We start from the raw sequence: 72,089 nt of genomic DNA, 5'->3' as shown, positions 1-72,089 counted from the left end.
GCAATACTATAATGTGTGTAGAGATATTGTTGTACAGAGACACAAGAGAGAGAGAGAGAGAGAAAGAGAAACAGAAAGATTTTCTGTTGTAATTGTCGATTGGCGAAGACAGAGCTTGAGGTTGTTGCCTTCGAGTCTCCCATTGTATCTTTCTTCTTTTAGTGATAGTTGGAGTCTGTGGGCTCCCATGGTTTTTCCCGATTAGGGTTTTCCACGTTAACAACTGGGGTCATCTCCTTCTGTGTAAGTGCATTGATCTTCACTTCTGTTTTGTTTCTTCCATTGAGTGATTAAGACTCGGTTGTGGCCGAGCACTATTCCGCACACATCATGAAGTCATGTAGCTTGGTTGCATGTAGAACAACATAAAAAGACTCAACAATTTAGTGCTTATGGGAACGGTCTTATTATGGAATTGTTGATGTTGATTAATATGGTTCCATTAGCATGTATGTTTAGTTCAAGCATGCAACCGTTACCATAACATATATTGTTTGGTAGCATGGTTGCAATGGGATCACTCTATTTGTGGGGGTAATGTCAATGCAATACATGGTGATATAAGTGAAGGAAATTTCCCATGGAATTTATGTAGTCATGTGTTTTCATCAAGACACACACACATGTATACAAATGTTGTGTTGGATTCATAGTTGCCCAGTTGTTGAGCTTGGGCTACCACTTAATGCACGTGTTGACCATCATTCCAAGAGGTTGGACAAGCACTCCATTTAGCCAACACTAAAGATACTAAAAACCATCTCATATGATTTGATGGGTAAAGCCCAACGCTCATGGGTGAACCTCTACTAAAATAAGCATAAGATTATCCCAATAAATGATGCCCAAATATATTGCATAACATATTTTCCACCATTACCCACCAATGTATGGTCTTCAATTAACTTATGTGTCCTGAATGTGTGACAAGTATAATTTTTTGCTATCTAATCACTAGGAATTGACAACGGTTCGGTTTCAACTTGACCAGTTTGGGAGTTTTCAAACTTGAATTGAACCAGCTCCCAAACCGGTTAAGCATAACCTGGTTTAGGAACCGATTTATCCAAACTAATTAATCCTTAACCAATTTGGGATCCGGTTTAGTCCAAAACAATTCGGTTCGGCTTGAGCCATCCCAAACCGATCTCAAATCAGTTAAGGAAGCTCAAGCCTAAACCAAACCACAAAACCTCCAAACTGTTTAAAAATGGTTTAACGGTTCGTTTTAGGCTTGAGTTGAGTTGGTGACGATTCCCACTAATCACCAATCTCTCTATGTTTCTTCTACCATTTATTCTAAATAACTACTCTCCAAATATGGAAAGCAAAGTATCGATCACCAAGCATAACATATCCAATGGTTCACATGGTTTTGATGCCATAATGTGCATGTGTAGTAATGAAATAACACTTTGAACCATTACCAAGTTACCAAGCTAGCATTCACTATACTATTGAATTCAAACTTGACACCTTCATTTCCATTTAAATGCAAGAGTAGTGGAGACATGAATACTTTCGTTGGCAAAGAAGTACCATGTTGCGTGTAGGATGATGATTGACAATTTAATCTTAAATTTTCTACCTACGAGAGAACTAAAAGTTGAACCATAAAAAAATTCTGGTTTTACCTTGGTAAGTATATCTTTCTTGCAAATAATAAATTATCCCCTCTCAAGGTTGGTATTACATGCAGAACTTTAAAGAGGATGAATCCTCATAGTAATTTGATCCTCAAAGATTGGTAGGGTTTGTCCCCTTAAGTGCTTTGAAATTTTGCATGCATCAAATGCTCCACCTTGCATGTTTGTCTCAGAGATAGATAGGTAGATATATTGTTTACATCCATGGAAGCCCTATATGCTATAGACCTATGGAATCTAGAAAAACATTACAAGTAAGTCTCATGAGACATAGCACATGTGATTCGTAGAATTTTCTTAAGGACAATCAAATGCTTAATTAGAGACCATATATGTGTCCAAACTAGAATATATTTGTGCACTAGATGAGAGAGAGAGAGAGAGAGAGAGACCCCATTAGAAGGAACAAGCCCATTATAAAAGATACAAAGGAGAAAAATGTGCAATCATTCGGAAGGGACAACCCCATTAAGTTAGATAGATAAAGAGGCATTTGGGGTCCCTTGGAAGGGACAACTAGAGAGAGGGAAACCTTTTCATCCCTTTAAAGGGGAGAGAGAGAGAGAGAGAGAGAGATACTAGATAGATGGATCTCATCCATACAGGTTAAAAACTACACGAAACAAAATCAAGCGAGTTTCGAGATGCAAACTCGGGGACATTTTAAAGGACAAGGAAAAAAACCCACAACCAAAACAATTGGACTTGAACATTTGGAGCTAAAGAAGGTAAACCTCAACGGAGCAAAACACAAGTGGGTGAGAGAGAGAGAGAGTCATGGGTTCAACCCCTACATTCCACAGTGGCATCTAGTGAAGAAGTGAGAAAATTGGGTTTCGAACCCAAGACGTAGTGCTAGTAGTGTAACAACTTATCACTAGGATAAGCTAATTACAAAAAAAATAGAGAGAAAGAGAGTCATTCGAGTGAGAAGGGAAAACTCTAGGAAGCCGAACACAAAGTTGTTAAGTTGGGGAAGAACTTGAGCCATATGGAAGGTAGAGCATGAGGGGAGTTACATACTTACTTTCTCGACCAAAGATGGAGATGGAGATGGAGATGAATCTTGACATGACATGACTCGACACAACTACACATCTGCAAATCTATCTGAACAATGGATCCCCATCACATTGGTAGTAAAAGTGATGAATTCATGATCATCATGGGAGGGGGGGGAATAGTAATACATACATTATTACATATATAAAAACAAAAAACAGAGATCAGATATGTAGATAAGGGGGATGAATAATATATCAAACAAAAAACAGAGATCAGATACATAGATTGTGTGTGTCTCCTCCTTCCCTCCCTATTTTAGAATGATCAATAAGTGCCTTTAGTAACATTTCTTCATTTGGATTCCTTGAAGAAGAAAAACAAAAGACATATACTCTCTCTCTCTCTCTCTCTCTCTATCCCTTCATCATGGCATCTAGTCATTTCCTGCATCCTTAACCTCTTCCTCTGAGGTAAGAAACTCCCTTTCATCTTCTTCTTCTTCTTCTTCTTCCCTTTTATTCCCCCTATTGAAGTTACAATGGGATCAAATGCGCTGCATATGCATAATAATCTATTCCATAGCTCAACTTTCCTTCTTTGTGGAGAAAACGGAGAACAAGAACATGATCCGTGGTATCTCTCCATTTCTGCTGCTTGTATAACCCGGGAGAAAAAGAATCACATATATGTTAGTCTAAAGTCTGGTTTGTGTGCCCTTAATTGGGCTGATCTTATTTCTTTCTTTGATTACTCGTCTTTTGGGGTTCTCCTGTGGAAGGATTATCTAAGATCTGCAGAGTTTCTTCTCTCTGGTTCTCTTTGTGAATGCTATGTCTAAGATCTACATAGTTGTGAGCTTCTCCTTATTGGGTTTCTTTGGTTGACATCTGCAGAGTTCTTTCTTTGCTTGCTATGTATATCCTTTTGGGTTTCTTTTATTATCCAAATATTGATCATTTCTATGACTTGCTTGCTTGGGTTTCCTTTGAGGAATACATGCGTAAATCTGCGTTGCTTTCTCTAAACTCGTCATATAATAGATCGTCTTTATGAGGATATGTGTAAATTTCTATAGCTCCGTCTAGTCTATTAAGTCCACTTTTTGGGTTTTTTTGTTCCAAACAAACGACCCATTTGCAGAGAGCATGACTTATTGTGAAAATAACTTCTTGGCAATGCTTTTGGGGCTACTTATTGTCTAAATAACTTCTTGGCTCTCCATTTGGGGTTTTTGTTCTTCTAATCTTTTAACCTGTTTGCAGAAAGAGCATGAGCTGTTGTCATCCAAGCTGGGATGGAAACATAGGAGGTTGTTTGATGGTATACACAAACACAGATCTTCATTGCTTCCAAAACCCCCTTCATAATCGTAACATGTCTCTTCAGAAGCGCGCTATTGGCCATATGTAAGGTTATTTGATTTGTTTTTGTTTCCTTTCTTTAGTTTAAAGCGCCAATCGTAAGCATTAGAATAATAGGCAAAAAACCCCTAACTTGTTGGGTATTTAAAATTGCCAGATAACCTACTGTTGGAAGTAGTTAAGGATGTACTGCTTGGGGGTATTTTTGTAATTGTTTAAAGCTGAGGGGCATTCTGGTAAGTACCCAACAAGTCAGGTGTATTTAGGTGTTATTTTACACATTGCATGGCTCATTTTGCTTACATATCTGGTGTGGGGTAGGCCCAGAGATTATGCCTCTAAAGTATTGAAGCAAACAACCACAGTGCAAAGGGTAGTTGATTATCCCATGGAGAAAGAAAAGGAAGAAGAAGAAGAAGTGGATTGCCACTCCGTTCCGGCCCTTGATGTTCCATTATTAATCACAGGTAATATGTCTTTCCATGATGATGAGATGATGTCATGGTTGATGTATCCATCCGATGGTACATTTGATCGGCCATATGGTTCTGACCTTTTCGGGGACCTTATCAACCCTCATTTGCACCTGGTGAAGGATGTATTCATTCATCAAACCATGAAAGAATCAGAGATGAAGACAAACAGTGATGATTCAGTAAGAGTTGATATCGTTGGCTATGAATCAGAGAAGACATGTGATGACTTGAAGAGAGTTTATCCGAGCTGTGGCTCACACAAACCAAATGATGATTTGAAGGAAGTCAATATAGATGGCCATGAATCAGAGAAAGCAAATGATGACTCGAAGAGATTCTCTCTCAAAGTCCATGGGTTGGACAATACATGTGAGTCTTCAAAGAAACTCAACCTTAATGATGATGAATCAGAGAAAACAAGTGATGATTCAAAGAGACTTGATCTTTATGGTTGTGGATTATCGACTCATATGGTGAACTCAATGGAGCCTTCATTAAGAAATAAAAAGGTGCTGGGTTCTAACCCTCGTCAATTAGAGGAAAAGAGAATACCATCACTCCACCCTTGTGAGGAACAAAATGAAGAGATACATTACAAGTTTCCCCTCTTCTCACGTGCGGTGGCTGCAACACGAGACAGCCTGAGGATTCTCGGTGCCGAAAGTGGTCCTACTAACATCGAGAGAGCCAGAAAACCTCTTTCAAGGGATCTAATCTTGTCAAGTGAAGTGTCTTCTTCTATTCATTGTTCATGTCCTGATACAAATGTTCAGCTGTCTGAAGCTAAGAAAACGTTAGAAGAAAGCAATACTAGGTGTTTAAACTCATCTTTAGCGAATAATCACCCTGATCAAGTCACTCCCAACCCTGATCAAGTCACTTCCAAAGGTAAGGAATCATCAATGGGTCATAGTTCTGAAGGACTGAGGATAAATCGGATGGCTGAATGTGAACAAAATCCAAGCATCAAGAGTGATAGAGCAGATCAAATATCTTGCTGTACCACTGTTCTCTCTGAGTGTGGGACAGGGATGGTAGATATGATATCATCTCCGTCAATGATATCAGCCTCCATTAATCCAAGTCCTACAAGAATTTGCAGCAATGAAGAATCCCAGGTCTTGACATTTTGACTTGTTTCAAATCTTGTTTTAAATGTGGTTATGAACCTTTTTTTCTTACCCCGTAAACTAATCTATATTCATTCAAAGTTATTGAAAAGGTTATTTTTTGAATTTGTGTAGGATGTAGAGGATGTAATAACAATAAAAAATCCTCCATCTCATCTAAAGAGGAGTAGAGCTGCAGAGACCCACAACGAATCAGAGAAAGTGAGTGATTATCTGTGGACTTGTATCCGCAAAGATTTGTGATGTTTGACTCATGTTAATGCAGAGTAAAGATTGTAAAGATGGCAGGAGTTGTATTGAATGTCTCACTATGATGTTTGGATATGCAGAGACGTCGGGATAGGATCAATGTAAAGCTAAAGGCTCTGCAAGATTTGATACCAAACTCAACCAAGGTATAATCAATGCTCTTGTTATCTGAATCCTAAGTTATTCCATCATTTCTTTTTGTTAGTTAATGATTATTATTCCTTCTCTTCATAGACTGACAAGGCATCCATACTAGATGATGCTATACAATATCTCAAGATGCTTCAAGCACAAGTGCAGGTATTTGATTGCTGCTGCAAAAGAGAATTTTTCAGTTACCTACAGAAGAAAATCATCAAAAAAATAAAAACAAAATCTTATTTTGTGATCTATTTGGTATGCACAGCTTATGAGTACGAGATCAAACTTTGTCTTTCCTCCGGTAATGATGTCAGCCGGATTACAATGTGTTCCCATGCAAGGAATATCAACATTGCCACAAATAGGTATGGGATTAGAACCATGTCCCATTACACATTTGATTTCTGTCAAACTGTCTGATTACTATAGTGTCACACACCTGTTTGTTTTCATGATTTGAATTGAATTAGTCAGTTTATTCTCTCTAAAGCTATTAAATAACCATAAAAGTTGGATTATCATGGGTATTAATAATTGTGGGAGTTATGTAAAGAATTCAAAATCTCTAAACCTGTGAAACTTTGAATTTTAATCTCGTTTTCTTTTTCATATCCGAATATGATTGTATGTGGGACTAGTATTTAAAGGCATTTAGTAATTTTCTTTCATAATTCTATTTAATCTTAGCGTGACATGTGGCTCATATGCATGGGCATAGGAGTCAGAGACATGATCGTTCCTCATCAACCTGTCATTCAATTGTGTCCGATGCCACCATGGCAGCCCCTTCAAGCATATCATGGAACACAAATAGTGCATGCGTTGAGTCCAATTGTTCAAGCTCCACCGTGTTATTTACCAACATCAATGGTATATACTGAGCCTACATTGTGTCTGTATAGATATGTATATATGCATGGTATATTTATATGTATATGCACATTTATATGTACATACTATATATATATATGTATGTATGTATGTATGTATGTATGTGGATACATATTACATCTATGAAATGAAATCTGACAGTGAAGTACCACCATGGGTGAGGACAGGTTAGGGTAATAACAGGGGATGATGATGATACTTCACATCCACGGAATGCCAGAAACATGACCCATGGGACTAGGAAAAATGTACAAAGTATTATTCCTACAACCATATGATAAGCAAGGTTACAAACTAAACCAACCAAAAAGCAAGCAAAAAAGACTGAAACATACTAGGGGCAGGGATATCCAGAGAAGTCGATCAATGAGATCCCTACACTGTATATTATTGGGTTACATGCTCACATTTCTTAGGATTGGGTGGGGGTACAGAGCCTATCATGATCATCCTAAATGCTAACAATTCATATATGTGTATATGTATGCTTATATAGATAGATGTGTATGCTCTATGTTATACAAAACACATTCTGTTATGTCTTTTATCTTGTATCATGATTAGAACATTTAAGCCTTGTTTTATTAATTTCTCAAATTTGTCTCCGTTTTTTGCAGCCCACACAGTTTGAAATGCAGAGGAATATGAGGAACAATGTGTCGATGCAGTGAAAGAAGATCTAAAGAGAGCATATGATTATACCTAATAAGGTTAGCAACTTAAACCACTTAATAAGAATTGCTTTCCGCTAGTTATCTTTTCTGGAATCCATGGAATCCAGACTTTATCTAAATCGAGTTGTATCACATAGATCAAACTCAAATATTGACTGAATTGGTTGTTGCATTCCCCTTTTTTCTAGCTTTCCTTGATCGACATTAGTGATCTCAAGTCCAATTTAGGCGCGTGGAAAGCAAGCATGATTTGGTAAAGGCATTATTGTGTGAATGTGAAAAGAAGAACATTTAACAAGTAATTACGCAAAAAGGTGCGGCAAATTAGCCTAGATGGGCAAGTAAGCCAGGCAAGATCAATAAACTGTAACAACAAAAACAAGAGCACAAACATTTTTACACAATGTCAGCCAGGTTTATCAGAAAGTTGTGAAAGAAGTTTGTGTGATGTGGCATGTGGAATATATATGATCAAATCCAAACATGTAATACTTCAAAAAATATTAGATTTCCTGATTCAGTTATGAGATCCAAGCTCGGTCGCCATGGAAACTGATGGAATGACACTTTCTACCATGTAAAGATGCATTCTTCAATGCAAATAGACTACCCGATTTAGTTATGAGATCCAAGCTTGGTCATGCAAAGATAAGAGGATGGAAAGAAAGACTCGAAGATTCAGTTCCTAGCTTGAAGTGAGTCAAGCATGATTAATGAAGGTACTAACACAAATTACTGTAGTACAAACATTTTTTCACAATGTTTCTTGTGTATGAGTGTTGAGGTTGCTCCTTTGGTCAACCATACTTTCAAAAGAAAGTTACATTATGTACCATATGGATCAAATGCTTGAATCCAATTATTTAAATATTTAAATGGAAATTAACCAACTCAATTTTGACATCCAAGGTAAGATTTGTTTAATACAAAGTATATAGAAATATGAAAGAAACTTTTAACTCCATGTTGTGTAGACGTGTTGAGTACTTGGAGAATTTGAGCAAGAGCAATAAAGGTAACAACGAAAACAAACGGATGTCTCCTCAGTTTCAATGGTGATGTTGCTACTCCAGTCAATCAAATGTTCAGAAACGGAACTGCTTTATGTGCCGTATGGGATGTGTTGTATGCTCAAATACAATTATATCACACTTCCTTGAAAATTAAACCACCCAATTCAATTTTGAAATCCAAGCTTTTTCACCACTAAGGTGGCGAAAGTTGCAAGAATAACACTATTTCTTGTGTTATATTGAGAGGAAGGGGAAATCAAAAGAAAATATATAACACTAAATTTTTTTTGTGGTAAACCTATGGGCAAGAAAACAGCCACAAACAAATACTGCACGTACAGTGGTTACATCGAGCCTTGCTTGTTGGCATATGGTTGCGCAAGACGGGCAGATCTTCTAGTTGTGCTTGCTGTCATTTACAAACTGAAACTCGAAAACATTGTTTATGGGAACACATTGAGTCTTAGCTGGTATGACAACGCCTCAGAATTTTAGCGAGCTAATTTCCCCCATTGGTTTTCACATGGGGCACGATGGTTTGGATGTCACTTGTCTATTATGCTTTCCATTACAACACTGAATCTATGGGCCATGGGCCATGGATTTTACACGAAACCTTGAAGTGTTTGTGCACTGCCATTACCGTCTCTAATTAAAGCATCACCAGCTGAATTGGTTACAAATATTTGGTTGGACATGGTTCATACTTTGAAGGATCAATGGGATGGTATAGTTGGAGATTTTGATGCTAAAACTGCTCAACATCATGAGTTTCTTATCGTGTGGACAGCTACTCCATTCATGACCTCCAAGAATGGCACTCTTTTCTAGCACTTTCAACCTCCAAAATGGTTGTTTCCTCCGCAAATCACATAGAGTTCAAAATCTTGTAAACTGTTACACTAATGAAATGATATCTTTTTCCAGAAAATATAAATCATTGTGGTAAATGCCCACAAGGCTTGCTTGTAATGTAATCAAATTTGGCAAATTTATTCAACATTGAGATTATATTACTTACGAGGAGGATTTTGTGAAACCAAGCCACTTTACTCAAGAAATATGGTACTCATCACCAGGGCCTAAAATTGACGGGTTAGTCTTAAAGTTTTTTGACGGGCATTTTTTAAAGATGTATGTCATATGACAGAAGATTGCAAAAACTTAACATGTCATTTGACATACAGATTTTAGACATGAAAAGCTCTATGTAATGTTACATTGTTATATATTTTATTGCTATAGAAAGTACACAAATGAACATAACTACCTCACAAAGATTACTAATAAGTTATTACTAATAAGTTATTACTAACCTTAATTTCTTCATAAAGCATAGATGATAGTTATTAGTAATAACTTAATAACTATAAAAAGAATGGTAACTGTTAAAAGTTTTAATTTTAACTTAAAACTTGTGTATTAAAACTATTTCATTTCAATATAATACAAACAGCCAAGTTATTGTTTAAATAATACAAAAACTATATTGTATAATATTACATAATGTAATAGATGGTAACTTGCCTATTTGAAATGTTGAAGCTTGAGCCTAGCCTTGAAGGATGTCTTCTTCTATTGTTGCTGTAGAAATACATATGAAATCAATAATTTTTAAGTGAAACAATAGCTTGCTACCCTAATAGAAGTACTTACTCACTTATTTTCTATACTAATAAGTTATTACTAACCTTAATTTCTTCATAAAGCATAGATGATAGTTATTAGTAATAACTTAATAACTATAAAAAGGATGGTAACTATTAAAAGTTTTAATTTTAACTTAAAACTTGTGTATTAAAAGTATTTCATTTCAATATAATACAATCAGGCAAGTTATTGCTTAAGTAATACAAAAACTATATTGTATAATATTACATAATGTAATAGATGGTAACTTACCTATTTAAAATGTTGAAGCTTAAGCCTAGCCTTGAAGGGTGTCTTCTTCTATTGTTGCTGCAGAAAAACTACATATAAAATCAATAATTTTTAAGTGGACTGTGGAAGAATAGCTTGCTACCCTAATAGAAGTACTCACCTTTGTTCTGTACTAATAAGTTATTATTAACCTTAATTTTTTAATAAAGCATAGATAATAGTAAAATGTAATAACTTATAAGTATAAAAAGATGGTTAGTAAAATTTTTAGTTTTAAATTAAAACTTAAATTAAACCTAGAGTCTAGACTCTACACTCTAGTATATTAGAATTTAAAGTATTTTTTTTTCGAAAAAAAAAGTATATTAGAGTATTTAATAAATGACTAATGTTATTGTTAAAATTTTAAATCGATTTGAGAATTTATATCATAAATCATGATTCATCATTACAATTTACAACTTACAATTTATATTTTTTATTTTAAGTGTGTTTTTAAAAAACATATAAGATATATATATATATATATATATATATATATACTAGTAACTAAATACATATATATAAACTTAGAAGTTATAATATTGTCATATTAATATATATTAGACTAGACTCTTAATTCTAGGACCTAGTATATTACACACTTTATACTAGTAACTTAGTAAGTTGTAACTACATACTACACACATAGTTATAACTTATAACTTATTAGTTATTACATATAATATATATATATATATATATATATATATATATATATATATATTATATGACATGGAAATTAGAATTTTAGCATGTCATTTGACATGGATAATTTTTAGTGGCCTTTCATATGAAAAGGAAAATTTTATACTTTATATGTCATTTGACGGACATTTTTATTAGATGTATGTTTTTGACGGGCATTACACCCGTCAAATTTTTGCCCTGCTCATCACCACCAGATTTTGAGTACACTATCAATGCTTCTAGTGGTGATGAGTACCATATTTCTAGAGTAAAGGAAATTTTGTATAGCATAAACAAATCTGTTTTCAATATGCTAAAACACTCTAAAACAAAAAAATGTACACCATGAAATAGGCATGTCCTCATTCATGTAGTAGGGTCCCAACACTCCATATACAAGTCATTAGTGGATATGAGTGTAATCTAGTACAAAAAACATACATGGAGCAATTCATGTCTTCCCTTTCACTGGCATCGAAGGTGACACCACCGAAGAAAGCATGGAAGAAGAAGGAGGTGCGCGGACGCGAGCCGAGAGTGGCCCTCTAAGTGTATAATGTGCTAAGCACTCCATTTTTACTGAGAAAAGAGAGCATAAGCTATATAAGTTTATCAAATAGACCACCCATAAAAAAATAGTGAATGTAACCATGGTTGCCACAATTGGTACAAGATAGTATCCACACTAATACCACACTTGAAATTAAGGATGAAGCTCTAGAGAGAGGACAGAGGCTGTAAAAAAAAAATTGCATCTCATTATCATAATCAGCATTTAGCTGCACAAGGAGCGGGATTGAGTATCATAGATGATGCATCATTGATTGGCTAAAAACACACATGGCAGTGGAAGCATACTAGAAGCATAAAGACCAAAGGATATGAAAGTTCAGCTAGCATCAAACATACAATGACAAACAGCAATAGAAGTAGCACCTGATCTTGTAGTAATGGAAGAAATCAAAGCAGGAAATAGATTCCTCTAGTTCTACGGATTGTATGAGTCCAGTTTCAGCCTCCGTTGCACAATTGATATTCGTATTGCAACCAGTAACATCAAAATTCAAGAAAACAAACCAACACACCAGAAAAAGTCTAGCGACACTATCAATGCTTCTATAAAGTATGTTGTTGCTCATGAAGATAAAACAACTGTCAAACTATATCAGCGATATTTTGAAAGGGCCCAAAAGCATCACTAGAATGTATATTTTACATTACTTATTCTTTTCATTCATTTCATACTACTTTCATATGCCAAAGAACAATCTAAATATATGTAGCACATATCACTTTATTTCAGCAATGTTTGTATTGCCAACTGTTCGCATTGGAAGTATCGAAGTGGGAAATGCATGCACAATCAACCACAACTTGATCAGAAGTTAACAATGTGAACCTCTCTTGGTGTCTCTTTATTAATAGAACATATGATATCATGTTCAACACTAAACGAAAGCAAACACTTCTGAATACTTTCAAATGCTTAAATAAAGGGTATTATCATCCCAAAACCATTCAATGCTCATATTTTTAAAAATAGTTGGATGAATCTTTGCAAATGTACGTTAAGGGTATTATTGCCCCAAAATCATTCAATGCTCATATTTTTGGCCACACCAAAATTTTGAACTTTAATAGAAAAAAGAAATTACAGGCAATCAACCTCCTTGATTTGGAGTCAGTGCTTCTTTTGATTCAGCCATATGATCATGTCCCAATCTTACTAGAAAAGATAGTGTACAATCAATCACCAACTCTAAACCAATGAAAATGGTTAAAGAGGTAAGTTAAAATGCAAAACCGAGAATCAACTCCAAGATGATGAAATTATTCTCACCTTTCACTACACTCATGTTGCCACTAAAGAATCAGACACGACCAACCGTTAAAATGTCCAAACTAGAATAAGTTCCAGAATGGAGAGATAGATAATTCACTGGACCTTCTTGGTGTCTTCACTTTCACTTGCTCTTCTAAGTTGTTGTTTGGTTCGGAATGATGCATCATCTTTGATGAAAGACCACCAGACCCATGTCAAAGGTATAGTCACAGCATGCCATATGGAATGAGCATCAAAGTAGCCATATATGGGAGGAAAGTCAAAAATCTCTAGAAGCATAGCTAGTGATCCCAATAAAACAACAAACCATAGCTTAAACCTTGAAGGATGGTTGCTATAACCAGCCCACACTGTCCAAATAAGCAATTGCAGTGCAGCAATTGTAACACACACCTTAATGTTCCAATCTGCATACAGATCAACATCATAATCTTAAATTAGGATAATCACAAAATAATTAACAAAAATAAAGTTTGACCTGAGATTTTACAAGGAATTTGATAAATACACATACCATAATCAAACTCATAGAAATGCAGATAAAGAATATGAGTAGCAACAAATGCTATAACTGGTGCAGCTACCATCACTCTAGCTGCCTCGATCCTTAAATTGAAGGACCTAATAGTTGCTACAATAAGTGCAATACCTAATAGAGCAATTGCTGATGAATAGTCGAGCTTCTCCGTAAATGCTGTGTCCCTGTCAGATCACCAATACATGTAAAGACTCATTCATATAATGCCATTTTGCAGTAAACTCAAGAGCAAGACATACACATACCTTGCATGGAACAGAGCACTCCAAAACCAAGAGTTCATTGACGCCAAGCCATAAAGAACCCAAAGACCCGAATATTCATAATAAGGGCCTTTTTTGCCTTGTGGTCGTTTAGGGAGCCTGAAATGGACCAAATAAATAAAAGACAACATGCCATGCACTTGTACAACCAAATTGCCAATGGAGCAAAGGACCGAGAAAGGTTCCTGTAATATACTCTCTCTGTGTTTTCTCTCTCTCTCTGTGTTTTCTCTCTCTCTCTCTCTCTCTCTCTCTCTCTCTCTCTCTCTCTCTCTCTCTCTCTCTCTCTCTCTCTCTCTCTCTCGTAACCTCCCAACGCCTAGTAAGCAAGAAGAAATTGTATTTGGCTAAATTTGAAGATCATTTGTATCACTTGTTTCTAGGACAAGTAAAACAGCAAGGAAAATGTTTAATGAGAGGCAACCTACCACACAACTGACCTCACCTCAGGTATGGCATGAATATGCAAAGGTTCTATATGATATCCTAGGGCAACCTCCTCTTCCCCACCCACATGGCTCACGCCCACATGAGTCAACCCTTTTTACTCCACAAAATGTAAGAAATGCCATTGATCGGCTACAATTTGGGAAGGCCCAAGATCATGATGGATTGGTGGGTGAGCACTTTATCTATGCCTGTGACACCTTGCTCCCATTGCTAGCACACATCTTTAATACAGCCATGTGTGAAGGTTTCCCTACTAGATGGACCCAGCATACCTTTGTGCCAATCCTCATGAGTGGAGACCCCATGATGCCAAGCAACTATAGGACAATCATGATTGGCCATTACTTGGCTAAACTATATGGCTCGATTCTAGAATCAAAATTGAGTATATGGGTAGAGCGGAATGGCTGCCGTTCAGTTGGACAAGCAGGCTTTCGGAAAGGTTTCACAACTTTGGATCACATATTCACCCTCCAGGCCCTTATTGAGGAGGGCAAAGCCCATAATAAGAGGATTTATTGCTGCTTCGTGGATTTCCGAAAATCCTTTGACACTGTGCCACGTGCTCGTCTTATGTAAAGGTAAAGAGGGATGTTTGACGGATCAGCTATTGAGAGATGACATTCAGCAAAACAGGACTGTAGTAGAGATGAGAGTAGAGACACGCAGATCTTTGGTGTACCCAACCGCCTTGATTGGTACACAAGAAAAAAAAGGTTATTATATTAGTTAACCTTACAAAGAAAGTGGTGTGTTCACATTACAAAAGGAGGTGTCCTGTCCAGGTGAACAATGTGTTCACATATACGAATAATTACCTAATTTGTGAACTACGGGCCTTTACACCTAACAACCTCCCACTTAAAGGTCCGATGTGAACATTCAAGTAACTCCCCCTAACTGTATGCACTGCTCATGTTGAGCTTTGCCAAGACTTTTAGTGAGAATATCTGCAGGATTATCCTGTGTTTTGATCTTGGTCAATGTGACTAGACCATTCTCCAAAACTTGTCTGATAAAGTGATGTCGCACATCAATGTGTTTGGTGCGCGAATGAAACATGGCATTCTTAGCCAGATACACAGCACTCTAGCTATCACATCCTAACACAAGAGTACTAGCAGACATGCCAAGATCTTCACCAAGTCTGCTGAGCCATATAGCTTCCTTTGAAGCTTCTGTAGCTGAAATATATTCAGCTTCAGTAGTACTCAGTGCTACAATCTTTTGTAATTTGGAGCACCAAGACACTGCTCCACCAGCAACTGTAAATATATACCCGCTAGTAGACTTACGTGTATCCAAGTCACAATATCCCTGCAAATTTAATGCACCCTTCCCATAGCATAAACATTTTCTCTGTGTACCTTTAAGATACCTGAAAACACACTTGACAGCCTCCCAATGTGCTTTCCCAGGATTAGACATATAGCGACTAACAACTCCCACTGCATAAGCAATATCTGGACGAGTAGCTACCATAGCATACATTAGAGAACCACATGCTGATGCATAAGGAATTCCCTTCATAGCATTGATTTCCATCTCATCCTTTGGGCAATCAGCCTTGCTGAGTTTAAGATATGACGGCAAAGGAACTCCAAGGGACTTTGCTTCTGCCATATTAAATATGTTAAGCACTTTTTCAATATACTTTTCTTGTGACAAAAACAACAATTTGTCTTTTCTGTTTCTACTGATTCTCATGCCCAAAATATGCTCTGCATTTCCCAAATCTTTCATAGAGAAGACCAATTTCAGTTGATCTTTTAGAGCATCAAGACTAGTCTTTCTTTTCCCAACTAACAACATATGATCCACATATAGAACAAGTATGATAGGACTGTCAGCGATATCCTTTTTCGTGTATAAGCAATGATCTGCATAGCTATGATCAAAGCCTTGAGAAAGCATAAAAGCATCAAACTTCTTATACCACTGTCATGGTGCTTGTTTTAGGCCATACAAGCTACGTTTTAGTTTGCATACCAAATGCTCCTTGTTAGAGACTACAAAACCCTCAAGTTGTTTCATGTAGATCTCTTCATCAATATCACCATGCAAAAAAGCGGTCTTTACATCCATTTGGTACAACTCCAAATTAAGCAGTGCAGTGAGAGCAAATAGCACACGAAGTGTGGTCATCTTCAAAACAGGAGAGAAGACCTCTTGGATGTCAATACCTTCCTTCTGTGCATAACCCTTGGCAACTAATCTTGCCTTGTATTTTGGTTTCCCTTCAATTTCATTTACCTTATAAACCCACTTATTTGGAAGAGCTTTCCTTCCTTGAGGTAAGGACACAAGATCCCATGTATCATTTGCATATAAAGATTTTATTTCTTCTTGCATTGCAAGCTCCCACTTACTGCTAAGTTCACATGACATTGCCTCCTTATAAGTAAGAGGTTCACCCTCATCTGACAGCATGGAATAATGCAAAGAGGGGTCATATCTATATACCTACCTCCTTGAACGATTAGACCTACGTACCCAATGATCAGTATTTTCTGGGATTGGTTCTAAATCTAGAGGAAAATCATTTTCAGCACTTTCTGGCTGTTGCAAACCATGTCCAGCATGTTGTTCGACATCTATATTTTGTTCTTCAATACCTTCATCTCGTTGACCAATACCTTCATGAGCATCTCTTTGCTGTCCAACTTCTTCTAGCTCAAAGATAACCGGTCAATCATCATATTCAACCTTTGGTATAGCATCATGAGGTTTATTTTCAGATTTTGTGGATGGCTGTAATTGCTGAAATGTAATGCTCTTAGAGTTCCCAACAAAGGAACAAGCATTTTTCAGCAACTTTTCTTCATTAAAAACAACATCCTGGCTGCGTACAATTTTTCTGGACTGAGGTAACCAAATCCTATAGCCCATTTCACCTTCATCACCATAGCCCATAAAAATGCCCATGGTGGACTTAGCATTGAGCTTATTTCTCAGCTCGCTTCTAATGTGTACAAACGCATCACAACCGAAAATTCATAAATGGTCATATGAGGCTGGTTTGCCAGACCAAACCTCCTCAGGGATTCCATTTTTTACAGACTTGTTGGGAGAACAATTACATATATGAACCACGGTTTTTAATGCTTCTCCCCAAAATTCATGAGGGAGATTAGCTATGGACAGCATACATCGTACTCGCTCACAGAAGGTCCTATTATACCTTTCTGCCACCCCATTTGATGAAGGGTTATATAAAGCTGTAAGCTCTCTTTTAATACCATGTAAGTCACAATAAGACTTGAATTCTGCAGATGTAAACTCACCCCCATTATCTGTTCTGAGACATTTCAGTTTTGTTCGTTTTTGAGTAGTCACAAATGCATGAAAAGATTTAAATGCATCAAATGCATCACCTTTTCTTTTCATCAAGTACACCCAAATCTTCCTAGAATAATCATCGATAAAGGAAATAAAATATGCAGCACCGCCCAAGGATTTTACAGGCATTCTACATACATCAGAATGCACCAAATCTAGCACTTTTGGTTTACGAGAGATACCAGAATAATAAGAATTTCTCACTTGTTTGCCAAATAGACAATCATTACAAAAAACTAGCTTTGATCCTTTAACATCAAATCTTTTTAAAGCAGAAAGGACTTCAATTCCTTTTTGGCTCATATGTCCTAATCGCTTATACCAAAGCTCTAAACGAGAGTCGAATTCAGCAATAGCAAGAAACTTTCCAGGTAAAGCTTTACATTGCAAACAGTACAAAGTGCCCTTTTTGCAACCTTTCACAATAACCATAGATCCTTTCTTTAGTTTCCATAATCCACCACCGAATAATGTGGTGTAACCATAGATTGACATATTCGCATTCGTGGGGTTTCCCATTCGAATGAAAACGAATACGAATACGAATGGGTAGTCAAGTATTCGTTTTACCTCCCCCCCCCCCCCAAAAAAAAACTTTTTTTTAAAAAAATTCCTAAGATAGAAAAAAGGAACTTAACAATAAATAGGGATAATAAAAGAGGGACTTTGGGGACTTGACACTACTAAATTTTTATAATAAATGTGTAGTCGTTTTATTTTTAATAAATAAATAAAATAAAATAAAGGCTCATTAATTTCTCACTTTTTATTTCCTCAAAATTTATGGATATTTTTATCTTGACATTAAAAATGGTACTTCAAACTAATCATATTTTCAAAGTTCATACTAATCATATTTGTATAATAAATATAAAAATATTCGTTTTAAAAAAATTAGTTTATTAAAATAAGTTTCATAAACTCTCTTGACACTATAATCTATTAATGAATAATTGTTTTTTTTGTTGAAATACATTTATTTAAATAAATAAATAAATTTTTATATTTATTTTACAAAACGAATGGTTTTTTAATATTCTTGGGGCCATTTTGTATTCTCGAATATTGAGAATGTTGTGCATGGAGAATATCACGAATATCACGCATGTGTCAATCTATGGGTGTAACCATGCAAATCCATCTGTCCTACAAATAGCAAACTTTTCTTAATGCCAGGTACATACCTAACATCTTTGAGCACAAGCTCTTGACCATTATCCAAAGACAAGTGTATGGTTCCAATACCATCAATATTGCAAGCACTATTGTTACCAAGATAAACTTTTCCATAACTGCTTGCATCAAATGTGGTAAAGCACTCCAAACATGGAGTAACATGAAAAGAAGCCCTTGAGTCTACTATCCATGTCTGTGTCAATCCATCATCGATTGACAATAAAGCATCAATAACATCTGTTTTGGTGATTTGCATGTCTTGAACATGAGCTATAAAGGCATCACCTATAATACAAAGTACATCACCATCTTCACCAGATAGGTCTTCAATGATAACATCTGACGCCATATTAACTTTCTCTGTTGTATTAAACTTATCATCTTTGTTTTTCTTCTCTCCTACATTCTTCTTCCTTTCTAGTTCCATCTTCCAATATCTACAATCAGGTTTCTTATGACCTTTACGGCCACAATGATAGCATGTGATATCTTGTTGTTTTCCTTTCCCTCTACTCTTACTTCTATTTCTTTGTCCTACATTTGGGTTCCTCTTATCATATCTCCCCCTAATATTGTATGTTGAACCACTACCTTCTCTGCTAGATTTTCTTCTAATCTCTTCGCTGAGAATAGAGCCCAGCACACCATCGAAGGTCAAGGTGGGGCTATTAGATAGTGAAACAACTAATGTTTCCCAGGAATCCGGTAAAGTCATAAGTAGGAAGATAGCTTTGAGCTTGTCATCAAAAGCTGGTAATCCTGAATCTTGTAGTTGGGAGAGAGTACCTATGAATAACGATAGATGCTCTGTTGCACCTTTCGACTCATCTAGCCTCATACTAACAAGTTTTCTCATCAAATGCACCTGATTCACCGGAGTAGTATTCTCGTAAGTTTTCTTAAGTTTCTCCCAAACTTGATGGGCAGTAGTCAAGCCCTTTACATCTACAAGAATTTCATCAGAAACAACCATTTTAATATATATAATGGCTTTCTTATTCAGAGTGTTCCAAGCATCATTTTCCATGCTCTCTGGTTTCTTTTCTACGAGAGCATCTTCACAATATCTTAGAAAGAGGATGCCCAGCATACACTCTTTCCACAATTCGAAACCTTTTCCATCAAATCTCTTGATTTCAAAGAGGTTTTTCACTTCAGCTGAAGTGGAGGCCATTGCTCCCAAGATTTATGACAGATGCCTTCAGAAATTGAGCAAAATACCAATAGGAAAGGGTCTGACAGATTTTTTTTTTATTTTTTTTTTTTATTTTTTTTTATTTTTATTTTATTTTTTAAATCTGTGTTTTCTGCTGATTCTGAATCTAAAGAAAAACAGCAAAGCAGAGGAAAGAGATTTGGCTCTGATACCAATTAAAGGTAAAGAGGGATGTTTGACGGATCAGCTATTGAGAGATGACATTCAGCAAAACAGGATTGTAGTAGAGATGAGAGTAGAGACATGCAGATCTTTGGTGTACCCAACCGCCTTGATTGGTACACAAGAAAAAAAAAGGTTATTATATTAGTTAACCTTACAAAGAAAGTGGTGTGTTCACATTACAAAAGGAGGTGTCCCGTCCAGGTGAACAATGTGTTCACATATACGAATAATTACCTAATTTGTGAACTACGGGCCTTTACACCTAACATTATGCAGCGGCTAGAAGCCCTTGGTGTTCCTACAGATATGCAATGGGGAATCTATGCACTCTATGAATCCGTCACAGGAAAAGTGCGGTCTTCAAAGGTTTTGTCAAAGCCAGTGGGTATCACAATCAGAGTGATGCAAGGATGCCCACTATGACCCACTCTCTTCGGTCTCTATATAGATGAGGTATCACATTACATAGAGAGGTTTGGGGGTTCGGGAGCACGCCTCGCAGGTACAGCTATACAAATATTACTATATGTTGATGATATTGTCCTGATTTCTGACTCTCCGGAGGGACTACAAAGACATCTAAATGCCTTAAAACTATTTTGTACGGACAAAGGTTTGTCAATCAACATGGATAAAACTAAAGTGATGGTGTTTAACACCACTTAAGCATGGGTAACAAGATCAGAACCGGAATTCTTCTTGGGAGAGGAAAAGGTGGAATACTCACACACCTACACATACCTAGGAGTAATATTTACAGGGCCTAGGTTCTCCTTACAGGAGGCTGCTTGTGCCCGACTTTCTCGTGGGTATATATAGCCCTTGGTGCTCTCGAGAGACAATGTGCACATATGCAATTCCAAGAGCCACGAACTAAGCTGTGGTTATTTGATACACTTGTCACACCAACTCTTTCTCTATGGAGTAGAAACATGGGGACCGAGTCTTAACAAGGCAAATCATTGGAAAGATTTAGAGAGACCTTTAAGTGTCAATGATTGCTCGCATGATAAGGAGCAAAGCATCGGTGCCCCACGATATAATCCGTGGCAGAGATGGGAGCATCGCCTATAATAACCGAGGCATTGTTCCGATCAACGACATTTATCCAACGTCTTTGGGAGCTCCCTAAACGAAGGTACCCAAGGTTGGCACTTATGTCATCAAGACAATTGGTATAAATGGAGACACTCATTGTTGGTATGCTGAAATGCAGCAATGGTTCGAGTCACATGGCATGAGTATAAACGCACTACCCCCGTTCCAACATAGCTTGGACTGCCCCCATCTAAATATGACCAAAGTGGAAAAGAATAGAGTGATCCGAACTGATATTATTAACTTGGAAAATAAGATAACAAGGATCAGCCCCAAAATACCCCTTGGTACAAAGATGGAACACTATAAGACACACTTCTTACACACATCAGAGGACGGATTCATCATTAGGCCACCTTATATGGACATACATCTATCCTATGCGCTACGTAGTGTGATAGGGCAGCTGTGAACTTCATCACATCACTTACAAATTGAGGTAGGCAGATATACACGACTACCTCCAGAAGAGAGAATTTGCCCATTGTGTCATCAAGGAGTGGAATCCGAAGAACACTATGTTTGTCCTTGTAGTGTCTTTTATGAAATCAGAGGGAGATACCATTGCCTCTTTAAACAAGGCTTTGGCCCACTACGCAAGGTAATGGAATATGAGAACCAACAATGCCATGAGGACCAAAGGGGTTACAATTGATCGGGCAATAGCAATTCGCCGTGCACATAGACCCTGGCCCCATGGACCATGACCTCGACACCCTTGTCATCGACAGATAAAAACCATTATCTCCCGCCATCATAGGTGCTTCCCTCGCTTCGGAGACATTTCCATTCCGGATCGACCTATGCTAGAGATCTTTCGAAGACAAAAGCTAGGATATATCTAACTTGAGAATCTCACATGTGCCAAAAACCAAATTCCCTCATTTCATCTCATCTTATTTACTTTTATATTTACTGTGTAATATTTATTTTATTTTGATTTGTTCTCTCTCTCTCTCTCTCTCTCTCTCTCTCTCTCTCTCTCTCTCTCTCTCTCTCTCTCTCTCTCTCTCTCTCTCAGGGTTGTACCCTATTGGTAAGCTATGCCCATGCTCTAGGATTCAAGTCCCCATACTTGCATTGATTTGCTAGATAAAATTGCAGAATGTTGAGGGCCAACTGAGCACTCTATTTTTAATCAAAGAGTATTTTACTATACAACGGTGAGAATCCATATCATATTTTGTTTGCACTCAAGACCATAAAAATTTATGTCGAAATCAAGCACAAATGAATGTGTTCACACCGTTCCTTAACCGAGCATGATTCATGATGCATTCATACTCACACATCCATAGACATACCAAACTGCCAACTTGCATGAGAGATAATTTATCATCCATAGATGCTATGGAGGAATATGTTTGAGATCCTTGACTTCTTGTTATGTCTTGCGGGCATGCTTCGAGAGATGCAAGAAAGGAACTGACCATATAGCTGTTTCTTCTCATGGTTTGGAAAAGACTAATAGATAATAACGATCAGCATAGACAAATGGAAGAACGACTCCATGGTCAATGGGCATTGCAAACAATGTCGTGAAGAGGAAGAGTAAGTGTATGATAGTGATAGCAACACAGATTCTGAGGCCAAGTATGTATCCTTGGATGCTAGACATGGAGACAGAACTACTTAAACTCAAGAATTGTAATCTGTGGAAACTACGCATACAGTTGATGACCATAATTACCTTGTTGCAATGGTTTTCAATGGCAGACAGAAAATGCTTAACTAGCATTATAAGTGAAGAGATGTACAGAGTGTTTGCATACAGAATAGCATAGTTTGATATTTCAGATTCAAGCAAGCATCTCATGGATGGTGTCAGGATACAATAAATTTTCTTTATCTTTCTGTTCATGGGTTTCCATTTGTTCGAAGCAAGCACGGCGATGGGGGTTGAACTCCTAGCATGTGAATTGTATTGAAAATGCTTTTGGATATGCATTTAAAACTATTTGATCAATTTGAATTCTAAGTTGACACGGATTTGTGACTAGGAAAAATCATGAAATTGCATGGGTGAAGAAAATATTGTAGAAAGAACAAATGAAAATTTTGGATGCTTGACATGCTCCGTAACGAGGAACGTTGGTGGCTACTACAAAAATAAAGGAAACTGCACCTTTTCATAAAAAACTAACTAGAAATCTTTTAAAGCCTTAAAAAAGCTATTCAGTATCCTTTGTATAACATGTAGCTATAATTTTTAAACCATATTCTGGAGAAATGATAGAGCAAGTAGAATAAAATAATATTTCTACAATCCTTGGATGATCGACAACATAGCAAAACTACAACTTCTATGTGTCAGTTTTTCGACAAACCAAGAATGGAAAAGTTCAAAAACCTACAGCATGAAAATCATCAAGAAAATAACATCATAACAAAAACATGGCATACCTGTAACCCAAACATCCGTACAATAGGCCATTTGCCATGATACTTAACAGGTACTTGGCCAATTTCTTGTCTTTCAGTCTCTCGGATAATCATGCACTGATATTTACATTCATTAGTGCAATCCCACTGTATCCAATCATCATATGGGCACTTGCTTTTCTGTTTCTCTTCTTTATCATCACCATTTACAGCAGCTTGACAGCTTGTGTAACATTTATCACCGATGCAACCTGACTTCTCACAGTTTTCTACACAAGTCCTGCGTTTCATAAAAATGCATTAAACTAAAATGATAGAGCAGTTTATCTTGTATAATCGTAGAGTAACATTGTTATAGGATATAGCAAGATACCAAGATAATAATAAAATGAAAGAAGCTTTAAGTCGCACATATTCGATAGTCAACTCAGATCTGAGAACTTGTACATTAGTAACAAACAAACAGCCATATCTTTTACTTCCAGCACAGCATTAGTTTCAGGATTTATGGTGGTGATTAAATGAAAGCCAAGTTCACACAGCTAAGTAAGACAATCTTCCGGTTAAGGTCAATGGTGGATCAATTGTATATATGTAAAACCAATCTCACCTTCTAAAAAGATGCACGATAGTCAAGTTGCACTCAGAGGTGCCCGGAGATACAAGAAAGAATGGCTGATGACAACATTTTTAGAAATTCTCAAGTTTATTTCCAAGGAACATGATGTCTTGATGGTTTCTCTTTTCTCAGATCTCAGAATTTGCATACAAATGAATAAACTCAAGCCTACCATTAATCCTAATTCATACCAAGGACAAAAACATGGCAGTCAGGTTTAAGGAACAAGCAGATGGCTATCCTGCTAATGTAAACCTTGAACCAGAATATATAGAATGCAAATTTGTCCTTTAATCAGTTCAGATAGCACAGACGGGATTCAAAAAAACAGTGGAAGAACCAGTAAATTCAGATTCCACAGATCATTGTATGATGCCCTAGCTCATAGAGCACTCAATCAATTCTAGTAAACTAATGTTCCAAAGAATGTCACTTTTCCATTTCAAAAACCATATCTCTCATTGTTTATACAGCACTGGATAGATTTTCAAAACCTGTTCGAACATCTAAAGAACAACGTTTCATCACACAAACCATCATTGAACTACTTCATGCAGACCTGAATGGGTTCAATAAAACACGAGAACAAGCAGTTGATTCTCATTCCAAAGCTGAAGAATATTATCTTTGTATGATAGATATACCATTGCATACACTGACAAAAGTTCATACAGTACTAAGGAGGTTCAAAATAGAATGAGAAGCACCACTAAATTCTCATTCCAAAGAACAAAATCTCACTTTTCACAGGCTGAAACAGATCACACAAATTGGTAGAACAACCAGTGAATTCTTGTTCTAAAGAACCAAGTGCCATTGTGAGATCCCCCGCAGCACTAGTTAAGACAGCATTGAATTGAGTCTATAATACATTGAAATCATCAGTAAATCATTGTTGCAAATAGCAAAAGTCTCAACAACATGACTGTCATTCATGCAAATTTGCTAATGTTCATAGAAATAATTCAAGATATGTAGAAAAACCAGTAGATTCTCATTCCGAAGAACAACAGCGTCATTGTGAGATCCCCTATTGCAGTAGTTACGACAACAACAAATTGATTTGTAAAAACGTTGGAATAGCCAGTAAATTCTTGTTTCAAAAGAACAAAAGTCTCATTGTGAGATCTACCATTGCACAAACCACCAATGATTTTTGGAAAGGATTCAAAATAACATAGAAAAACTAGTAAATTTCTGCCTCCAAAATATAAGTTCCGGAAAACGTAGAAGAACCAGTATATTTTCGTTTGAAAAGTACAATGACACAATTTGCGTTGTGCCATTGTATAAGTTCATACTAGTATTAGCTGGATCCGGAATTTATTTGAGCAGATCTGGGAGAAGGATAAACAATAAAGACACGGGACAAAGAACAACAAAAACATATGCCATGAAAGACTGGTCTTGGCATAGCATCAGAAAACATGGATGGAATAGCAAAAATTACAAACCTGATGCATTCTGAGAGCACTATCACAAGTTCCGGAGAAGAGAATGAAATTTTACCTGGTCCATTCTTCTCAGATGGGAGTTACACGTAATGATAAAATTTAACGGAAAAACAAAAAACGGAACTTACCGATGGATCCTACTCCAGGAAAGAATACACATTGTAAATGTAAATGGAAAAAACGAAGAAGAAGAAGAAACGAGGAGGAGAACGAGAACAAGAATCAAACGCATTGAACGAAATGCCTCTGAAGAAGAGAAGAAGCGCATACCTGTACTGTGGATCTTTATCGCCATCACTGCTCTGACAAACGGAGAGAAGGCACGCTGAAGCGAGGAGGAGAAGGAGGAGGGGGAAAAGGGAGGATCTCTTCATACTTCCCACGAATGCGAAGGGGGGGTGGGGAGGAGGAACCGCGCAGAAAGAAAGAAACAAAAGAAACAGAAGCCTGGGGGGGGGGGGGGGGGGGGGGAGGCGAAGGAATCAGAAGCTATGGCGAGCGCTCCACCATGGTCTGCGACCGTCGGTCTGTGAACGGGAGGCAATTCCTGTTCCTCTCTGTTTTTCTTCTCTGCTGCTGCTACTGTTCGCCGGAAGAAGGGAAGGGAAGGGAATGGCTTTTTCTCTCGTCTTCTACATACATACATACATACACACACACACACACACCTGGCAACGGTTCGGTTTAGGCTTCACCGGTTTGGTTCAGCCTAAATCGGTTTGGGTGTTCTCAAACCTGGAGGACCAAAACCCGATCCCTAAACCGTTTAAGGCTTAAAACCTCTAATCTCTTATCCTCTCGTCCTTAATCAGTAATCTCCCTCTAATCCCTCGTTATAAGAAGGCGTGTGCAGGCTGCGGGAGGTTGCTTTGAGCTCGATAGAAAGAGGTCCTCTCGTTATAAGAAGGCGTGCAGGTTGTGGGAGGGTGCTTTGTCCTCGATAGAAATAGGTCCTCTCATTATAAGAAGGCGTGTTGGATGTGGGAGGTGCTCTAAGCTCGATAGAAATAGGTCCTCGTTGCAACTTGCTATATAGAAGGCGTTGCGGTGCATTGTGCAGGCTCCAAATCTTTCTTTCACTCCCTCTCCCTCTCTCTCTCTAATGTTTGTGTCGACAATCGACTGCTTGTAAAAATGACCTAATTATTAAACTAACACTAGTAAAAAAAGTTAAAATGACATAACCAGTTTGAGTCGGGTTTGGCAGGGCTCAAGCCGAACCATACTAAGCTCAAACTATTTTAACATCGACTGTTATTTCTACAATGCCTTTTTGTTTCCCAGAGATTTTAGTATTTCTCTTGATATTGCTCAAGCCTTAGTCGAGCCACTAAACCACTAAAGTGTTTTAAACCGGTTTAATGGCTCGGTTTAGGCTTGAGCTTAGTCGTTGCCGATTCCTACATATACATACACATGCACACACCCATACATAAATACCCACGTACGTACATGCATACATAAATACACACATATCAAAGAAAATAGTGGTTCTCTACGTGCCCATGTAAGTGTAGGTCATTATGTCTTGTTACAAGGATAATATAACTCTTTATCACAAAACGATGCTCATGTATGCCAAACCAATAATGTTCCTGTACGATCTCTTTCCAATGAAGAAGAGTTTGCTCAGTAGGAGCCATTTCATTGTTTGTACAAAATAAGACAACAATAATATCGACTAATCAACAATTGACCTTGCTTCATTCATCTTGACCATTAAACCGGTCTATGAAGAGATCATCTAGTTTGTGAGGTTCAAATGAGAACTTTATTTGCACAATCCAAAAAAGCTCTAATGTAGAAAATAATTGTGACTTTCAGTCACTAAATGGAATGCCACATATGGGTTTGGATTTTTAAAATTTTTTGGAGACATGGTTGATAACGGTGTTGTATGAATATGAGTTCATGTTCTCTTCACATCCATGCAATCTCTCGTGGGATTTTCATTTCCATTTTGTGGTTTTGATTAAGAAAGTCGGGCTACAGCAAATGTATGTTGTTAAGCAACAAACTCTACATTTTGCAAAATATGTTAATTATGACAACTTTGGGGAAGTGTTATTAAAAGGTCTTAAGGCAACAACTATGCAATGTATGTCATTGACCAATGTAATGGGGTGGATCCAAGTGGTTGTTTCCTTAGATTTCCAACCCCTTCCTAATTGTGGTTATACCTATATTCATGAATGTGGGTTGTTCGAAGGGCAAGCATTGGCTCAAACTCGTCATCACTTAAGAATTGTTTGTGATGCATTACCTTTGCCCTGTGTGATAATTGGAGTGAAAGGTGGCAATGAATTCACTTGAGAGCCATTGGCAAAAAGTAGGAAAATGGAATTGCAATTGCCTATGTCACTTTAAATGCGAGTGATGTCATGGAATGTTCAGTGGTTAGGTGGCCCCTTATATAGATGATACAAAGATCATCTCTGACAAGAAATTACAAAATGTTTAGTGGGTGGATCTCGAGACTTTCTTTTATTATAAGAACATCGATTAAATGCTTTTAGAATTTCCCATTATGAATCTCTTATTTCCGAGAATTGGGACATGTTTTGGTCCCCTGCAATAGGCGAGATGGAAGTTCTTGGTGGTGTATGTATGGCTATTGCCCAGAGGTGGGTTCCATTCATTATAAAAAAACAAGAGATTATATGGGGACTCTTGAATGTATATGCTCCTAATATTGCCTCGACTCAGAACCAATTCTGGCAAGTTTTACTAAATATTTTACCTCCGCTTTGACCACTAGTGTATTTCTGGTGATTTCAACATTCTTGAGGATCCCATTGATAGAATGGGAGGTAGCTCAACTATGATAGCGGACATGAATTGGCAATTTGGGAATGTTGGCCGGGCAGGACGACCCAAATGTGTGAAAAGGGACAAAAGGCCAAATCGGGAAAAAGATAAACAAAGGCAATCGAGAACAATATCGCCAAAAACAATTAATGATTGTAACGATTTTTAAGCCACCATGCTTCCTAAAAATAGGAAGCATGGAGTCTTATATAAGGGTGTATGATTGAGAGAAGTAAAGGGGGGGGGAGGGGGATATTGATAGACTAGGGGATTGTACAAAGAGGTGCACGTAGTCTGAGAAAGGCTAAGAATCCCAATCAATAGTCTATCTGTTGCCTTTGTAACAGTTTTGCAATATTAATATAATTATGTGTTTGTAGGTAAACCCTATGTTCGCAATTATGGAATCTCTAAGTCTAATATTAGTACTGTGAAATCGTACGTACACATCGTGGTAGTCGATCCGTCCAGAACCCATACCTTGTGTTCCTTTTGGGCCTCAACACGATCAGTCTATATTGACGAGTGTCATCTGGAACCGACGATCAGGGTTATATTTGGTTTGACATACCTAGGTAACATCCGCATAAGAGTTACGCCACGTCCTGATTCCAATTGAGTACACTGTTAGCAAGACATCTCAAAACCTACCCCTCCTTTCTACCACAATACCTTGAGTCGACTACTCAAGAGTAGTAACCAACAATGTGTTCCTCTAGAGGGGAGTAACAGGGAATAATTAGTGTTTTCCTTACAAGTTACAAGTGTTAGATGCTTGGCATGCTCCTTCGTTGGTTAGTACAAAATCTTCACTTGTTTTTTCATTATCAAATCAACGTTTAAATGGTGCCAATCTATCTCGCTTAGGTAGATTCTATGTATCTGACAAATTTCTTTCATATATTGGCACTATACATATAACGTAGAGAACTACCTTTTTAGATCATGCTCCGATTATCCTTTCCATATTGAATCAAAGTTTTCCGGACTTATCTATTTTGAAGATTCCGAAAATTTTGTTGTTAGACAATAGCTTTTCATGCAAGTGGTTGAATTATGGTGTCAAAATAATGTTTTACGAGACTCAATGGCCATGAGGGTAGTTGATGGTTTACGAGAAATCTTTGAATTTTTCCAGCCCAAATGGGAGACGAAGGCACAACTGATTTTTTTTATGCAATGAGCCCCCATGATAATGTGTTTCAATAAAACAATTACTGAGAATGAGACAATCTCATCAGACCCAGATGTGACGAGAGAGATAGCCACACACTACTATTCGAGATTACTATCATTAGAGACCTTTTCCATTGAGGATATAAAATGTCAACCATGTGTTTGGAATAAGTTGGAAGTAAGAATAACACTGTATATGAATGATCAATTTTAGAAATATTTACTTATAATGAAATGAGTGATGCACTTCAAGATTTGCCTAATCATTTATCATTGACCTTTCCAATATAATAAAACGTAGTTCCCCACATATTACTATTGAGAATCAAACTCAACATCCCGTGAGTGGGAACACACTCTAGGATACTCGTGTGTGTGAACACCCCACCTCCTTGTATAGTAACTATGTGTGTCATAAAAGTTAATGTTCTATGACACATATTCATTAGGTAGTTAAGACACAACCTCTTTCCCAATACGAGGTACTAGTAAAAGAACTTAGAGAGAAGGTGACTACATAAGCACCTTCTCCTTTTCTTTGTATGTTGTTGACAATTCTTGTGTTCCTTGTTAATACAATTTTCTATTTTCCTGTCTATTTGTCTATATGTCTCTCTCTCCACACACACACGAACACATAGTTCTTCTGCTGCGCAGAATCCATCTGATTCTTGACATGGTATCAGAGCGCGTGGTAGCTTGATCGAAGTCCATTGCTTCTATTTGTGTTGTGCTCGATTCCGCGTTCGGAAAGAACCGGTTGATCACTATAGTAGCAACTTGCACAGTTCGCATCAAAGAAGAAGAAGCTCGACATGAATACACATATGGGAAGCGCTCTTTCTACCGAAAAGCTCGACATAAACTTTGCATTTTGGGAGTACAAGATGCACCAATACCTTGTTGGCCAAAGCTATTGGAGTTCTTATCGAAAAAGAAAGCCGACTCATCGCTCGCGGTCAGATGTTCATCCTCGACTCTCACGATATGAACTCGGCAATGTATGCAAAGGGCCAAAGAACCGACGTCGATATATAGTTGTGGCACAAGCTCAAAGGAATGCAGTCGAAAGGAGTCGTCGTCGAACTCGTGACCTTCACCGAAAAGGAGAGCGCAAGCGTGTGCGAAGCTTGTCAAATTGGCAAACAACACTGTCAACCGTTTCCAAAGGAGAGGAACGTAAGCAAAGGGATCCTAGATGTAGTACATTCGAATGTATGGGAACCAACCCAGTTTGACTACAACATTCGGTGGTTGACGGTACTATGTAACGTTCATCAACGACTTCTCCAGACATACCTAGATTTATCCAATGTGCCAAAAGCGTGAAGTGTTCTAACACTTCCAAAAATTCAAGAATGAAGTAAAAAAGGCAACCAATCATCATGTACGATGCCTTCGATCAGACAACGGCAAAGAGTACTTCTCTAATGCCTTTACTGCATACATTGGACAATAAGGAATACGACGACAGTTTACTTGCCAACACACACCTTAGTAGAATGGAGTAACCGAATGCAAGAACCGACACATACTCAAGGTGGCAAGGGCAATGATGAATGAAATATATATGCCAAACTCATATTGGGCTGAAGCGGTGAACACGATCTAATGAATCACTGCACAACATCAAAAGTGCACGATATTACCCCCTACAAAAAGTTCTATGGGAAGAAACCGAATCTATCCCATGTCAGGATATTCGGTTCAATAGCATTTGTACATATTCCCGACGAGAAGCGGCATAAACCCTAAACCGAACCGAATCACTCACCCGACAGTGAGAATGGTGTACTGGATGTACCCATCATGAGGACACCAGTAGAGCCACATTGATCCACTCGAGAGAAGAACGTAGTCAATTGATTTGGCTACAACTACTACATGGCATATCATTATGCATTCATGATGAAGGTGGCGACAGTCTGAGAACCAAAAAACTTTTTCGAAGCCGCGAAGGACTCGAGATGGGTCGAAGCGATGAATGAGGAGATGCAAGTAGTCTCCAAGAATGAGAAATGGGATCTCGTCCCTTCTTCAAACCACCAAAAGGCAAATGAATGTTGGTGGATCTTCAAAGTAAAGCACAACGCCAATGGCACTGTTGTTACGGGCATGACCATTTAATATCCCGTGGTGAGAATTTACCGTAGTATTCTATACACGTGGATAAGTGTGAGGGTTAAATGGGAGTGTAAAGAAGGGGAGGATTACTTTTAATCCTCGGGATTGAGACAACCCATTAGGTCAAGTGTGAACTTGCCTGGGGGCCTTGGGTATCACTATAAATAAGAGGCCTAACTACCCTCATTTGATCATCTTTTGACTACATCGAGACTCTGCTCTTGTGGTGGGTCAACTCTTGTAGCGAGCGTGCCAGCAACAGGTACAACTCGACGGCACGACGGTGATATGGGACGCCGATCAAGGTTCGAGTCCGTCTCGATCCCTTCGCTCGGGGGTGGTCGGGTGGATCGGCACCCTTCTTTCTCTTTCTCCTTTCTATCTATCATTAGTTTATCCTTATCTTAAGCTTACTTTAGTACCTAGATCTCTAATAACTGTCCATCGGTACAAGGCCAGACTTGTGGAGAAGGGGTACATGCAGACGCACGATGTCGACTACGAAGAGACCTTTGCCCCGGTGGCAAAGATGACTACAATTCGAATCGTGATCGCGCTTGCAACAGCAAAAGGGTGGACGTAAAGAACACTTTTCTCCAAGGCGAGCTAGAAGAGGAGGTGTACATGATACAACCGCCTGAATTCAGGTCGACTACACATCTGATTGCAGTCAGTTGACTAAAAAATCCTCTCTATGGCCTCAAGTAGGCATCGAGAGCATGTCATTCGAAGATAATGCAATATATTCATCAAATCAACTTCAACATGTCCAAGTCCGACAACTCTCTATTCATCAAATCAACTTCAACATGTCCAAGTCTGACAACTCTCTATTCATCCGGAGCGACTCCAGAGGATAGGTATTTATCATCACCTATGTGGATGACTTGGTCATAGGAGGAGAGTATATAACAAATATTGAGCACATCAAGAAGCTCCTCTCCAGCCGATTCGAAATGACCGACATGAAGGAACTTCATTAGTTTCTCGGAATAGAGGTAATTCAAACTCATGATAACATCTTGCTTTCTCAAAGGCATTATATCCTCAATCTTCTCTACAAGTTTGGGATGACAAAGTGTAAGCTTGTCACTACCCCTCTCGAATGAAATCTAAAGCTAGATGCCGACTCATGCACTAGTGAGTGTGAGCCGACACTCTATCAATAGCTAGTTGAAAGCCTGATCTACCTCACAATTACCCGACCTGAGTTACTTGGTCGGCCTCCTTAGCCAGTTCATGCAAACTCTGTAGAGACATCCATCTCGACTGTGTTGAGCGAGCGATACATTATGTGGGTGGGATGATGGATTTCAGCATCCTTTACAAATCGGCCACACCGATTCGACTTGAAGGTTATACCGATGCCGACTGGATCGGCTACAAAGTTGACCGATGATCGACATCCGGATTTGTTTTCTCTCTCGGCAGTGGTGGCATATTGTGGAGTAGTAGGAAATAGCCAATAGTCACATTGTTGAGCACCGAAGCCGAATATAGGGGCGTGATCGTTGCCGCATGTGAAGTCGTTTGGCTCAAGAGAATCTTGAAGGATCTGGGCGTTCCCATCAAGGATCCGATTATCCTCTATTGCGATAACGTGAGCAATATTCACCTCACTCGAAACCCAACCTTCTATGCTCGAACGAAACACATCGAAGTGCACTATCACTTCATTCGAGAGTGTGTTCTGGCCAGGGATGTTGACATGCAACACATCAACACAAACTTGCAGACGACCGACATCTTCACCAAGGCCCTAGGAGTCGACAAACTGAGATAGTTCACGACAAACCTGGGACTTTCGACCAATCAAGCTTGAGGTGGAGTAAGGAGCAATAGGAGTGTAGCGGTCATTCGAAGCTAAAGCCGGAGTCGACTCAAAGCTAATCCGAAGACCAGTCTGAGCAAACCATCCGACGAGTGGAAGTTGAGTTTGATTCAAACAAAACTTCCATCCGACGTGTTGAGAATCAAACTCAACATCCTGTGAGTGGGAACACACTCTAGGATACTCGAGTGTGTGAACACCCACCTCCTTGTATAGTAACTAGTGTGTCATAGAAGTTAATGTTCTATGACACATATTCTTTAGGTAGTTAAGACATGACCTCTTTCCCAATATGAGGTGCTAGTAAGAGAATTTAGGGAGAAGGTGACCTTCTCCTTGTATGTTGTTGGCAATTCTTGTTTTTCTTGTTAATACGATTTTCTGTTTTATTGTCTCTCTCTCTCTCTCTCCACACACACACACACACACATAGTTCTTCCGTTGTACAAAATCCATCCGATTCTTGATAATTACAATATAACCATGTTCTTGACATAGATTTGGCTCATAATCAATAGTTGAGAGTGAAAATACAAAAGCCTTGTAGGGTTTGTTACAATGAAAGAAACATGACATTATTTCCCTTAACGGGGGAGAGGGGGGAGCGCTCATCTCACCATTCAACTTTTTAATTACTTATTTCTTGGCAGCTTGACAAACGATAAGTATCAGATATAATAAGCTATACAACCTCTTTAAGGTGCACATACATGATTTCCTCTTGATCGATACAACCCCCTGATGGATTACCGACATATCTTGAATGTGTACGGGGTGCGTCTCATGGCCATGTGGCCACTAAAACACCAATGAACGACACCGCCCGGCCGGCGACAAAGTGTCTGTGTCCTCCGGGATTTGTCCCACGTAAACAACAATACATTGAACTCAAGCTCAAACTAGTTAAGGAAGCACATGCCTGAACCGAACCGCCAAACCATTTGAAAATGGTTTAACGGCTCGGTTTAGGCTTGAGCCGAGCTGTTGCCGACTCCTACACCACATGCAAGTGTCCGTGTGTCCGCCGGGATCCCGCCCACTCAAACAACAATACATTGAGCTCAAGCTAGTTAAGAAAGCACAAGCATGAACCTAGACAAACCGAACCATCAAACCGTTTATGAGCGGTTTAACAGCTCGGTTTAGGCTGCTTGAGCCGAGCCGTTGCCGACTCTACGCCACATGTTATAGCCAAAGACAGTGACAGAGACAGACAGACAGAGAGAGAGAGAGAGAGAGAGAGAGAGCTCAAGTTTTGGCGCCATTGATTTGAAGGAAGGAAAGGAAGGAAGGAAGGAAGCAACAGCAGCAGGAGGCAGGCAGTCAGGCAAGAAGAAGAAGAAGAAGAAGAAGAAGAAGAATCATCCGCCATGATGCAGCGGACACCTCCTGCGTACAAGAGACCTCGCCTTCCTTCTCCTCCTGCTCTCCACGGAGACAGCGTAGTAGTAGTAGTAGAAGAAGAAGAAGAAGAAGAAGAAGTAGTAGTAGTAGAAGTAGAAGGAGGAGGAGAAGGGCCTCTTCCTTCCTCTCAACCTCAGCAGCAGATCGTCCTTCGCCACAGCCAGCAAGAAATAACCTTTGATCACCATCTCGACTGTGATCATCTCGATGGTGACGCTCATGGAAGCTTCCGTTGTACTTACAAGTGCAAGCAAATGGTGCGTTTTCCCGTCTCCCTCTGCAGATTTCTCGCTACTTTGGTCTCTCCTCCTTGTCTTCCCTTATGTGGCTTTTATTTTATTTTATTCGCGTTCTCTTTCATGCGAAGAAATGGCTTATTTGTATTTTGGAAAGCTTCCTAATGTTGTTTCGATCTTTCCTTTTGTTCTCGACGATGTCAACCCCCACACTGCACAATTTTGATGAGGATTGTAGTGAAACTTGACAATGGCAATGGCTAGAATGTTCAGACCATCCAGATGTATGCTATTGTGTTGAAACTTGATCTGTAGGAGAGCTACCTATGGCAATGGCTAGAATGTTCAGTCCATCCATATGTATGCTATTGTGTTGAATCTGCTATCTGGTCGCCGTATAGATGTGATGGTGTCATAAACTGAATAATAACCTTTGCTTTCATCGCTCTAAATAATCTGGATGTTCGGAAATATCTCTCAAAGTTCTAATACATGACATCTGTACAAAGAACTGATGGTTTCTTCGCAGTTTCCCTTTCTTCGTTTGTACTGTAGTTGATCACTTTGACGAACAAGGGATCAGCTTACTCTCAACTCTCCGACTGCACTTCATAGCAATCTGCAAGATCCTAACTTCCATTGTCAACGGGCTCCATTGAGCACCTCACGCACCATCTGTCATCACAAGTCACTCCCATGAGATGAACTTGTCCAACTGCATGCTGTCTCCTTTTACAGTTGACTGTCCACGTTTGTGACTGTTCATGTCCCAACTACGCTCCTAAGCAAGAACCCTCAAATCTATATTATGGATATGAAAGTCAATGCACTTTCATTGATCATAGCAATAATTGTGCCAATTACAAAATGAGTTTGAATGCACTTTTGATGTTTAAGTGCTAACTTCTGTATTACCTGTCTTATGTCCACCGCTTACATAAAGTTCATGATGCAAAATGTTCCCGTTTATAGGCAGGACTGTTTACATTCTGTACATTTTTTTCATCCACTGCAAGCCGTAAGTTGCATCTACATTTTAAGCTCCATATAGTCTTGCTGTGTTCTATGTTTTCTTTGCCTTTTCTGTATTTAAACGTGTTGCTGTCTGCAAATGCTCACTCGTGGAAGTAAGAGTTATCTGGTTGGTACATCCATTGGTGGCGATGGTTGATATGTTAAAACTGTTCTTTTATTTGATACCATATTGTTTACTTTATGATAGGTCAAGTCCGAGGTTTTGGAGAACCTAGAAGACCAAGAAAAAAAGATTGCAGAACTTTCATCGCAAGTTGAGGATCTACGGAGTTCCGCTATGTCTGCAGGTAATAAGAAGTTGTTTTGTAATTATAAAAATTTAGAAAATTCTTGTCACTCTTCTCAGAAAGAATATACTGCAACACCTTATGAACGCAAGGCATTGTTGGTGGTAAAGATAAATATCAGAGCAGCCATAAAAAATAAGGGTGAAAGTTATTTGTGCTATACAACCATTTGGGCTGAAGGAAAAGCTACTGTTTTGTAGTAATGCAGCAAACTCTTTAAGAGAGAGCATTTATAGAAGATATTTTGCAGTCTCGGGAAACTCACCACATTCCTTCTATGTACCAAAGTTGGCTCATAACTTTGGTCTAAGTAGTAGCAGAGTATTTGGAAAGTTTGGCCTATAGGAGTTTTGAGGATCCTTTGAGTTTTTCATTGTCCAAATTCTACAATGCAAATATTTAGATGTGTTAGATAAACTCTAGAACCTCCTAACGATAGATGTATTCTATACATTTTAGAGAGGTTTTGGGAGAGTATCATAGGGTGAATATCCTAATGATAGATGTATTCTATACATTTTAGAGGGGTTTTGGGAGAGTATCATAGGCTGAACATCCTAATGATAGATGTATTCTATACATTTTAGAGGGGTTTTCGGAGAGTATCATAGGGTGAAACTTGAGTATTACAAACTTTTCTATCCGTCTGGATTTTGGACGATGTCATCTATTACTATAATTACCAAAACAAATCAGCTCTCTATTACTTTGAGTACCTGTCAATTAAAAGAAATTTGATGTTCTCGTCCATATCTGCCCATGTGATTCTCCAATTTGAATTCACTGCTTTAGTGTCTATTGAATTGTTTCTTAATTGAGAGGCTACTCTTTTCAGATGTAGAAAAGAAAGGTCTAGTGGAACGGGTAAAGAGGTTGGAGCAAGAAGAGGCGGCAGCAAGTGCTCGTGAGAGAGCAATAGAGGAGAAATACATCAGAGAAATGGAGCGGGCTGAAGAAATGTATCGTGCACAGTTCAAGCGATGTGAGGATCTTGAGGTGCTGGATATTCTGTAGCAGGTTTTCAGTATTATATCAGCAAGAGTTTTACTTGAAGGAATTCATTTCAACATAATCTTATTTAAAATGATATGCACAGGTTAAGTTCCAGCAGGAGATGCGACATCGATCTGAAGCAGAAATGAAACTGGATGCTGCGACAAATAAAATTGTATCCTTAGAGTATGAATCAAATAAAACCAAAGAGGAATCAAAGAAGCAAATCATATGGCTAGAAGAATGCATCAGTAAACTGCAGAAGGATATTCAGCGAGATGCATCAAAAGCTAATATAGAGGTCTGTAGAAGAATAATTGATCCCAAAATTGTTTCTGGGTTTCATGTAAAGTGCCTCAGTTTATTCAAGAGAAGCTCCAAAACACCCTTAGTTTTTTTTTTATCTCCTGAAATGCCTGAGGGACCCTCCCAAAAGAGAGAAAAAGAGAATGGATTGACCACATAAGTGCTCACAAGGGGTTGAACAAGGGCATTGGGCAAATAATGAAAACGTTGGGTCATTTGGAGTAATAATAAGTAAATGTAAGGGTATTCAGAGATTTTCCTATTATTTAATTGCTGCCCACAATGGTCAATGCCAGCATCAGTTGATTTCTAAAATATTCATTTTTCAGATTTCTGCTGAGAAATCTAGAATCCAGATTGCTGAAGCTGAAGTCCAAGCCATTCAAGCTCAATGTGATAATCTCCAACAACGCTTGTCTGAGGTAGAACTCCGTCTTATGTATTTGCATGAGTATCATGGATATAGTGCGTCTCTGGATGTTTATTTGGATCAGTATTATTGGAATTTTCCACTGATTTTGGCATCTACTTGCATTCGGGATTTGTCAAATGATATGTTTGCTTATAGCTCAGGTGTTTCTCCCTTCAGAAAAGAATAGATGCATAACTTTGGAATAAAGTAGCATGGTTTTGTTCCTTCTTAGTTGCAAAAGCACTTTTTGATTTCTTTCATCTTTTGTTTGCAGTGTTTGGAAGAAAATTGTGAGCTATCAAGAAAACTTGCAGCAACAACCTGTCAAGTTGCATCTCCTCATGACCAAGATGTGCAATTAGTGATCAAGACTCTGAGAGATGAGTTAAAGAGCTTTGTAATATGAACTAACCTGAAACTGGAGTATGCTATATTTATTTGGTCATCATATTTTGAAGTATCTGTATTATTGCTTAACATTGTGGCTCTAGAGGCCTTTAGCCACCAATTTCGTGCTTGTATATGCTGCATCATAAATTTTGGTTGCGTGTATAATGACATTGCATTGCTCTTTAAATGACATAAGAACCAGAAAAAGAAAAAAAGGTTTGCATTAACCATATAACTTGTGATATATTACATATAATTGTTTTATAGGGCTTGTCTAAGGGCATGTGGGTAAATCAAGAAAAAATCATGGTTATTTAAAAGTTTTTCCAAATGATGTTTGACTCATGATATATGTGATGTTTAACATGTTCATGAATGCTAAGTTTGGAGTGTTTGCGGCTTCTATAGGAAGCTGATGTTGCTGAAGCTCGAAAGGTCAAACAGTTCCATACAAATGTTTCTCTTCTGAAGGAGAAGCTTGAAAGTGAGAGATTACGGGCAGAAAGAGCTGAAGCAGCTCTGGAAGAGCTTGCTGATCGTGAGATACAAGTGGAGTCCCTTAAAAGAGAATTGCAATCATGGAAATGCCTTCTAGATGAGATCCCAGATGTTGAAAGACTGGATGATATACCGAGAAAGTTTGCAGCTCTTCGAAGGTAAATTCTTGGTTGATTGGTGTTCACCATCTTGAAAACTTTAGATAAGCTCTCATAATCTTTTCTTCTGACAGGGAAGCTCTCTTTGCAACTGCAAAAATCGCAGAGCTGACAGTACAACTTGAATTTGCCAGTGGTAAAGAGAATAGAGGAGGCCAGGAAAATGCCAATTTGTCAAGAGATGTTGCCAATGATTTGGAACTGCAGAATCAGAGGCTAAAGAGGAAGGTAAGGATATCAACAAACTTCTCAAAACTTCTTTGTTTGATTCAGCTATGCGATATTCATCCCTTTATATCCATTGGTTATCAGTTTAAATCATAAAATAATTCCTTCATACTAGCGCTTATTTAATGTGACCTTCACTATACCTACCATTGATGTTTTTTGTATAATGTTTTGTTAGGTTGATAGCAATCATTGTAATGTGCATATTGATTTGGGATACAGTTTTGTAACATCTTTTGATTTGATATCAATTTCTCAGATGTATGTAATAGAATGATGTTTGTATTTCTAGGATAGGCCCTTGACAGCTACTGAGACTGGTGGGATTCAAGTATGGCCCTGTAATCTTCCCATACAAAAGTCTGAACATGGTGTGGGAAATGGTGAGGGAATTGAAAATAGGATTTGTGTAGGGGTATTTTGGGATTCTTTGAGGTTTGTTATGCATAAGAGTATGATCTCCAATTTATATCATCATTCTCTTTGCATCTTTTTAACAGTCATTGAAACGTAGCAAGAATTAAAATATGAAAAACATAGTATACAAATCTGCACTAGAAAACCTTGCAAGTACGATGAAAGGTAGTAATGCTACTTATGAGTTATCAGCAAAGAAGAATGGAAGAGAATTGAGGGACTGAGTATTACGAGTAATGCAGTGCTCATTGGTGAAAACATGGTGCCAATATGATTGTTGAAATGCTTTTTATATGGCCTATCATCTTTGTTGTTTGACATTGATATGATATAGTTGTCCTCATAAGCTTAGTTGCTTTGGGAATGCCAGTCAGGATGAAAGAAATGGTGGCTTTAGTGAGCTAGATGAGGCTCAATTTTATAGGGTTCAATCCATCTAAATTGAAACACTGGCTACTGATAAAAATATCAGCATGCATAGTTGTTAAAAAACACGTATTCTACGTTTAGAGTACGTTTTAGAATACTCTGAAGTATTCTACACGTATTCTACGTTTTAGAACTGCCGTTTTTTAAAATTTGACGTATTCAACCTATTTAACAATTATTTATCATTTCAAAAAATATTTATTTATTTTTGAAAAAAGCTTCAAATTTTAAGAAGTATTTAACGTATTTTACAAGTATTCTACACGAATTCTAAGTATTCTAAACGTATTCTAAGTATTTAACGTATTTTATCTATAAAATACATATTCTAAGTATTTAAAAAAGAAAGAAAGATTACTTGTAGAATACTTAGAATACGTATTCTACACGTATTTTATGCTAAGTATTTTACAACAATGTCAGGATGACTTGCAGATTTCTAATGTATTGTCTGGTTGAGGAGACATATTCTCGGCTCCATAATACTGTTCTATGCTCTTGAGAGATAACAAGAACAGCTTGCTAATCAAATGTGGATGCTAATCACTGCCCATTAGTTTTCACCTTCTGTCTGTCCTATCATATGAGATCCAGACCAGTTCTCATCCTTCTTCTTCTGTTTGCTTGGGGACATCACACTTCTACCGTTGTCTCGCAGATGGAGCTCTTAGAGGGAATTCCTCTAACACTGGTTTTGATGCCCTCCACAATTACTGCTTGTGGTTCTTGAATCAACCAGGATCAGTCATTGATCCACCTTTCATGCTTCTCTTAGGGATTGCATGCATAAGCTATAATGCATCTTTTTTCTTTTCTTTACTTGCGCTTGAGAGCAAGGATTCTAAAAAAGTCCTTATTGATGAAAGCCAAGACAAGGGTAATCGCCCCTTGCTTTCTTTGTTCTGCTGGTTGTGTGACAATGCATGACATCTGTTTTCGGCTGTTTTACAATGCATGGCCATTACTGCTATGTCACACTTTCACTGTCCTTTTTTTTCATCTACTATCTTTAATGCAGGAGGTTTGAATATAAGCAACGCGAGAAATATCAATATATTTAAAAAATTTCATGTCTTGCAAGGAGCTACAACAAGAGTAAATCTAACAATATCTGATTCTATTTGTTTGTAACAATTTGCAATTAATGAATTTTATAGGTGGAGCTTCTAACAAAAGAAAGAGATGGCTTGAAAGCAATATTAGCTTCATATGATGAGGAGGATGCTATTCTTACATCTCAAAATAAGATGGATATTGGTACGTTCACCCCTGGCAAAGCCAAAGAAAAGCGAATTCAGGTGCACTTTAGAACCTAAATTTGGGGTGTGGTTGTATTCATGCTGTAATTTGATTTTGGTTCACCCTTCATGCAGGAATTAGAGGCATTGGTAGAAGATCTTCAGCGAGAAGGAGACGCCCTAAGAATAGACCTAGCAAAAGCAGAAACAAAGGTACATTAAATGACATCCTTGAGAGGTCACATGGTCCTGTTACGGATTATTATGTCTTGAGGTTTTTTTTCCATGGATCATATTGCCAGCAAGATGGCATATCCATATTAGATACTATACATTAAGTATACACTAACTCTAAAGATCCCAATATATTTCAATTTAAACACAAATAAAACATAACTCCAAAGATCCCAATAGATCCCAACAGATGAAGGCAATGCCTATTCTGCAAGGCTCCATTATTTGTAGAGTTTTAGGTAGTGAATTAGTACATTTGATTTGCTTCTGATTAACCTTCACTTAGTCTTCTTCACTAGTACCTGCTACAGCCCAAGGCTCGCTTACATCTTTCTCCTGTTTCCAACTTGTGATTACAAGAGGACCCGTGGCATTTAGTTCTATTGCTATGAGGATGCTCGAAAGTGCATGGCAGTTAAATTAGTTTATGGCGAGTCCTTTTAACTGTGTGTGGGTATGTGACTAAGTGGTATCTTATTTCAATTTCTTGTGCACTGCAAAAAATATTTGTTTCTTTCTGATTGTAAGACATAAGTAGGATTATTTCTCATATTTGTCTGATGTTTCTTACAATTTATTGTTTTCATGTGTTGTGTATGCATAAGCTAAATTTATAAGAAAGAAATGGAAATTCTGCCTGCTGCAGTTAGGACGGGGAGACTATGATCCCTTGACAACTAGAGTTGTGCACATGGTGGAGAACTTGGATGTCAATGCTGAGAAGCAGGCTCTCCTTGCAGAAATTCAGGGCTTGCGTGAAAAAGTGAAATCTCTAGAAGACAATAGGTTGAATAAAGGTATATGTTCCTGTTGAGTACAGATGCATCTTACTTATGTGTTCAACATGTTTTATCGTAACTTTAATTTCATTTTATTCTTCTTGAAGTGTATGATTTTGTTGTTAAGAAATGTATTAAGGCGAGCTATGATTAATGATTTTCCCTTTCCTGAACTGTAGCAAACCTCGGAACATCAAATATATGATCCTTTGTACATCCATCCTTGATTGTTTATGCGTTGGGCATAATGTTACATGTAAATGATGTGCTTCAGTCTACTTCATATCCAGATATTCAACAATCCAAAATCTTTGCATCTTACACAATTGTCATTTTTTTCTACCATCAATCCAATTTTTATTAATGGCCTTCCCTGAGGGTCACACACTCACTGTGTTAACAATCTCTTGTATAGCAGAGGTTTTTTGCAATCTTAAAGATTGCTAACAAGATGCCGTAATCTCTTACAGTTATAACAAGCATTGGAAAACCTAAGATGCAGTCTTCATGCCATGGCCACTTCAGAAACTACATGTAGTGCTGAATGTATGAGACAAGAATCCTTGGTGGACACTAGATTCTCTTTCACCAACATGTGTTCACTGAGGGTTGTATGCCTTCCCTTTTGTTCTTTGCCTCCAGAAAAGTGTATAGGGGATTCTGATCGTTGGGACTCTCAGAGTACCCAGGAGGTTACTGTAGGGTAACCAGGGAATACTCCCATGGAATATCAAATACACTCCATTCATATCAAATACTCTGGCACAGACATTGATCATCTTGATCGCATGGTTTGCTAGTCTCCAGACAATGAGTACTTATTTTATTTACTGCTCGTTTGTTTTAAGTAGTACATAAATTGCTGGGAAGAATCATTAATGGAATTTTATTCCTAGCTTCTACTAAGCACATTTTTTGCATTGCCTCTATTGTTCTGGCAGGGATGGAGTCCACCAAAAACACAGAACTATCATTATTACACGAGCAAGTTAACTCACTAGAGAAGCGGGAGGCGAGGCAAGAATTGATTTCTGATCTGTTATTTTTCAGTATATTTATATCAGCAGTCATTTTAAATTAATGAAAAGAAAATCAAAGGAATGTAAGAATATGAGTAAATTTGGATGAAAGGAGGTGCAATCATATGACTTGTGTTCTTTGATTTCTTAGAGATACAAGTATTGTAGCAAATTTTATTCCACTAGAGAAACATTTTTCAGTTCTCCTTAAACCATTTTCAAATTCTGGGCGATTTGTTGATAATATGGATTATGGAACATTTTTGAATATTGACTGCAGATATAAGAAAGTATTTGCAGAAAAGATTTCCCTATTCAGGCAAGCATGTTGCTTGTTATTTGGTTATATGGTAAGAAGTTTATTCTCTCAAAAAGGGTTTGGAAGCTGCTTTAACGCTGTTGTACTGATTAGGCTCAGCACTTTGTGTATTCACAGGTTGAGATGAGTGAGGAACAGGAGGTGTCAACCGGCATGACTGTAACACTATTCACACTTCAATCAATTTATGCACAGAATGAAGATGAAACTATGGAATTTCAGTTAGAATCAAATCGTATGAATCTACGGGTAAGATGATCAATACTCCGGTATTGGTTGCTGTTCTTGGAGCATATTAACATTTGTTGAATGCTGATTCTTTCAGGCAAACAAATATGCATCTTCCCCAGAAATATCAAGGATGGTTAGAGCATCCTCCCTACCTATATTTCAATGGAAACAAATCATCTTTTAATGAAATTGAAAATGTTGTGTGGAATGAAATCACACATTGAGGATGATAATCCTTCAAATAGAAAACTGCCAAAGTTGAACTCTACTTGTCTTGTTAATGAATTGCTAATTCAGATAATTAAATCCTGTTCATCTATTGGATTCTGTCGGCATTGTTGATTTTTCATTCTGATCTCCATTATGTTTGTGTAGGTGGATGTATACTGTAAGAAATTCAAATCAATTCCAGCATTTACAGCAAATTTAACTTCAGAGCTGTTCAACAAAAGCACCTGTAACTGATCATGTTAAGAGTAAGACATTTGATAACTTTGAAATAAACTTGTAGTTGTACATAATAAGTAATGATTAGATATCAGAAATTCTGGGTATTTAACTCACTAAAATGGAATTTTAAGGAATACTCAATAGTTACTCTCCTGGTGTTGGCAGAGTAGGATGCAGTTGAAGTGACATGGAAATTTACAGGCATAAGTTATAAAAGGTGAGTTAAGGAAACCATTTAGGGGGCGACAAGATAGAGATGAAGTTATGCTGGCATGTTGTGTGACCATCCTTGCAAGGGCATGAACTGTGTTGAGAACATGCACCCCCTGCATGGCACTGATGTTTTGAATATAATAAAATCTGTTCTCCTAGTGGCTAGTAAGAGAGAGAAAAAGTGGTAAGTGTGAGGTATCCTAAAGGGAGCTCCACATATATGAATGTATGAGAGAGAAAATGAAGAGTAGTGTGTTTCAAATATAATAAAATCTGTTCTTGTCTGATCTCCTTGTGTCTAATAAGAAAGGAAATGTGGTAAGTGTGAGAGGTATCCTAAAAGGGAGCTCCACATACGTGAATGTATTGGGAGAAAGAAAATGAAGAGTAGTGCATGATGTATTAAGAGAGGAATTATCAAAGATGAAATCTGGTCCATTTGTGCATTGTCATATTCTAGCATATTTGCTGTTCCTCAATAGAGCTACCACATTATAAAATTAGATGAAAGTTGTAATTAACTTTGATTATTCTTGACTATATTCCTGTTATTTATTCAGCTCCAATGCGTTGCCATTTTCCACCTTTGATGCTGACTACTCTCACTATTTTCCTTCTTTGTGTACAAATAGCAAGTCCAAGATGCATTAGGATGCATACGAGAAGTGCTTAGGAGTGCACTTTCCTGAGATGTCTTGTGCATACTAGTAGGAAAATCCCATGCATGCTGTTGAAGATGAATGAATGAGAAGCCATGGTGTCTCATGCATTGCTTGACATGTTTGTGTACTAAACATCCTTTGCATGCAACTATGGGAAATCTTACTTCCCATTGTTCTAGGAGCCAGGTTGAAGATGTCTCATGATTCATATCTGAAATGCTTGGGAGTTAAAGCTCATCCTTTAAAGACGTATACATTATTTCTTGTAATGGATATAGGAAGTGATTTCACTGAACTGTGACTTTAATGATGTGTGTCGAATGTTTAGTCTGTAAGTTTGGTTGATCTGGCCATCATCTTATTGTACATGAAAAATAACATGCTAATAGACATTCAAAGTCTTGGCACCTGTTGTTCAAAGAAGGAAAGTAAGCATTAAAGAACAAAATGCTTTGAATGCCTACACCAAATAGAGATGTTGATTATATTCAACTTGAATTTCCTTGGATTCATTAAATATATTTTTGTCTTGAAAATGTATTCAGAAAAGAGTGTTTAAAAAATTAGCAAAATATTAGACGTATATATAAGTGGAGGTATACTATAGGGTCTTTGTTTCTAGACTGCCCAAATGATTAGATATCTCATCAATGTACTTTGATCCAGAATGAGTAGGTGAGAATAGTACATCTTTGTTTTGGGATTGTAATATTAGGCAAGAATAATGTCACGTTTCAATACAAATGTTTGGTTAAAGCTGAGATATTGTGCATATTGTCATTTCAATTTTAGGATATAGACATTGTGGAGCTCCTTAGATGTGAAGTACTTGTGTATATTACTCCTTGCGTCTCAACCATTGGCAATTTTTTTTCCCCCAAAAACATCCGTTGGCATTTGTATATGACTACTTGAAAAGCTGTGTAATGCATTAAATGCTAGAAAATGATGAAAATGTGGTTAGTGTAAATGTAAAAAGACCTTTAGAAAGTATAAAAGCCACTTTTTGGCTATTCTCGAAGGGTTCTTTAGTGTTCGCTTTGCATGTAGGTTAGTGCTTCTCTTTTTCTCTATTCTTCTCACATGACAAATGTTATGAGGTTCACTCTATTGAAGTTATTCCATACATATAATTTATTGTCTCTAGTTAAACCTATTGAGAAAGTGAAGTGAAGGGTGCATAGTAATTAGTATGCTTGCTAGTAGGACAAGAGCCTAGGAGTGATTAGTATAGTTGTTAGTACCTTAGAATGTCATTGACTAGAAGTAAACAATGGTGTAGACTTATGTTATGACTTTAGTAGGGAGACAACTTTGGCCTAGAGAAGACATGAACTTGGTGTAACACACCTAGAGCCTATATGTAAATTTACACCACTATTAGTGACATTGATTGTAAATTAAAGCTATAGGTGAGCCTTTCCTAAGCCCATGAGGCAAATGATATCAAGAATAGAAATTGAAGAAGCATGCATGAAAGGAAAGAAGACATCAAGGGTGTCTTGATGACACTTGTACAACATTGAATTGATAGGTTTAAATTCCTTGATCGTTACAATCACTTTTTAGTTTGATTTTTGGTTTGTGGGTGGGTGGTAGTAATTTTCCTATTTTCAAGGTGGGTGATTGTTAATCACAAATTTCTCTATTTTCTCTTTATTTTTTCTTGATGAGCAAGTGTATGCATAAATGTACCAATTGCTTCTTCAAGAATTGCATTAAGATTTGTGTGTAATATATTCCCTCTACTAACCATAAAATTTTGTTTTCCAGCCCCACGAATACGAAGTCCTTGATTAAATTGAGGTTGCACCACCCTTCTTGAAGAATCAAATAGTAATTGGTCAGACAATCTCTGATTTTGCACTTGTTTTTGCCAAGGTTTTTTCCTTTAAAGCCCTCATTCATTCTCAAATTATCTTTTGGTAATACTTTACCATTGAACCATAAAAAGCTCCAATTAACCACATTTAAAACAATGTCCTATAAAAGTCTCCAATTGAAGCTTAAAATGAAATCAACCAAATCTAGATGTATCTATACTCAACCATCCTGGAAGTTTACTACTCGTGCCCCATAACATGCAAAATCTACATTTGGTCAAATAATTAGCATGAGGAGCAACCAAAACTTTACGAATTTGAGACATCAATTCTTTCAGTGATTCCCAAAAGAATGACTTACTACAATCAAAAGTCACCCAAATTGGACATTGTTGTCTCAATAAGTCTTTATAATCAACAACAGGAACCTAACCCATCACATGTACACTTTTTTTTCTCTTTTCTCCTTCTCTCAAACAACATATTGAGAAAAAACCCATTGTTGAGGTCTCAAACAACAACGGGTTAAAACTTGCCAAATGTTTGATAAGTACGTCCAAATGGTACACACTATAGGACATTTAATGAATCTATGTGTACTATCCTCCAATGGAATGGAGTGTACTATCCTCTTTAAGGCCGAACCTAATGGGAGCCCACCAATCATGACTCTCCATATGAATACCTTTGCACGAAATGGTAGATGGGAATGCCAACCACGTTGTAATATTTTCCACCACCTTGCATTTGACTTACATACATTCCACAACTTTCTTGCTTTAGGAGATAGCCAAGATAATGATGCCATCGCATGATGATACAATATATTTGTAGTGACCTATAACAAGCGTGTACGATCTTGTAACCGCCAATCCACCCAAGGCACAAAATTTGTTTTCAATCACAAAGATCCTTGCAACAATGGTATATCTTGTAATCTCTCTCTCTCTCTCTCTTCTTTGTGATGCTAAATGTTGTGTTTTTTTATGACTTTTAACAAGACACAAAAGTGTATGGTATTTGAGTGACAGTACCACCTTATTTTGTGGTAGTGTGTATTGGAACACAAAATGAAAAAGCATACGTGAAGGAAGATCTAGATGAAACACAATCTCATTGAATTGGGAAGAGATCATGAATGTACCACGACGTTGATATTAATCTAACTTCTAACATGGTGTCATGGTGTTTGTATTATGTATCGATAGTCACACATGAGATTCCCCAAATCAAAACTTCGGTGTGTCTAGGGAGGAGTACTTGAGGTGATGAGATCTATAATCGGCTTGCATGTTGCCTTGGCTTTGTGAAAATGGTCAGAAAGTTAAGCTTAAGCCTATTGGAGTCGATCTAGATGATCCTTGAAAGCACAACTTTTAGAGACTTTTGGATGCCAAATTATACTCCAACAAAGAAGATGAAGAACTATGTTTGCAAATTATGGAGTTGATGAAACAAGAAAGGCATTGATCTAACCTTTATATTGGACGCTCAATTTAGTTTTCCTTATGTGGATCATAATATCGCGAAGTGAAGTTGCGAGAAATTTTGAACAACTTCAACAAGTGTTTCCAAAAGTTTTGAATAAATTATGGCATAGGATGTCACCCGGATGTCAATGCCATCTAGAAAACATGCATGAAGCCAGAATACTTCTTGCAACCTAACTAAGTGAATGAAAGATGTTATATCAATGAATTGATTGACCATTGTTGTAACTTGTAAGAATGGCATCGAAACCCTTAGAAAAGAGGAGATATGTAATGAAGTCTTTGTCATGAACATGAAATCATTTAATTATTGAACACATCATGTACCACTATAATACCACAATCTCTCTTCCCATTTTCTTTTTCCTCAAATGCTCTTTTGACTTTGATTTATCTCTTTAGGATACTTTGAATAAAAATATCGGCCTTTTGAGAAATGTCATATCATCGAATATGTGTTTGGTGCGTATATTTGTTGCAACTTGCACCTTGTTGGCACCAAATTGTCCAAATGCGAGGACAATAAACATGTTATAATATCCCTCCTAGGAATATGGCGGCACAAAAGTGGGGTCCCTCAGAGATAGTATGACTTTTGTAAGTATATCGTAAGGAGGAACATTCCAACGAGTTAAGCGATCTCTCGATGGGCAACTCCGAGGTAACATCCACACTCAATATGTGTGCTATTTTAGCAAAATTAGATAGCCAATTCATACCTAATATATGAAGAGATGCAACTATGTTAAATAGCAATTATATAGTCAAATCATACTACATTTGACTTTTGCATCTGGGTCAATGCAAAGACTTTGAGGATATATTGTAATGTGCCCATCACCACCATTACCTTCTTACAAAACTTTGATCCCATCTATTATCATCACTCTCTGATAAAATAAATCCCCCAATCCTCATCGTATTAATGGTGGTGCTTCCGAGTGCGGTTCGGAATTGTATAAACATTCCTGTCGTGTCAATCATATGTATCATTACTGCCCATGAGATCTTCCGGTTCGGCACGGTGCAGGCCCAAGTATCCGGTGGGTATAATCACCGACACAACATCTGTACATTAATTCCCATCCCAAATCATGGGATTTGTATGTGGTTGTTTCTTATTTCGTATGATTCCCGCATTCGCGCTAGGGTTCTGGAGTATAGATTGCGGGTCATCGTCGGATAAGAGATACACGGACCAATCGACGGGGATTATATGGACACCGGATGCCATCCTTTGGCCGGACATCGGAAATTGGTCGGGAATTGTCCGTGTCAAAGCACCGGCCAACATGAGCAATCAGATGCAGTACTCCACTCTCCGTTATTTCCGTCCGACTCGGGTCATGGACGGGTCCAAGATCTGCTACACCCTGCCGGCGGTGGGGGGATCCTACTACTTGATCCGTGCCTCATTCTGGTCCGGGCTTCCGGAGGCATCATTGGCCACATTGTATGGGAAGAGCCGGATCCGGTTCCGTGTGATCGTGGACATGTACCAAGGTGTCGAGGTCACGATCCAGTTGCCGCAAGCAGAGCCATGGTTCGAGGAAATGTATGTCCGTGCACAACGCGGATCATCTAGTGTGTCTATGTGTCTCTCCACGGAGAAGAACAATGGGAGCGATATGCCTTTCATAAACTCGATCGAGTTGCGCCCACTCCCATCCACAATGAGAGTGGTGCAGACGATGAACAATAGCATCCAATATTATCCGATGCGCGTAGTCGACCGGCGAGACATGGGCACACGATCGGCCATCGATCCGCCTGTCCTAAGGTCGGTAACAAAGAATCGGTTTTATTGTTGTACCCATTTTACTTGTTACATACATACACACATATATATATATGTATGTATACACACACACAATCTTGATGGAAACCACAAAGAGATATGGACTCTTAGACACCCCAACCATTTTTCATGAGTGAGTGGGCAGGTATCCGAATGACACGATCGATAGGTTTTGGTGGAGAACTGAGGATGCGGCCGAGGATATACAAGTGGCGAGCGCGCCTGTGGATGTCTCCGGGATTCCCGAGCTCCCTCCGCGGGCAGTCATGCAAACCAATCACGTTGGACGCAATGGGAGTTTCGTGTACCGCATAAATACATCCACATTCTCGGACGGATCGACGTATTACGCGGTATTGTGCTTCGTGGAGCTCGACCCTCGTGTCAATGGCACTGGTTTGCGCGTGTTCGATCTTAGCATCAATGGGATAAACCGTTCCTATGGCCTTGACATCTACCAATGGGTTGGGCTCAATAGAGGGTACGTGGTGGTCTACACCAAGATTAGTTTGGTCACCAACGTTAATTTTGGCCTTGTCCAGGCTCGTTCAACTCCCACCTCTCTATACCCTCCTACGATCGCTGGACTTGAAATCTTGCAGCTCTTAGACGGCGCGACAACGAATTCCTACAGTCCAACCTTGTCAAAGGATGGTACCAACTCAACTACCATTGTAAATGTGGGTCATATGTGCACTTCTTATATATATCCGTGTGCACCAAGTGTCCTTTGCGTTGGACACCTCCACACACTCAGCACACATGGTGTAGGTGTAAGTCTAGGGCATATGTGCATCTCGTATATATCTCTTTGTCTAAGAGTACCATCATGTGAGCCCTTTGTATTGAATCTCACACACTCAATACGCTATGCCAAGCCAGCTTTAAGTGTTGGACACGAGCATCTCATATATGCTTGCGTGCACGAGTGTCATGTGGGTCTCTTTGCTTGAGCACACACCTAACAATTAGTATGGGTGTAATTATCAGCCATATGCACATCTTGTATGTGCCTTTGTGCATGAGCATCATATACTAAGTCTCATTGCTTGCGGACTAACAAATGTTGTGCATGTAAATCTGGATCACGTGTGCATCTCGAATATTTTCATGTGCATGAACAACATGGAGGTCTTTGCACTAAATAGTGCACACACTCAATGCACAATTATTCCATAGTATGTAAATATGCGGACACTAACTCCTGAATACCTTTTGTTCTTTAAGAAATAATAGGGGCTATGCTAACTCCTTAATACCTTTTGTTATTGAATAAATAGGTTCAGGTCAATACTAACTCCCGAATACCTTTTGTTATTTAATAAATAGTTCAAGCTATACAAGATATACTCGGACATAATGTGCCACTCTTCCCAAGCTTTATCGGGGACCCATGTTTACCGCAAGAATATAAGTACACATGGGTTAATTGTGATTATAGGAAAGGAATTCCAACGAGAGTAACATCTATGTGTGTATTTGAATATTACAATTACTTGCCATTATTTGAAAAGATATGGATATTAACTTCAACTTATTTTGTTTGACATTGTAGAGATTTATCTTCACTTGGTTTAGGGGGAAATATTCCAAGCACTATCAATAATATGGATGCAATTACCCGAGTGTAAGAATGTTTTGTTTCAAACACGATTCATGGATACTATGAGCAATTCAATCATTCCTCCAATAGAACAAATAAATAATAGATATATTGTTGTTTGTTGTGCACAGTTCATTAAGCGACAATGCTTTTCAAGGAGATTTGCCAAGCCTTTATAACTTAGTGAATCTACAAAACTTGTATGTTATATATGTATGCTTTTGTAAAATGATGTTTTGTTTGGATGTATATGGTCGAATGTATTAGATCTAAGGATTTGCATAAGTAGAGATGAACTAAATTTGGACTCACTAACTTGCATACAATTGCAATTTTAACAATGTAGGAATTTCAGCAATAACTATTTGACCGGAAAAATTCCAACTTCCTTTTTATTTTGGTGGGGCATAATATACCTGTAAGCAATTCCCTATTCACTTTCATGTTTTCCAAAATAAATAGATCTAAGAATTTGCATAACTAGAGATGAACTCAATTTGGACGCACTAATTTGCATGTTGTTGCACCTTTGATAATGTAGGGATTTAAGCAATAACCTTTTGACTGGAGAAATCCCGTCTTCACTTTCATACTTGACGAGGTTAAAATACCTGTAAGCATCTCAACTTTTATTATTTTAGCTGAAATGGCGTATCATATTGTCACCCCCAAACACTTTTCGTTGATTTGAATATTTTTAAAAATAGTTAGATATTTGAAATGATTTTCTAGTGACTTATCAAACAACAACTTTACTGGGATAATACCGCGGGCACTACTACAAAATCAATATCTCGAATTTAGGTATGTTGGTTCTTTAAATGCTCGTGAACCATTATTGTAATGTGTCAATAAATATGTACTTGGAAAATGTTCAATTCATATTGACGCTTCTATTCTAGCATTGTAAGAATCTTATCATAGATGACACTAAGACATTTTATTAATAACATAACTAATCACCTCAAATATGCATACAGTTATTATATGGGATTTAAAAGCACTCTTTTGTATGAGTGATAATATAGTCCTTTAATTGATACCAGTTTTCTAACTTCATCTAGTTTTGGTGAGAATAACAAGGCACTACAAATCTCTAGCTGGTTCAAAACTAGCCGAAAGTTAATCTCAAGCCATTTTATCCCCAATCCCCACTATGTACAACTAGTTTTGTCCCAAGACCAACTTCCAAGATTGAGTTTAACCAAGAATTAACTGTACATATCGAACAACAAAACTTGTGATCGAAGAAAACCATTATAATATTCATCATTAATATTGTTCAACACATCAAGGCATAGTTCACAGGGAAAGATATTAGGTAATGCACATAAGAGATGGGAAATATCGAAAAATAGAAATCATGAGCTGCGAATTCTACGTTAAATTATTTGTATTCGAGACAAGTTTTTTTTATATTATGACTAAATTAAAGTCATGATTCAAAAAGGGATGCATTTAACTAACATGTGGTTTCTTTCAATTTTGGATTAATATAGATATGACGGAAATCCGTTCTTATGTGTTGATTCAAGCAATTGCTTAACACAACAACCCAAATTTACACAACCACCCCCCAAAAAAACCTCATATGGTGGAGTTATTGGAGCAATAATATCAATTCTTGTTATTGTAATAGCAATTTACATCTTGACAAGGAAAAGAGCGAATCAAACGAATATCTCAAATGAAGTACGACTAGCGCAACGAGGCACCATTACCCAGCCTACATATCAATTCCATGATCCTACTGGTATGTTACTTAACATTTTTTTTTTTGTAATAGTGGTAGTATCCCATTCTTCATATGCATTAGGGTTCATTTGCACAACTAATTAATCTTGTTTGCATTTAGGTTTACTATACTTAATAATATATAATGGGTTTGAAATCATTCTAGGACATAGCAACCGTTCTTGAATCGAAAGCTAACATCTTTTTCATTAGCATGTCATCAACAGTTATTAATGTTATGAATGCCGAAGACGACGAACCTATCAGCACTCCTAATATTGTTGCGCGGCAATTCGATTATCAAGAGATCGAAAGTGCAACAAATCATTTCTCCGAGTTCATTGGCGAAGGTACTTTTGGTTTGGTATACCGGGGAAATCTTCCTGATGGTTCCGATGTAGCCATTAAAATGTTAGTGAACATTCCGCAAGATGGGCAACGAGAAACATTTCTCAAAGAGGTATTTCCGATTCTTTTGTTAAATGCTTCTAAAGTCTCTATCTTTCCTGCCCATTATCCCTCTTAGAGGTATTTCCGATTCTTTTGTTAAATGCTTCTAAAGTCTCGTTAATATATCTTTCTTTCTTAGAGCACCTATTGTGTCTTGTTGAGATCCTTGCCATTGCATTTAAATGATAGACAATGCACAAAAGACCCTATTGCATTTAGTTCTATTACCAATCTTACAAAAATGATAGACAATGTCAATATCCATATTAGAATATTTATGGGAATGAAAAAGCACAAAAGACGCTATTGCATTTAGGGCTATACCAATCTTACAAAAAGGATCGACAATGTCAATTACATCCAGATTAGAATATATATGGGAATGAAAATGCACAAAAGACACTATTGCATTTAGGGCTATACCAATCTTACAAAAATGATCGACAATGTCAATATCCAAATATTTCATCACTATCACGATTAAAAACATGGAACCATCAAGTTGACAACAAACTTGGTACCAAGTGGAAAAATTTTTCACCATACACATGGAAGCAAAAAGAAATCGCATCGGTGGATGTTTGGAGAATATCTCTTTTTGAAATGTTGAAATTACACAAATAGCCCCTACCTTTTTACTTATTATCTTTTAGTTGTGGGTTCCACTTGAATGGAAAAACTCTCACAAAATCTAAGAGGTTTGGTTTTCCAATTAGAAGCAAATTAAACTATCCATGGACCAAATGTGTGCATTCTTAGACAACCAACCAATTGCATGATCACTTGAGACGAGTAGGTCTCATCATGAATTACACATATGCAATCCAATGGGCCCCACAAGAAGCTATATTTTGTAGTTTGAAAAGATATATTAACCAAGGATATGATCCATTAATGTCACTCAATATTCACCATACATTAGGACTTCTAGAAAGAACATGTTTTAAACATCTAAACATGATCTCCATTGAAACAAAGGATTGGATATGTAAGGATCCTCGATGTTCAATTTTTTACATGCATAAAATGCCAATTACCCATATCCTTCCCTTCATGGTTGAGTTGGATCACTATGAATCATCCATGCACATACACTATGAACCTATCTCTCTCTCTCTCTCTCAACAATATACCAAATGTAGAATCTGTAACATCCCAAATGTTTGTAAGAAATGGGACAGTGTCTAAGTTGGTATTAGTGACTTCCTTTCCAATGAACACAAGAAATTTCCCACACCACTAGTCCTCATGTCCTAAGGGAAGAAGCAAGCCATTTGGTATAAACCTCCAATCACCATTCTCCAAAGTGAACACTTCTCTGTGTGAAACGAGAATCAATATTGTCTATCATATTTGGTAGCATGTCCTTCGTGTTTGATCTTAGACTATACAACATGCGAAGTTACTCCATAGAGGAACAATACAATGGATTAAAATCAAGAAATTTCCTATTACCAAGTCTTTGCATCCTTATAGATCTAGAAAGAGCCTATAATAGGTGAACCTCCAATCACCACTTGCTCTATAAACACTTGTGTGAGACGAAAATCAACGTTTTTTATTGTAGTCGTTCACATGCCATTTGTCAAGAGCCTCAAACTATAAACTATGAAGTTACTCCATGGAAGAATTCATTTTAGCGAGCAAGGGATAGGAGCACTTAACATGAAGGTGGGATTTTGACCCCAATTGTCAAGATTTCAAATGTGAGTGATTTTTGTGCAACCAGTTTTCATTTGAATGAGTAGACAATTTCGTTTTATGATAAAGTTCTAAAAATGTTCATGCTCTGTGCAAAGTATACAATTGAAGCTTCCATTTGATAGTTGTAATGTTTGGGTAAACACAGTGGCTTTGTGTTGGAAGCTATTTTATTCCTTAGGATCTCTAGAATATTTTCTTGCTTGAATGATCTTGGTAGGTTAATCTAGGACCTCTAAGGTTTTGTCTAGGAGTAGATGAACTAGTTTGGAATTTTGTTCTCCCAAACTATTAAGCCATTGTTTGAAGCCACATAAGCCTCGTACCATTAAGCTTATAAAGACCCAAAATGAACCGGATGAAATCACTAAATGTCCAACAGAAACCGAAGTTGAACCAAACTGTTTACAAATTTCTAAACCTGAATTGAATTGATAAGTCATGCAATTGGTAATCGGTAACTATTTCGTTTGGTTTTGGAATCTAAATCTTAACCATTTAAAAAAATGGAAACCAAAACTAAGCCACAAAACTGTTAAATCCAACTGTTTAAGAAATCCTAAAATCTAAAGTGAATAATTTATGTGATCCACTTTAAACCAAACCGTTAAGTTGCTAATTCATGGTTCAATATAGGCTCAAAACCAAGCCATTGCCCTTTGGTAGTTATAAGTAATGATTCACATATTAATTTATTATTCTTAAAATTTCCCGTCAACTATTAAGTTAGATAAGCCATAAACTCTTAAATTAATATAATTTGAAACTGAACTAATACTGCCCAAGCCAAACAAACTAATATCTAACCTTGGAACTCAAGCCAAACTAAAATGTTTCATCAATTGGTTTTGGCCCAAACTGAGTTGTTGTAGATTTCCATCTTTGTTTGGACAAGAAATTACCTCTTATTTATTTATTTATTTATTGTTTGAACTATACTTTCTTGCTTCAAGACTTTCTACTTCATGAAACATTATCATGAAGATTTTTTCAAATAGATGGAAGATCAAGATAAAAGTTCAAGCATTAAAAGCATGCAAATAAAAGAACTCACAAGGCGTCACAAAATTTAATTGTTAGGTCATCATGTTCATATATTTGGATTATTATTTTTTGATATGGTATGACATAAATCTATAGCTAATAATTTGTCAAGAACCAAAAGATCCTTATATAATTGATAAAGACAACTTTTCAACATTAAGGTTTAACACATGATTCTTGTTTCACTAATTTATGAGCTTCTCGGTACTCTTGATCACCATGCGGAACATTGTATATATATACACTACATTGACTTTATTTCACACTTTACAAACATTTGTAAATTAAATTGTCTTCAATCACTATTCATGTAGATTCAATGATAGCATATTTATGTTTTGCACACAGTTTTTTGAAACTATTTCAAAATGATAGGTCACTTTTCTCTCTCGGGTTCACCACAAGAACCTTGTCAAATTTGTGGGTTATTCTATTGAGCAATCACTAGTGTTGGTTTATGAATTCATGGCAAACGGTTCATTTCGTGATGCCCTTTCAAGTAAGATAATCTATCTTTATTTACATTTGTTCAATATTTGTTCCTAAGTTTCAATCGAATTCTTTGAGTTCACAAATTTGCCCACAAAAATTCCCATACTGATTGGATCATATGAAGAATCTATAGGTTATTTGTTTCATATCATGAGAGAAAATAATATGGCATAATTAGACTCCCCTATAATTCATTAGATCCTTGGTAATATAAAGACCATCATGATTTTTTATAAGGACAGATAAGAAGTAAACAAATCTAGTGTTAGCATTACTTAATTAAGGCTCTGGCTACATTAATTAACATGTTTCATGTAAAAAAGGAAGAAAAGCATCACGAACTTTGACATGGATTGAGAGATTACAAATATTATCCGATGTTGCACAAGGTAATGAAAATATATCATTTTTACACACCAAACTTTTATATGATGTGTTTTGACATTTAAAAAAAAATGTAGGACTTGCTTATCTACACCACGAATGTAACATGATACATGGGGATGTGAGTAGTAGTAGTATTTTATTATCTAGTAACCTAGAAGGGAAGATATCAGATTTTGGAATTTCTAGACCCACATCCAACGCGAAAGATCACATAGCAACAACTTCAGTTGATAATATGGGGTACTCAGATCCAACATAAGGTTTTTACCTCACTACCGTCGTAATTTATGTATGCTTTTTGTAAACCATCACTAACTATAATCTATACTATTTCATTAAGTTTTTTAATTATTATTTTAGGTCCTTCAGACAAAAAAACATTTGGATCCTCGATAGATCCTAGTTGCATAAAATCAATAGTGTTTGTCCTCCAGAGAAGCCTAATTAATGTTTTTTACTTTCTTGTTTCTATAACATAGGTCTACATTAAAAATGACAGAGATGGCTGATATATATAGCTTCGGAGTGGTTCTCCTAGAAGCTATATGTGGTCAATTACCTATTCTCAAAGATACACAAGCAGAAAATCGAGACATTCACATAATAGAATGGGTATGATAACAAACCACTCAAAAAGTTATGTTGTCATTGAAAAACAATTGAAGGCATTTTATAAATTTATTGTCATTCCACAGGCAAGACCATCATATGAACTTGGAAATATACAAGAAATTGTTGACAAGCGACTTCGAAATAAGTATAATGCATCCTCTATATGTAAAGTGGCAGAGATTGCCATGGCATGTGTGCAAATTGATGGGGTAAAACGCCCTACGATGGATAATGTTTGTAATGACCTCAAGGACGCTATAAAAATGGAATCAACTAATGAGTCCTCAGTGATGACAATTCGTGACATTTCAAAAGTGCAAGAACGATGAAGAATAATATTGTCAAATATCAAAATTTAGATGTTTGTATATAAAATAGCCCACATATAGTAATTGATTTCATACTATGAGATAATTACGAAGTCTTTGATTGCAAAGCAAAAGTATCTTATCTTTGTAAAAAAAAAGATCTTATTTATGATGTAGAAATGGGTGAATAACTTTCCGAAAATATTTTAATGTAATTTTGTCAATTTATTAAGCTCATGAATCTATAAACAATAGTTTATTAGATTACATTGGTGATATAATATAATGTATAAATTTAGTAATTGGCAACGGGTTCGGGATTCTCAAACCCAAAATGTTGGGCTATTAAAGACTCAAACTGAACCAAATTGAACCCTTGAACCCGTAAGGCTAAATTGAACTATATACAAACTTTATATCTAAACTAAACTCGCTTAACCTTTAAGCCATGCTTGTGAATTTCAATTTGGCTCATACCGAATCATTGCTGATTCCTTTATAAACTCTAGTTTCCTAAATGTGTAGTAGTGTACACAACAATTTGTTAAATCATACTGGTGAGGATGAATTGTGAATCTTTACATGATAGTTATTTAGATTAACTTGGTGAGGATCACTTGTGAGTCCAGGCATAATAATTTTTTACACCACATTTGCAAGGATGACTCATTTAAATTATAATAAAGATGTTAGAAACATTATTTTGGTTCATGGAAGCATGGCGCAATGGATTCGAGTAGGGGACAAAACCACGAAGGAATTCTTCCGCTCCAAAGGCCCGAGGCACGCTAGAACAATGATGCACAACCTCAACTGAGAGGATGGAACGACCACTAAGGATGGCGACGAAATGAGGAATATTGCCACAAGTTACTATAACCGCCTACTTACCGAAGATAGTATGGCTAAAGGGGAAGACATCAGAGAAGATATTATCCTCAAAAGCATACTCGAGAAAGTCACATCGGAAATGAATACATGGCTCGTGCGTTCCCTATCAATCATCAAGATATGGGAGGCCCTCTCTGATTTGGATGCCGATAGTTACCTTGGAATTGACGGCCTCACCTTGCACTTTTTCACATGCCTTTGGGACACTATTAAAGAAGACCTCCTCCAGGCATATGAGGAGATCATCACCTCTAGAAGCATGACGGAGGAATTTGGACAGAGGATGATACATCTCATTCCTAAAAGTGGTGGGAGTGCCAATGACATTAGCAAGTGGTGGCCCATAACTCTTCTCAATACTATCTATAAGTTGCTCGCAAAAATCGTGGCACGCCGTTTAACACCACTTCTCCCTCAACTCATTCATCCGTCCAAGATAGGGTTCGTTAGAAATCGGAGCATCCTAGACAACCTCTTCTCATTCTAGGAGGCAATAGCCCTTGCCAAGCGTACCAACAACAAGGTAGCAGTGGTGCTACTAGATTTTGAGAAAGCATATGATAGGGTATGCTAGAACTTTCTAGAAAGTGTGATGGGGAAACTTGGCTTTCAAGAGACATGGATCAAAGGCATTGCAAGACTTTATAGGAACGACAATAGTTGCGTTTCACTGGCAGGTGAAAGGGGGCCCTTTTTTACGAATATCCCGATCTGTACAACAGGGATGCCCACTAGCTCCATCCTTATTTCTATTGTATGCCGAACCACTCTCTTGCTTTCTCAACTCACGACATCTCAACCTACGTGGTCTTCCCGTACCTCATTCTCACCAAAGCATCCTGGATATAGAATTTGCAGATGACACAACGGTCTACCTACAAGGGGGACTTGGAAAACCTCCAAAAGCTAGAAAGTGGGTTAGCCATATTTTGCAAGAGATCCAATGCCATGATCAATTGGCACAAATCTTGCACAATATGGCTTTCTCATGAACAAGGTTGTTAGGTATGGTACGGATACCATACGTATTTAACGTATTAATACCCGTATAGTACCTCCCAATTTAAAAATACGTTAAATACATTTTCTTAATATGTTAAATACTTATAAGATACATAAAATACTTCTAAAATTTGAAAATTATTTACCTTTCTAAAAAATATCTATAATATTGTAAAAAATATCTATGTTTACACAATTTTGTGATGTACAATATAGTTCTACATCCTAAAATGCATATAAGATATTTGAACATTTCACATCCTAAAATACTTGTAGTAATATGGATGTCGACATTCCCTTATTCTATAAATCAATGTACACGCTACGGTGTACCAGAAAAGTATTGTTTTTGGCCACAAAAAATGTCAGTCCTTTCGACGATACTGTTAGTACTAAATAATTGAGAAAAAAAATCAGAGAAAAAAAATCGATTTTGGGGAGTGGGGTGAGTGTAGTACAAGTGTCATTTAAGACAAGGAGTGGGGGGAACACGTGAGGAGATGTTCTTTCAATTTTGGGGGCTATTTTCCCCTCACGTCGTTTTGGGCGCCTTTGGGCGCTTCCCCTCAAACCAACTCCTCTTACTCCTCTTTCGCTATCCCTTTGAGCTCTTCATCTTAGACATCCATGTCAAGTTTTTGGTTTTGAGTTGAGGATTTCTTGTTTTGTTAGGGTTTCTGTTTTAGGGATCGAGTTGAGGATTAGAGACTGTTTTGAGGCCTCTTATAATAGCCAATAGTGACTTCTTCGAGAACGATTTTCTTGCTTCTTCCACCAATTACAGTTTATCTTGCGGTGATTTGAGGCATTTTCCACTGAGGCGAGGATCCTTCCACCAAATCGAGGCGGCATATCACATAGATTCAAGGCTCCCTCCACTATTGGAGGTTCCTTCCACCAAATCGAGGTGGCATATCACACAGATTCAAGGCTCCCTTTGGAGGTTCATTCCACCAAATCGAGGCGGCATATCACACAGATTCAAGGCTCCCTCCACCATTGGAGGTTCCTTCCACCAAATCGAGGCGGCATATCACACAGATTCAACGCTCCCTCCACAATTGGAGGTTCCTTTCCAGTACTAAATTTCAGAACTATTTTTTCCTTTTCAGTACTAAATTTTTTCATTTTTAGAAATTTGTGAATAAAGAAATGATAATTGTCATCTTTGATCCGTAATTCTAATGTCCAAAACGAATTATTTTTCACTTTGTAGGCCGCATTTAAAAACATTTGATTATGATTTCTTCGTGTAGTCTATATAACATTAACTACTCTCGCAAGACACTTAATTTTTTTTGGATAAATCTAGTGACCAAATGGGGATCCCCAACGAGAGTGAGTTGTCAAGTAACTCATGTATATCTAAAAGGACCAAGAGATGAGTGGTTCTTCACATAGTTCGTTATTTGGTAGAAATAACGAAGAGATTTGGTGAAGAGGATCGTAGGGATATTATATGTAGAGTGTTACACCATCAACGTTTGAATGAAGACACGGGGAGAATAAAATTTAGGGACCAATGTGTTTCAAAGAGATTGTAGAGTCTATGAAGTCATCCCTAGACTTAGTGAAAGGTGTAGAGAGCATAGACAAACTTGTTGCAAAGAGGGCAGCCCTACACATGGTTATGAACGGTGCGAGAGAAAAAAAATATAGTGATACTAAAGTTGCCTTAGCCCTGGGTATTCAAAGAAGGAACTTGAAGAAACATCGCCGAAATATACACTTAAGCCAATTCAAGTGGCTGGGGTTGGGACGTAGACGACGATGCGATGCCTTATCTCAAGAGATTATTGAGAAAGTGGATTCATTTTGGGCAAAAAATACGCGTGTCTCACCAAATAAGAAGGACGTGTGTAGACAACGAATAAGTCAGGGTAAGTACCAAATTCACCCTAGACACTTCTTGGAGATGACGGAGGTATTCCATTTTTTTATATCAATTCACATTCCATAAAATTTTGTTTTGACCAAGTGTATATTAATGTTTGCTATATATATTGGTTGATGTAGGCTGAATTGTACATGAACTTTAAAGACCAACATCCAAGCTTGACTGTTGGATTCCGCAAGTTCCAAGGTTTGAAACCATATTATTTAGAAAATTAAATGAGAGGAATACATGTTGTTGTGTGTACCACGTGAAGGTGGACATGTTAAGGCTTAGAGTGAATGCAATGCGTACTGATTCTAAGGGTATACACGAGGAATTATGTGTCTGCACTTGTGAGGTTTGTAGACCGAATGGGGAGGATAATAGGTGTAATGCATGAAACATGACTTATGCATCCGTTTCTGAGTTATGGAGGTCTTGTGTTTGTGAAAAAGAACCATCATGTGAGTGACATTGTCGTACATGTCTTTTAAGAACATGTAAGGTTTGTCCGCTACCATTATTTTGTAGGCAGGAGCTTGATTTGGGAAACAGTCATATTGTGAAATGGAAATATTTAGAGTATGTGACTGAAAATATTGGCTAGGGACTTGTAACTAAGCGTATCAAGGAAGTATATAAGGAGACATGTGCTGCTACCCTTGTTTCAGAATTTAAGAAACAACTTGGGGAGTTCATTCCACATAACTTCCGGAGTTATTGGCAAAATTCACAGTTCAAGGAATGTATTAATAACTTACCAACGGGTGTCATCGTATCCGTTATTGACTTTGCAGAAAACTATACATTTAAAGTTCAAAATGAGGTTCAATCAATGCATTGGTACAATGATCAATGTACAATACTTGTACATATTTGCTATTGGAGACAAGACGGTGAGTTACATAAGAAATCAATATTTTACATTTCAGATGATAAAAAACATGATACACTATTTGTTCAACATTGTTTTAAGCTTCACCATGCAGATTTATTGTCTCTAGGGTTTAGCTTTAACTATCATTGGGTTTGGTCTGATGGTGCTACCTCGCAGTTTAAGGTGGCACGATTGTTCTACTTTATCGCTAGGTAATTTTTAATCCATATATTTAGTACTTATAATGCAATGTCTAAGGAAGTAAGTCTTGTGTTAGTGCATGCATACTAATTATGTTTGTAACTATTCAAATACAGTACTATTCAAATGGATGCATGCATACTAATTATGTTTTTAACTATGTTAAGTGTTCTTGATTAATCACATAGTACCATCCTGTCACATGGATATGTGTTTATTATCTTTTAATCCATGTGAAGTGTTCTCCATAGACACATTGTACTGTGTTGTGTGTTGTATCTGTACTAAATTAGTATTTATTGAAGGATGTAAAGTACTTGTCTTGTACTCATAATATTGGCCATTCTTAAGATTTGTATTAAGTATCTTTTAGTCTGTGTTGAGTGCTCTCCATGGTCACATTGTATTGTATTGTGTGTTGTATCTGCACTAAATCATTATTTATTGAAGGATGTAAAGTACTCGTCTTGTACTCATAATCGTCTTGTACTCATAGTATTGTCCGTCCGTAAGAGATAGTACTAATTATCTTTTAATCCATGTTGTGTTCTCCATGGATACACTGTATTGTACTGTGTGTTGTATCTGTACTAAATCGGTATTTATTGAAGGATGTAAAGTACATGTCTTGTACTCAGTACTGTCCTATATTGAAGAGTTTGTACTAACTATCTTTTAATCCATGTTGAGTGTTCTCCATGGACACACTGTATTGTACTGTGTGTTGTATCTGTACTAAATCAGTATTTATTGAAGGATGTAAAGTACATGCCTTGTACTCAGTACTGTCCTGTATTGAAGAGTTTGTACTAATTATCTTGTAATCCATGTTGAGTGTTCTTCAGGGACACATTGTATTGTACTGTGTGTTGTATCTGTACTAAATCAGTATTTATTGAAGGATGTAAAGTACATGTCTTGTACTCATAGTAGTGTCCTATATTGAAGAGTTTGTACTAATTATCTTTTAATCCATGTTGTGTTCTCCATGGACACATTGTACTGTACTGTGTGTTTTATTTGTACTAAATCAGTATTAATGGATGTAAAGTACTCGTTGTCAGCAACATAGTACTGTCCTATATTGAAGAGTTTGTACTAATTATCTTTTAATACATGTAGAGTGTTTTCCATGAACACATTGTACTATGCTTTGTGCTATATCCGTACTAAATTAGTATTAATGGATGCTAAGTACATATGGTTGACAACATAGTACTATTTATCTTTTAATCAGTGTAGAGTGTTCTCCATGGATACGTTGTGCTATGCTTTGTTTTGTATTTGTACTAAATCAGTATTAATGGATGTATAGTACTCCCGATTGACAACATAATACTAATGTTTTTTGGAAACTTGGGATACAAAAGCATATACTTCTCCTTATTCAACATTCGTATGCAATGGAACTACTTCGGGTCTGGACATGGAAAAGGAGAGCATGATGGCGCGGGGGTTGTGATCAAACGTGCCCTTACAAGTGAGCAGTTGGATAATAATGGTGGTAAGTTACAAAATGCACATGATGTTGTGGAGTGGCTAACATGGAAGATGTCAAATGATGGTAAGAACAGATTGTTTGTTGAGGTTCGTGCTGATGAGGTCGATAGAACTAAATCATATGGTTGTAAAACTGTGAAAGGCACACGAAGCACCCATTGTGTATTAGGGTTTAGCTGCAAGGACACAACACAATTGTTACTCCGTACTTTATCATGCTTTTGTTCCATGTGTATAGATGAAGCTTGGGATAAATGCATCAACCTATCAATCGTGGAGCCCTGGAAGCTGCAGAAGCTTGAGCCTGAAAGATAAGATGATATTGAAAAGGATGCACATTCAAACGATATTGTATACTACAACCAACATCAAGACTTGGTAGTTTTATTGGAAGTTGGAGATCATTTTGCGGTGCTCAAATCTCCTCAAAATGAAGATTTAGAAGACTACTACATTGTGGTGTGCAAGCAAGGAAAGACATTATTGAAAGAAGTGGTGAGGGATGGCTGGGGCAACATGTTCAACATTTGTGAGTCTGTCGTGTATGGAAACTATTATGCAAAGTTGCCACAGTGCAAGAACACATATGCATTACTAAAAGATGCACCCATCGCAATAATCTACACGGGTGCCATTCTTGCGATCAAGTTCAATATGATTGAGGCAAAGGACAAGGTTAAGGGATACAACACTGTCTACAAGGTCCCCCAAGAGGTTCATGAACACATATTAGGCAAGGTTTCTCTGTTTAATGCTTGCAAGTTACCCTTTTAATACATTGTAGTTGGCAACTGAAAAACATCCGCTTGTAGTTCACTATTTGATGTATTGATATATTAATTTTGATGATTGACAAATGAATCGATATATTTCTTCTTTCTTCTAAAGTGTTTAGAGTATTTATTGAGCTTGTTTTGTAAGTGTTCATGGTAATTATAGAGTTGCTTGTTTCTATGGTTTAGGGTGTGAAGTCTTCAATACTTAGCAGCATCAATATGGCCCAAACTTATTCAACTATGAATACTGGTAGTCTAATCCCTATTGTGTTAAGTCTCTATTCGACTCTGACTATGTGCACTCAAGGAGACCATACTTCGCAAGTATCAATATACATATTATTTTAGTACTAATGTCAATTGTAAGTGTTCACTAATACATATTAGTCTCCCGAAGTATCGAATGTTAGACGGATACATATATCTTATTTTAGTACTAATGTGAATGTCAAATTGTTCCCTACTACATTCATGGCTGCATGACAAATTGACAATAGAATAAATTCTCATTCTCTACAATTAGCAATATAGAATTTTATTTGTAATCAACACAATCATGGCTGCATGACAATTGACAATAGAATACATTTTCATTCTCTACAATTACCAATATAGAATTTCACATTACACTACAACACTAGATGAGTGATCTGATCTTCACAGCATTTCACAGGGGAAATTTAGACAATACGTTGGTAATAGTTCAGTTGTAGTTCAACACAATCATGGCTGCATGACAATTAACAATAGAATACATTCTCATTCTCTGCAATTGGCAATATAGAATTTCACATTACGTTAACAACACTAGATGAGTGAACTGGAGTCAGTACAACATTTCACACTAGCAATTTAGACAGTATTTTGGTATACCAAATAGTTTAAGTTTAGACATCACTAACAGTTCAGCTATAGTTCAAGTACAATCGAAAGACAATCATGCACCATTTCACAATTTCCCCGATCTTGCAATGCGCTTGTTATTGGTGCCAGTTTTTTGTGATTTTACATTCTTCTTTATCTTAAAGCCTTTAGGTATCAGCTTACTAAGTGGCACTTCATCATCAGAGGCATCAGAAACAGGTGTGGATGTACGGGCACCTTGTACAAGTGGCAATCTTGAGAGAGAAACTGTGTTTTCTGCAACTGCAATGCTTTTACACACATCCACAAAGGTACTGTTGATAGTCAAATTATCACTCATCTCCTATATGTGGGTTGTTTTAGTACTCATGTTGTTGCTAGTATGCTCATTCTCAGTACAATTAGGCTCCTGTATGTGGGCTATAACAGTACTCATGGTGAACTCCTCTTGGCTGGTGATAGTCACCTCATTCTTAAGACCACTATGCTCTCCTTCTTGGGTGGTCTTTATTGCCCTATCATCATCAGTGATGCTAGTATACTCGTTCTTAGTACAATTAGACTCCTGTATGTGGGCTGTGGCAGTACTCATGGTCAACCCTTCTTGTACGGTGGCTGTCACCTCATTCTTAAGACAACCGTGCTCCCCTTCTTGGGTGGTCTTTATTGCCTGGTCCTCATGGGTGATGCTAGTATGCTCGTTCTCAGTACAATCAAGCTCCTCTTCATTACTAGCTATACTCTTTCCACACTCCTCATGGGCTTCTATAGACACTACTAACACATTCTCAGTACAATCAGGCTCCTCTTCATTACTAGCTATATTCTTTCCACACTCCTCATGGGCTTCTATAGAAACTTGTAAATAATCAAGAGACGGATTCTGTGCAGAGGAATAGATATGAACTGTGTGTGTGTATGAGAGAGAGAGAGAGAGTGAGAGAGAGAGACAAGGTGTAAGACACAGAGAATATGCAAGGTAAAGTATATTAACAAAGGAGAAAGACTCAACCTCATACAAGGTGGGAGGAGGGTGCTTTATATAGTCACCCTCTCTCTTCATTAACTACAAGACTCATGGAGCATGGGGAATGTGAAAGCTCATAAGTTATGTGTCATAGAATATGATTCTATGACTCATACTAAATGCAAGAATACAAAGTGGTGACATAATGGTGACTCTTGACCGTTGGAGTGTCTATTCACTATCAAGGTGAGTTCACACACTAGACCAAGTTGAGCTTGATTCTCAACATGCCCCTCAAGCTCAAGTCGGGTCGGTTTCAGATGGTATCCGAAATCCGCTTTGACTCGCGTTCCGGAGTCCACGTCGACTTGCATTTATGCGGAGTTGCGGAATCCGTGCTCCAGCTTTCGTTGTGCGTAGTTGCAAAGTCTGTGCTTTGGCTTGTGTCTTTCTTCGCGGCTTCGTTTCGTGGTTGCAGAATCCACGCGTTATTGCGTAGTGTCTTCAGTACTTCCCCTCAAGCTTGGCAGGTAAGGGATCGTCAATCCGAGATCGGTCATGAATTGCCATAGCTTGTCAGCTCCTAAGGCTTTAGTGAAGATGTCGGTTGTTTGAAGATTTGTGCTAATGTGTTATAGGTCGACATTGCCAACAAGAACGCGCTCTCGGATGAATTGATAGTGCACTTCGATGTGCTTTGTCTACGCGTGGAACACCGGGTTCCAAGCCAGATGTGTAAAGGGAAGTAAAGGGAAGTCGGATCCTTGATGTGTACGCCCAAATCCTTGAGTATCCTTTTGAGCCATACGGCTTCACATGCGGCCACTGCCGCGCCCCTGTATTCCGCCTCTATGCTTGAAAGAGCGACGGTTGGTTGCTTTTTGCTGCTCCAGGATATTGCTCCGTTGCTGAGGGAAAAAACAAATTCGGAGGTTGATCTTCTATCGGCTTTGTAGCCGGCCCAATCGGCATCTGTGTACCCCTCGAGTCGTATTGGCATCGCGGTCTTGTAGAGGATGCCGCAATCCATTGTGCCGCTCACGTATCGGAGAACTCGCTTAGCGCAATCCAAGTGATTATCACGCGGTGTTTGCATGAATTGACTAAGGAGACCGACCGGATAACTGAGATCGGGTCGAGTGATCGTGAGGTAGATGAGACTCCCGATGAGTTGCAGATACTGAGTTGGCTCACACGCTTTGGTGCCGGAGTTCGCATCTAGTTTGAGATTGCGATCGAGTGGGGTTGTCGCGGATTTGCACTCAGTCATCCCGAACTTGTATAACAAGTTGAGGATGTAGTGCCGTTGAGAGATCATGATTCCGGCCGGAGTCCGAATTACCTCGATGCCAAGGAAGTAGTGGAGCTCCTTCATGTCTGTCATCTCGAACTTGTCGGAAAGGAGGGATTTGACCTTATTGCTTTCGACGAGATGCTCACCTCCAATGACTAGGTCATCCACATATAAGATGATGACGATCAGACTTGCGGAATCGCTTCGTATGTAGAGGGAGTTGTCCGATTTTGACATACGGAAGCCGATTTGATGAAGAGATTGCGTTATTTTCGAATGCCAAGCACGTGGTGCTTGCTTGAGGCCATAGAGTGGTTTCTTGAGTCGGCATTCAACTTTCGGATGGGTGCTCGAGTTGAAGCCGGGTGGTTGCATCATGTACACCTCCTCTTCTAATTCGCCTTGGAGAAAGGCGTTCTTGACGTCCATTTGATGGAGATGCCACCCTTTCCCCGCGGCAAGCGCAATTACGGTCCGTACCGTTGTCATCTTTGCCACCGGGGCAAAGGTCTCTTCGTAGTCAACTCTGTGCGTTTGGGCGTAGCCTTTCACTACGAGTCGCGCTTTGTAGCGGTTGACGGAACCATCGGCGTTGTACTTCACTTTGTAAATCCATCTGCATCTGATCGCCTTTTTGTGTGGTGAGGTGGGAACGAGATCCCATGTCTCGTTCTTGCGTAGTGCCTACATCTCCTCGTTCATGGCTTCGATCCATCGCGGATCCTTGGCTGCTTCGGAAAATGTTTCCGGCTCGCGTACTGTCGCCACATTCATCATAATGGCATAGTGATATGCCATGTAGTCGTTGTAGCCGAATCGGCTGACCGGATTCTTTTCACGGATGGAGCGACAGAGGTTTTCATTTACAGAGATGGGGGCTTTCTTAGCTCCGATTGGTAAATCGAAGCCGCCGAACTCACTGTCGAGTGACTGAGTCGACTCATTGTCGTCAAAGCGATCTTCTTCGTATTCCGACATTTTCGCCTTACCTTTGTCCATCTTCGAGCTAGGCCGTGATGTGCTTTGATCGCTCAAAGGCTCTTGTGGTCCGCTCAGTCGGGTCGTGATTAGACTTTCTTCCAACATGCGCGTAAGGTGATCTTCATCCTCTATCTCTTGTTCGGCGGATTCCGGGTCGAGCGGAGTCGGAGTCGAAGTTGTCTCTGGTGCGTACCAGGATGCGAACTCGTCAAAAACGACGTCTCGACTTACTCGAGATTTTCAAGTTGAGGGGTTGTAGCACTTGTACCCCTTTTGCACCAATGAGTATCCTACGAGGATACATTTTTCCGACTTCGGGTCAAGCTTTTGACGCTTCTCGTTGGGGATGTGCACGTACGCTATCGCACCAAATATCCGGGTGTGCGATAAGTCCGGTTTCTTTCCGAAGTATTTTTCGTACGGAGTGACCTCGTGCACCTCATGCACTCCAGATGTTGTGCACCGGTTCATTAGGTAGAAGACCGTATTTGCAGCTTCGGCCCAATATGACTTGGGCATATGTGTTGAGAGACAAGCTCAACATTCGTGCGTAATACGATGTGTAACCCAGTGCGTAGAATGGGTGCGTAAATCGGTACGCATAACATGGCCGTATCGGTGTGAAAACCGCGAGGCCGTTGGGAAGATATTCCTCGTAAGGAATAATTTTGGGAGTTAGTGTAGTAGGCTCATTTATGAGTGGTCAAGTATTGTCAGTACTTGTGTCAGCCCTATTGTCAGGGCTTGTATAAAAGGTGCTCACTGAGCATGGTGTATGTATAAATTGAGTATTATTTTGAATTGAGTTTCTATGTGTTCTCTCTCTCTCTGTCTCTCCCGCGTACTGTGTATATTCAAGCTCTCCATTAAACCTGTGTATTTTCTGTGTTCGGTTTTCTATTGCTTCCGCACATAATCTTTTTCATGGTATCAGAGCGCAAGGGTTGAGAACCTCTGTAGCCGACATAGCTTGAAAAGAAAACTAACCAAGAAGAACAGGAAAAACAAATGGATAGAGGCATGGCTAGCTCGATTCCTATCGAGAAGCTCGACAGAAACAACTACGCATCTTGGTCCTACAAGATGCACCAGTACTTGCTCGGGCACGATTACTGGACCTATGTCGACAGAGCAAATGACACAGCACCCGAATCGACACATAGAGATTTCCCGGCGTGGGAATAGTCGGTGAGCAGAGTACTGTACTGCTTCGCGTCTTGTGTGGGCGAACAACTCCTGAGCTATATTCGGGATGCGAAAACGCCAAAGAATGCTTGGGGAAATCTAAAGAAGATCTTCGCCGCACGCACCACAGCCAGGAAGCTTCAACTCCGACAGGAGCTGAGCAATTTACGACAACGCGACTTGTCGGTGGCTGATTACACCTTGAAGATCAAAGAGATATGTGACTCCTTAGCCTCTATCGATGTGAATGTCGAGGAAGGCGAGATGGTGCAAATCTGTCTCGGGGGACTGGTGTTAAAGTTCGAAGCATTTTGAACTGTTGTGTGTACACGGGAGAATACGCCGTCGTTTTTCGACTTACAGTCGATGCTCGTTATAAAGGAGAACCACGTGGGTGTGTCGACAAGTACGCATGCTGACAGCAAGATGCTGTACACAGAGGGAGATAGGACCTGTGGTCGTGGCGGACGAGGCGAGTCGGTACGCAATGGAGGTGGCCGACGGGATCAAGGAAGAAGGCACCGAAGTGATGCCGATAGCAATTCCGGACCTTCTGGAAACTGGCATGGGAAATCCGTCGCGGAATGCTGGTACTGTGGCAAGAAAGGCCACAAGGA

At 38.0% G+C, this 72,089-nt stretch overlaps 4 protein-coding genes across 11 annotated transcripts; 3 read left to right on the top strand and 1 right to left on the bottom strand.

Moving 5' to 3' along the window:
- Window positions 1–2,986: 2,986 nt before the first annotated feature.
- LOC147860916 (uncharacterized) lies at window positions 2,987–8,476 on the top strand. 7 transcript variants are annotated; one of them, XM_087323497.1, is made up of 10 exons: window positions 2,987–3,121; window positions 3,914–4,057; window positions 4,334–5,606; window positions 5,733–5,819; window positions 5,948–6,013; window positions 6,102–6,167; window positions 6,274–6,373; window positions 6,727–6,878; window positions 7,517–7,609; window positions 7,782–8,476. In XM_087323497.1, exons 2-9 carry the CDS (start codon window positions 3,921–3,923, stop codon window positions 7,568–7,570), a joined length of 1,935 nt encoding a protein of 644 aa, XP_087179623.1. In that variant the 5' UTR covers window positions 2,987–3,121; window positions 3,914–3,920; the 3' UTR covers window positions 7,571–7,609; window positions 7,782–8,476. The 7 variants fall into 7 exon arrangements, 3 of the variants coding, with proteins under 3 accessions (XP_087179623.1, XP_087179624.1, XP_087179625.1); XM_087323498.1 differs by having other exon boundaries at window positions 7,762–8,476; XR_015530110.1 differs by lacking the exon at window positions 6,727–6,878.
- Window positions 8,477–12,816: 4,340 nt separating this feature from the next.
- LOC147860915 (uncharacterized) lies at window positions 12,817–26,160 on the bottom strand. Its single transcript, XM_087323325.1, has 5 exons — window positions 26,010–26,160; window positions 23,688–23,946; window positions 13,823–14,025; window positions 13,554–13,741; window positions 12,817–13,446 (listed from the first exon to the last, which is right to left on the bottom strand). The coding sequence occupies exons 1-5, from the start codon at window positions 26,111–26,113 to the stop codon at window positions 13,133–13,135; spliced, it is 1,068 nt and encodes a 355-aa protein (XP_087179451.1). The 5' UTR covers window positions 26,114–26,160; the 3' UTR covers window positions 12,817–13,132.
- Window positions 26,161–34,992: 8,832 nt separating this feature from the next.
- On the top strand, window positions 34,993–45,119 carry LOC147860914 (mitotic spindle checkpoint protein MAD1-like). Of its 2 annotated transcripts, none has more exons than XM_087323639.1 (17): window positions 34,993–35,339; window positions 36,541–36,640; window positions 37,476–37,636; window positions 37,737–37,934; window positions 38,269–38,361; window positions 38,626–38,748; window positions 39,150–39,397; window positions 39,472–39,625; window positions 41,629–41,769; window positions 41,845–41,922; window positions 42,590–42,740; window positions 43,664–43,739; window positions 44,022–44,091; window positions 44,178–44,309; window positions 44,386–44,424; window positions 44,667–44,767; window positions 44,912–45,119. In XM_087323639.1, the coding sequence occupies exons 1-16, from the start codon at window positions 35,049–35,051 to the stop codon at window positions 44,754–44,756; spliced, it is 2,145 nt and encodes a 714-aa protein (XP_087179765.1). In that variant the 5' UTR covers window positions 34,993–35,048; the 3' UTR covers window positions 44,757–44,767; window positions 44,912–45,119. The 2 variants fall into 2 exon arrangements, with proteins under 2 accessions (XP_087179765.1, XP_087179764.1); XM_087323638.1 differs by having other exon boundaries at window positions 44,907–45,119.
- Window positions 45,120–49,756: 4,637 nt separating this feature from the next.
- LOC147860913 (putative LRR receptor-like serine/threonine-protein kinase At2g28960) lies at window positions 49,757–59,293 on the top strand. The gene is made up of 15 exons (XM_087323229.1): window positions 49,757–49,972; window positions 50,079–50,709; window positions 50,873–51,381; window positions 52,057–52,198; window positions 52,283–52,354; window positions 52,677–52,748; window positions 52,872–52,943; window positions 53,063–53,134; window positions 53,830–54,083; window positions 54,292–54,524; window positions 57,635–57,758; window positions 58,075–58,140; window positions 58,213–58,393; window positions 58,618–58,750; window positions 58,834–59,293. The coding sequence occupies exons 1-15, from the start codon at window positions 49,855–49,857 to the stop codon at window positions 59,077–59,079; spliced, it is 2,925 nt and encodes a 974-aa protein (XP_087179355.1). The 5' UTR covers window positions 49,757–49,854; the 3' UTR covers window positions 59,080–59,293.
- The last annotated feature ends 12,796 nt before the right edge of the window (window positions 59,294–72,089 follow it).

This window comes from Azolla caroliniana, unplaced genomic scaffold, assembly GCF_043228905.1.
Source record: "Azolla caroliniana isolate FFs.n. ecotype wild unplaced genomic scaffold, voAzoCaro1.0.p SCAF_8, whole genome shotgun sequence".
Taxonomy (NCBI): domain Eukaryota; kingdom Viridiplantae; phylum Streptophyta; class Polypodiopsida; order Salviniales; family Salviniaceae; genus Azolla; species Azolla caroliniana.
Note: the sequence above shows the minus strand (reverse complement) of the source record. Positions and strands in the feature narration are given on the sequence as shown.

What these genes read in the sequence shown, in the direction of transcription:
- LOC147860914 (XM_087323639.1), top strand. Translation starts at nt 35,049, where the DNA reads ATGATGCAGCGGACACCTCCTGCGTACAAGAGACCTCGCCTTCCTTCT. An exon ending in GCTTGTTATTTGGTTATATG is followed by an intron (nt 44,092 to 44,177) that starts GTAAGAAGTTTA and finishes GTGTATTCACAG; the next exon opens with GTTGAGATGAGTGAGGAACA. An exon ending in CCCCAGAAATATCAAGGATG is followed by an intron (nt 44,425 to 44,666) that starts GTTAGAGCATCC and finishes ATGTTTGTGTAG; the next exon opens with GTGGATGTATACTGTAAGAA.
- LOC147860916 (XM_087323497.1), top strand. Translation starts at nt 3,921, where the DNA reads ATGAGCTGTTGTCATCCAAGCTGGGATGGAAACATAGGAGGTTGTTTG. An exon ending in TGCTTCAAGCACAAGTGCAG is followed by an intron (nt 6,168 to 6,273) that starts GTATTTGATTGC and finishes TGGTATGCACAG; the next exon opens with CTTATGAGTACGAGATCAAA. An exon ending in GTTATTTACCAACATCAATG is followed by an intron (nt 6,879 to 7,516) that starts GTATATACTGAG and finishes CGTTTTTTGCAG; the next exon opens with CCCACACAGTTTGAAATGCA.
- LOC147860913 (XM_087323229.1), top strand. Translation starts at nt 49,855, where the DNA reads ATGGTGGTGCTTCCGAGTGCGGTTCGGAATTGTATAAACATTCCTGTC. An exon ending in ATGGATGCAATTACCCGAGT is followed by an intron (nt 52,355 to 52,676) that starts GTAAGAATGTTT and finishes TTAACAATGTAG; the next exon opens with GAATTTCAGCAATAACTATT. An exon ending in AATCAATATCTCGAATTTAG is followed by an intron (nt 53,135 to 53,829) that starts GTATGTTGGTTC and finishes GGATTAATATAG; the next exon opens with ATATGACGGAAATCCGTTCT.
- LOC147860915 (XM_087323325.1), bottom strand. Translation starts at nt 26,113, where the DNA reads ATGAAGAGATCCTCCCTTTTCCCCCTCCTCCTTCTCCTCCTCGCTTCA. An exon ending in AGTGCTCTGTTCCATGCAAG is followed by an intron (nt 13,742 to 13,822) that starts GTATGTGTATGT and finishes GTGATCTGACAG; the next exon opens with GGACACAGCATTTACGGAGA. An exon ending in TTTCTATGAGTTTGATTATG is followed by an intron (nt 13,447 to 13,553) that starts GTATGTGTATTT and finishes ATCTGTATGCAG; the next exon opens with ATTGGAACATTAAGGTGTGT.